The sequence below is a fragment of the Henckelia pumila genome, chromosome 2 (genome assembly GCF_033568475.1).
Source record: "Henckelia pumila isolate YLH828 chromosome 2, ASM3356847v2, whole genome shotgun sequence".
NCBI classification, from domain to species: Eukaryota; Viridiplantae; Streptophyta; class Magnoliopsida; order Lamiales; family Gesneriaceae; genus Henckelia; species Henckelia pumila.
In genome coordinates, this window is record NC_133121.1 from 11,911,484 (window position 1) to 11,983,572 (window position 72,089).

A 72,089-nucleotide genomic window follows, 5' to 3' on the forward strand; every position below is an offset into this window, starting at 1 on the left:
TATTATTATTATTATTATTATTATCTATTACTATTTAATAAATTGAGATGAGGTCATAGTAACTGACTAACTGTTTTGCTACTTTTAAGTAAATTTTCAAAATTACCCTTAACTAAATAAAGTATTTTTTAATTAAAAAATCAAATATGTTGATTTTCAGATTTTAAAAAGTAACTTTCATCATGTGCTTAACTGATTGAGAATTTTTTTTAAAAAATAAATAATATTTCCTCCGTCCCATATATGTTGGCTTGTTTTAGTTTTCACATGAATTAAAAAAAATTTATTGGAAAAGTAAATTTTATATAAACTTCCTATTTTATCCCTATTTATTATATTAAAAAATGATTGCACAATTTTCAAGGTGTAGTTAATAGGGGTATATTAGTAAAGAAGTGTAAAAAAATATTACTAAATATGATATATATATGACTATATATTTGGGACAAATAAAAAAGAAAATATGGACAATATAATTGAGACGAAGGAAATAACAACTATTTTATATATATATATATATATATTATCTTTTATAATTCAATCATTTCCCCCAAAATCAATCTCTCCTTGGTCCTATATAGGGTTTTGCAATTCCCAATTTGATTTGTTAATCATTTTATATTGCTTAATTTAATCTCTGGCATAGAATTAGGAAATTGCGGTCATCACAGTTAATCTTTGGGCTTCTCTCTCTTCTTCTCATGGAAAGATTCGTTAAAAATCGGTGTTCAAGGAAAATGTTTGCCCTGAAGAATTTGATCGGATAGAGCAAAAACCGTCGCGGGTCGTTGTCTGTATTCTCGACCAGTCGTTCTTTGACATTGGAGAGTTCACGGGTTGGAGGATTATGTTCGTTTCTAAGTTTTATCAGCTGGGTGCTCATGCAGCCAAAAGGATAGTGGAAGGTTTGTTCTTTTTTGTGTTTTGTTAATGTTCGGTCTGAAACTAAATTTATTTTTCACATTACAAAAAAACTATTTTATTATGCATATATTCGGGGCGTAAAAGTGGCCATTTTGAGATGTTGCTTCATCGACTAGTGTTTTTGGTTGAATGGAAATTTATTTTAGGGATTACCTTTGTGAAGAACAGAGATAGAAAGTGTGTGTTGGCAGGAGCCAGGAAGGAATGAAGAGGGGTTTTAGGAAATTAGGACATAAGTAATATATGCGAGTATCAATTGGATTAGCTTTTTAGGTGGAAGGCGTTCAAGGTTATTGACCACTCCATATTTCATTATGTAACTCTCGTCATATTGTCAACCCCTCGACGATGCCCATAGCGGCTCAATCTGGATAGCTGTTGCTCACCTATCTCAACAATCAGAATTTGGTTGTTTCAAAAAAAAAAAAAACTATCAGAATTTGGTGCATACATTTTAATTCCCACGAATAGTGATATTGTCTCAATAGTAGCCTTTTCAAGGGGTCTCCTTATCCTATATCGATCCTCAACTAAGACACCGATGATTCTATTGGTTTCCATCGAGCACCGCGCTCTTTCTCCAAGTTCCAGAAATAGAATCACTTTTCCCTAATCAATTCTTTTTGTTCTGTTGTAGCTCCAACTTTTACATGGAGGACATCATGCTTGCCCACTGTTCAAAATCAGTATGTAGAAACAATGGTTAGTATAGTAATACCTTCAACATAAGTTTGTGGCAGCACTTCTTTGTTTATAGCACTCAAGCGTCGAAAGGTTTGGAATGCTGTCGAAAGGTTTGGAATGCTGTTTGTGATTCTCTCTCTCTCTCCTTGTATCCAGAGACGTGAATTATTTTGCACAGGAGCAGCTAAACATTCAGAGGAAGGAAATGAAGCAAAGCAAAAGTATGTTGTTTCCTTACCATGACCCAAGTTCTTTAATATCTCCTTATTCTCTCTTATTCAAATTCCAAAGTCATTGCATGAAATCGGCCACTATCTTTTTGGACTTCCCTGTATATTCTTTAGATGTTTGGCGGGAGTGGAAACTTAAACACAGAATTGTTGCCCGTCTTTTTATGAGTCCCAAAGCATATGAGGTTAAAAGGCAGTCTTTTATGCAGAGCTGTGCTATTCATCTGATTTCCTATGCGTTTGTGTGGACTCTGCAGAATAAATGTAACGTTTGTGGATAAGGATGGAGAAGAGACAAATATTAAAGTCCCAGTAGGAATGTCAATGTTAGAAGCTGCACATGAGAATGACATAGAACTTGAAGGTGAACTTATTTTCATTTCACAGCTAATGTTAAATATCTTTAAGGTTTTCATCGAGTTATCATTTTTAGTTTGGTTTATTGTTTAATTGAATCTGTCGAGTATTGATACCATCTGTTTAATTTATTTTTATGTACTGTTAATATTTGTTTGGAAATTTCAACGATTATATTCTTGCATGTTATTCTTACTGTACCATCTAAATCATCTAAATATTTTAGGGGCATGTGAAGGTTCACTTGCTTGTTCCACTTGTCATGTTATAGTGATGGTGAGTTGTTCTGTTAGTTCAAAATTTTCTTACTGTTTGTTCCCAAATTTATTTTATTGGAAAATCAGGACGCAAGATTACTGGGAAATGAATAAAAAAGAGTGTCATCGTTCATCCATATTCATATATTTCAATGATGGTTTTTGACAGGATGTGGACCAGTACAACAAGTTAACCGATCCAACTGACGAGGAAAATGACATGTTAGATCTTGCTTTCGGCCTCACTGAAACGTAGGTTCCTTTGCTTGCTTGATCTTCATGTTGCAAGTGCCATGTGCCCAGGAATTTAGTTATGGATGATTTACTGCAGGTCTCGTTTGGGTTGTCAAATAATTGCAAAACCAGAACTTGATGGGATTCGTTTAGCTATTCCTGCTGCCACAAGAAACTTTGCTGTCGATGGGTATAAGCCGAAACCTCACTGAGTTTATTGCGGAAAGTAAGTGAACATGTTTTCAAAATGTAAGCTGAATATCCTTACAGTTTTGTAGCTTCTACAAGTTTTCTACGGTAATTATTTCTCTTCTTTTTCTTTTCGTTTTTTTTATATGAATCAACATGCCATGTTTCTTGATCACCACACGACCAAGGTAGTACCTCCACCTTTTACTATTATGTTATATTATATTTATTAGGGAACCGCCGAGAAGGCAGAGATTTATCAGATTACAGAAAGTAAAAAAGACAGACAGATTAAATGCAACAACCAACAGAAAAATTGTTGGATACTATATTTAATTCATATTTTTTTACTGTTTGAATACCTTCAACCAAATCTAAATCAAGTAATTTAAAATAAAATTTATTTTATAAAAGTATTGCGGAATATCTATGTCTTATAATATACACATGTAACGCGTGTGCCCGTCACTTGTTCGATGAATCACTCACTCTACCATTATTACATCTGAAAATATAAAAAAAAGTGAGCTATTGCCTTTGCGTTCATATCTAGCTTTTCTTTCCACAATTGTGATTTGTGTCTTAATATAAACAATTTTCTCGAGATTTCATTCTGAAATTTTTATGTATTTGTAAAGAATTGTGGGCAATTACTTTGTTCAATTAAAATCATATAATCGAGATGGTAATTCATATTTCTCAGCAAAATTTATGTATCCTCGGGTGGTGATTTGCATTTGATGAAAATTTGTTTGTGTTGTGCATCTATTGAATTGCATTTTATATTAGTGCGAGAAATATAATTTTGTATTGTATATATAATTTTGTTTTATTTATGAATTTTACTATTTATTTGATTGCGTAAATTGAACATTATATGTCGTTAATTTGGTGATTAGCTGTATCAAAGGAAGAACAAGGGTGCTTGAAGATTTTATATATATCGTTAATTATTTGATATCAAAATTTTACTATTTCACGTGATTGTCTAAATCCAAAGAAGAAGAACAAGGGTAAATGTTACTAGAAAGTGGGAGCAATAATACCAAGAATAAAAATTAAAACTAGAAGCATTACATGAGAAGATTTTGAAAAGTAACTCGAAATATTGTATTCAATTACTTCTTCGATTGATGTTTATTTTACTTGTTTTGTCTTGTCGGTGTTCTTGTCATTAAAATGTTCATTTGCTAAAATATCCACGAAGGTTATGTTTGGTAGCATTATTAATAATCCATGTACAAATATATCCTTTCTAATCCTACGTTCTTCTCATCATATTATTTATCTATATATTAATTATAATTTTACATCAATCAAGTCATTAATTATTTATCATATATCAATCAAATCATTGAATTTAAATTACTATATTACCCCTTATAAATAATATTATTTATATTTTATTTATTTTTTAAAAGGATAAAATAGTAATTTATAATTTTTATATAAAATTTAATAAATCAAATCAAATCAACTATAATCTATCAATCAAATCAAATATTTTATCCACTATCATTTCTTATTTATTTTTTATTACAATACATTACTTATCTATATATTATTTATCTCATCATCCGTACCAAACATACCCGAAGAATTTACTCAACCTTAGCAAAACTAGCAGGAAATTTAAGTATTTTAAACAAGTGAAAAAATGGGTACTATTGAATACAATATTATTTCAGGATACTTGTCAAAATCTTCTCGCGTATTTTATTTTAATTTTTATTGGTGTTCTTACACCCACTTACTAGTCAAATCTACTATTGTTTTTCTTGGATTTAGCCAATTACATAAAATTTTTAGATCAAATAATGAATGATACAAAACCACCTCACACCATTTTTCGTTCTTGGATTCAAATTAATGACATAAAATCTTTGATATACCAATCAGATAAATAGTAGTAAAATCCACAAGTAAAAGAAAATTATTTATAGAGTAAAAATATTATATTTCTCCCACTAATATGAAACAAACTAAATCAACGAGGGGATAAGAAAACAATTGATCATGGAGAGAAGAACTAGAGACGAAGGAATTTCACACAATTGACAATTCCTTACAAATAAAGAAAACATTCATAATGAAACATTTTGCTGATGTTAAGATGTGATCATGGAGAGAAGAACTAGAGACGAAGAGAAGATAAGAGCTCAATTTTTTTTTGTAGATGTAGTAATGATAAGAGAGTGAGAGCGATTTTTCTAACTAGAAATCGGAACATGCATAATATTATATAATACTTTTTTGATAAAAATAAATTACTTGATTTAGCTTTAGTTGAAGATATTAAAATTCAAATAGTTAAAAAATACAATTTTAACATAGTATCCAACTATTATATTTGGATATTTTTATCTAAAACTCTTTGTTTATAATCAATTGTCGGAGTCGTATGATTTCACCATTAAAGAAAAAGGTCATGCTGAATTGAGACATATTAAACAGTCGGATTTTCCTTGTCTGTATCAATTTTGAGTTGATTATTAATACTCGGTAGCAGTGTCGTACCTATGATTTTTAGGGTCTGAGTCGAATTTACAAATGATTTTTTCAACTTTTTAAAATTATTTAAGAGAGTTTTTGAAAACTAAATATACAAAATATATACTATAGACTTAATTATAAGAAAAACATTTAATATTCAAAAGCTTTATAATGTCATTAAATAATAAACTAAAATGTTATAAATAATCACTTAAATAATATTTTGTTATTTTATCTGCAAAAACATCAATTATTATATATATATATATATTTTACAAAAACATTAATTATTTGACAATATACGAAACTCAAGAAAATGAATGCACCAATTGAAGAAATTTTTTACACTATACCTAATCATGCTCATGAATAAAAAAAATATCACAAACATTCCTAAAAAACATCAGAAAAATTAGAAAAAATAAAAATAACATATAAGTATATGAAATCCAAGAATCAATAATGAAAGAGAGTGGATGAAAGTTTTGAAACCATAGAGTCGTCCTCCATTAATTATCATACGATATGATTGGAACTTCAGATTTGGAGAGAAAAATGATTGATGAAGAGGAAAAAGATGTTGTAATACTATATTTTTTTTTTGTGGAAAAATCATGACATTTTAAAAAAATTTATGGCACACATACACTAATAATAGTTTATGATTTTTTGGGGCCCTTTTTTGGACCTGGGCCTGAGGCGGTGGATTCACTCGCCTCATGTCAGGTCCGGGCCTGCTCGGTAGAGTCGTTAATTCGGGTTTCATTCATCAGACCAACTCGTCCAATCACCAAAAAAAGACGAGTTAAGTTGTACTTTTGGCCCACACGTTTGGAGGTGGGGTTGGCCGTGTGGCCTCAGGCCAATCAAGGTGGGTCGGTCTGTCTTTTTTTTTAGATCTAAATTTAAAAAAATTATATTGTAATTAGTATTTTTAATAATTTATGTATGTTTGATAAGTTTGAAATGACTTATTTATGATTTATATGTTTTAAAAGATTTATATAATTATTATGTTTTAATTGATTAAGTTTTAAAAATTATATTATGTATAATGATTTATGAAAAGGTAGTGAATTTTTAAATGTGTATATCATTTATAATTGTTTATGCATGATTTTTTTTTCTTCCAAACTTTGTAATTTATTGTAAGTTTGGGTTGGTGTAATCCCAACCCATCATAATGACGGGCCGGCCCGATTTGAAGCCCTGGCGCCGGTGGAAGCCCCCCGGTTGGAACATAATTATCAATATATAATATTAAACAACTTAAATATGACAATTTTTAAATAATATTAGTTTTGAAACATTGTCATAAAATGTAAACCATGCTATTTATATATTTAAAACAAAAATTTAGATAACTATAATTAGAATATTAATTTACGTACTTTCAAGAAAACAAAAACCAATTAATAATACAAATAAGTTATATTTTCGGAGATAAAGATTCTGATCTATTTATCCGAGCATGCATTGTCCTTTTGTCTAAAAAATTGTGATGTAAATATCTTTTTAAATTCAAAAATAATTTTAAAATTTGAAATATTTATCTGATTTATCCGAAATATTTATCTCCCAGCTTCTCAAAAACTCCCTATGTACAAATTTCACGCCAATAATAGAAACTAAAAACTAAGAAAGACGAATACATTGGTAGCAAATTGTTTTCGATCAAGATCCTGAAATAGAATTTTGTAAGTTCGGGAATCCAATTAACTAGTTTTCTCATGGAGATGGAGTCTAACAATCAACAGTGTCCAGTTCCCGCCAACTCTAATCAAGATCGAGCTTCGAATAGCCAACACATAAGCTATCACAGAAGACTTCCAGATGAAGAATATGTTCCGGTTATGCTTTCCCCGGGATATTGCTTTCGCCCCGAAGACGATGAACTCATCGTGGACTATTTGAACAAGGAGATCAATAGAGAGCGGCCCGAATACATCCGCTGTATCCGCAACGTCAACGTTTACGATCATTCTCCTGAGGATTTGACTCGTACGTATACAATTAATTTTTCTTTTCTCTATTTTTTTGTTTGTTTGTTTGCATTGTTTTGATTAATGTTTTTCGGATCTTTGTTACGTACAGGTATGTATCAGAGTTTGGGAAAAGGTGAATGGTACTTCTTCACCTCTCGAGAGCGCAAGTATTTGAATGGAAAAAGGCCGAACCGCGCGGCCGGTAACGGGTACTGGAAGGCCACCGTAGCTGATAAAAAAATACTTGCAAATGGAGTGCATGTTGGATTCAAGAAGACTTTAGTGTTTTTCGTAGGGAAGCCCTCCAAAGGCCACAAAACTGGTTGGATCATGCACGAGTACGTATCTAAGCAGCCCACGACACAAATTAGGACTAGTGCTGATGATCCTATGCGAGTAAGAACTGTTTCTATTTGATCTTTCTTTTTTTTTTATTTATCAATATCTATCTGTTTTTAGTTATACGGAAAATTAATTACATGTATATCAATCTAATTGCGGGGTTTGTCATATTCCCACATGTTAATTTGTTTGTTTTCTCTCCTCCTTTACTCTCGTAGTACACAAACGCCCATCCGGCCACCTAGCATGCATCTAGGCATATATTTAGGCCGTTATTATATACTTGTTTTCATGCAAAACAAATTAATAATGTGTTTGTTTCATACTGTTGCAGCTAGATGATTGTGTTATGTGTCGGATTCACAAGAAATATTCCAAAACAGAGGAAGAGACAGAGTCGTCTGAAACTTGGAACCAGGCAGCCCCCAAGAGTGTGAAAACTGAACACATGGCTACTAATCAGCAGCAGCAGCTCAGCCTTGAGGTGACGAATTTCAACTCACAACAGAATCAGCAGCAGGCAATACATGGACAGCAGCTTCATTTCGGCCCAGAAAGTCAGCAGGCAAATACAAATCCAGACGAGGAACAAGCAATCATGGACGAGGACATTTTGCAGTACATTAATTTCGATTAACTATTTGAAAGCCTGGAAAAGCAGCAGAAGGCATGGAATCACATTTGTTATCCTGGTATGCCCAGACGATGGGTCCGGGGTCATCTTGGTAGGCCCAGACGGTGAATCCGGGGTTGTCTTGCAAGACGGGAACCCAGCATCATCCCGGGTGACGGGCCCGGGATCGTCTTGTAAACCGGGAACCCAGGAGCTCCCTCAGGGGACTCCATCCCGGGTGATGGGCCCAGGATCGTCTTGTAAACCGGGAACCCAGGAGCTCCCTCAGGGGACTCCATCCCGGGTGATGGGCCCGGGATCGTCTGGTAAACCGGGAACCCAGGAGCTCCCTCAGGGGCCCACAGATGCAAGGATAAGTATCCGAAAACCAGGGGTCGGTAATACTCAGTGGGCCCAGGGTCATTTTATATAAAATGAAGCCCATACCTCTTTTACGTGTGGCAGACTCTTACTGCAAATCAAATCATTAGGCAACATGGTGAAACAGTATGGGCTCGGTATGGGCTCTCCCTAATATTGCAGGAAGGTCAATCCTACGTGACAACTATCCCATCACAAAAACAGTCGGCAGTTGGGCCATGCTGGGCAATCATGGAAAAAGGCCGGGTCAATGCGTATAAAAGGGAGGCCCCTTTACTACAAAGGGGCATGGAAAAAAAAAAGAATAGAAGGAAAAAACAACAACTTAAAAGAAAAAAGGAACCCACGCCTGGACATTTCATTTTATGATGTTCGCATCATTGACGCCGTCTGTGGGAACTTGAGATTTAAGACGTGGATATGACGATTATTGAGGATCCCGAAAGCTCCCAGCGAGCGATGGCAAATCTGCGGGAGCAAGTGAACGCCATGGTAGAGGCAGCATTACAAAGGATCCTAGCTCTACAACAGGAGAGGAGGGGAGGCGATCCGGAGAAGCAACAGGAGCAGGAGCAGGAGAGGAACCAGGGGGAACTAGGGAAGGAGCAGGAAAAAACAGTAGATAAGGTGCGGGAAGAAGGAAAAGAGAAGGAGAAGAGAGGAGGAGGACGAGAGGGCATACAGGCGGAGCAGGAGGCAGAATCACACGCTGAGTCTGCCCATGTCACCATGGTGGGGGAATTGGAACTGCTGAAACAAAAAATTTTAAAATTGGAAAACACTGACTCGCAGGAATCTTCGCGAGTCAAAAGCTCGGGATGCCCTTTCTCGCCGGAGATTATTAAAGAGCCCTTGCCATTACAATTCAAATCAGCGAAGATCAAAGGGTACGATGGTAGTGGTGATCCAGAGGAGCACATGGCCCGGTTCGAAAATGTGGCCATGTTACATTGTTATAATGATCAAATCAAGTGTAAAGTTTTCTTAACCACATTGGAAGATTCTGCCCAACGGTGGTTTGAAAACTTGGAGGACGGAAGCATTGATGTCTTTAAAAAGTTTCGGGAAATCTTTCTGCAGCATTTCAGCAGCAGTAAACGGTACAGAAAGACTACCCTCAGTCTCTTTGAGGTAAAGCAGGTTGGAGAGGAATCTCTAAGGGCATATATCAAGAAGTTCAACAAAATAACTTTAGAGATTCTAGCGTGCGCACAGGAAACCCGGATCACAGCCTTTACCCAAGGTCTCAGGGAGGGAGAATTCTTCCGGTCGCTGGTAAAGAAAACCCCTCGAAACTTTGAAGACCTCTTAGCCCGGGCTGAAAAGTACATTAACATGGAGGAGGCCCAAAAGCAAAAGAGGGATAAACACAAGCGGGGAGGGCTGGAAGGGACAACACGACTCTTTTCCTCCTCCCTGGATTTCTTCCGCCTTTCCGCTAAGGCCTTGGTTCTCTCCTTGGCAGCCTGCCTTTCTCTAGCTCGCTGGGCAAATTCCTCTCTCATCACGTCCGACGAATCTGCCATAAGAAAGCAATATATTAGGGATAGGATGCAATAAACAAATCAAAACAAACGACAGGAAGAGAACCATAACTTACCAGGTTGAGCTCCCGGAGCACCATAAGCATCGATCACCTGGTTAAGGGGATCTTCCACCCGGGTACTCAACCCGTAAGCTATCATATTCTCAGGCGTGAAAAGGACAGGGGAAGAGAAGTTTTGATTGCCCACTAAAGCTAGGCTGCGAACATAAGGCTCCCCAACCCTATAGTTTTCAGGGAGTTCAGGTTGAGGGGGAAGGCTGGACAAAAATCCGGTCCTAAAAGAGAAGGGGACCGGAGGGCGGATAAAGAAATACCTCTCTCTCCAGCCCTTCAGGGAAGAAGGGATATCAGACAGAAAGCGAGCATTCTGTCGGGCGGCCAAAGAAAAGGCCCCCTCGTTAAAACGACAGGAGAAAAAGTAGTGAAAAATGAGGGGGGTGATGGCTAAGTTGTGCATTTTAAAAAGAATGTAGGTGGATGCCATAATTCGGAAAGAGTTCGGATGAAATTGATTAACCGGAACTCGGAAAAAATTGGCAACCGCCAGATAGAAGGGAGGAATGGGAAAGCGAAGACCGCTACGGACTTGATCCCGAAAAAAGGTATAACAACCCGACGGGGGGGTATCGGGTGTGCTCCCTGATAAGGGGCGGAACAGGGTATAAGATAGGGGGATTTCTCCCGAGTTACGCAATTCCTCCGCCGCCCCCTGCGACAAGGTGCTGGGAAGATGGGTGAACCATCCTAGGGTTGGCGGAATAGAGGCAAGGGGGAGGGGGTTACGCACTTTATTTTTTCCTTTTCCCCTCGCCTTGGAGGACGAGGCTACAGAGTGTTTGGTGTGAGAAGTTTTTCTAAGAAAGCGAGGTCGGGAAGGAAGAGCCGAGGCGGAACGAGCATCGCTCGAGTCACCGCTAGGCTCTTCGTCTCTGGGCGAGCCTTTGGCATTCGCCCCGGAGGTAGAAGACGTACCAGTAGACATGAAGGAAGAAAGGATACTTACGTAATTACGAGGCGAGTGAGAGCGTGCGGAAGACGAATGACGGAATTTGGAGTGAAGGACAGATGATCGGAGGCAATCGCGCAAGAAAGAGGAGACAAGGAGGAGGTGAAGCGAAAACACAAGTATTGGAGTATTAATAAAAGGTCTGGGCAATCTGAACCATCCATTTTGAATTAAACGGAAGAGATGTGCAAAGCGTGCTGGGGAAGCTAAAGCGACCTCTGACAAGGTCTCTGACAAACGCGTACTACGAAGCATCTAGGGCTGACGTGGAGCTCAGTGTACTGCACAGGACCACCGGGGAAGGGCCATACTAATATCTCGGGACAGCGAAACAAGTTCTAGCCCGACTATTCGCCGGAGGTGTAGTGTTATCCTGGTATGCCCAGACGATGGGTTCGGGGTCACCTTGGTAGGCCCAGACGGTGAATCCGGGGTCGTCTTGCAAGACGGGAACCCAGCATCATCCCGGGTGACGGGCCCGAGATCGTTTTGTAAACCGGGAACCCAGGAGCTCCCTCAGGGGACTCCATCCCGGGTTATGGGCCCGGGATCGTCTTGTAAACCGGGAACCCAGGAGCTCCCTCAGGGGACTCCATCCCGGGTGATGGGCCCGGGATCGTCTTGTAAACCGGGAACCCAGGAGCTCCCTCAGGGGACTCCATCCCGGGTGATGGGCCCGGGATCGTCTTGTAAATCGGGAACCCAGGAGCTCTCTCAGGGGACTCCATCCCGGGTGATGGGCCCGGGATCGTCTGGTAAATCGGGAACCCAGGAGCTCCCTCAGGGGCCCACAGATGCAAGGATAAGTATCCGGAAACCAGGGGTCGGTAATACTCAGTGGGCCCAGGGTCATTTTATATAAAATGAAGCCCATACCTCTTTTACGTGTGGCAGACTCTTACTGCAAATCAAATTATTAGGCAACATGGTGAAACAGTATGGGCTCGGTATGGGCTCTCCCTAATATTGCAAGAAGGTCAATCCTACGTGACAACTATCCCATCACAAAAACAGTCGGCAGTTGGGCCATGCTGGGCAATCATGGAAAAAGGCCGGGTCAATGCGTATAAAAGGGAGGCCCCTTTACTACAAAGGGGCATGGAAAAAAAAAAGAATAGAAGGAAAAAACAACAACTTAAAAGAAAAAAGGAACCCACGCCTGGACATTTCATTTTATGATGTTCGCATCAACATTAATCCTGATTATTGACAGGGAAATATTCTAGAAAATATATGATGAAAAAGAGTTGTATATGAATGATGAAAATAGTCTTTTAGTATATGATGAAAATATATATTAACGACAGTATTGAGAAGAAGTGAGCTACCAGGACAAGTTTTCTTTATGTTTTGCTAAATCTATCTAAAGAATGGGCCGGACATAAGCATTTAAATTGAAGGATTGGGCCAGTTTTTGGTTCAATTAATTAATTTATTTGTATTTTTGTGTCTAGGATGGGCCATAAATTTGTTCTTGTTTAATTATTGCTTATTGCTTTAATTTTTATGTGCATTATATGTCATTCATATATCATACCATGTAGATTGCATAAACACCGCTTTAGGTACTACATTGTCATGCATAAAATAAGTTTTTATTTATTTTCTATTTTTATATATAGAAAATAAATTTTTGATTAATAATTGAACTATTTTATGAGTTAAAATAGTCAAGATATTATTAATTGGATAAAACACAAAATTATTTTTCAAAAATATTAAGTGTGAGGGGTGTATTTTATATGAGCCCATGGTCTCCCTTATTAATCCATTAGTAAGAATTTGTGTATGTCTCGTGCCAATTTTCATTGGTCTCCCCATAGGAGGGCTGCACTGTTTCGGTTACTTGATTGAACCTGACATGGTGATATTTTTTAAAGTAAAATTAATTTTGATCAACCTATAGGTGACATAATTAATTAAGTACTTGAAAAATAATCAATATAAGGGTATACACTTAAGTCAATGACATTGTGAGAAATTCCTATAGAATAGTCAAACAATGTATTTTTGATGGCAAAAAACAAGCAATACAAAATTAATATTGCATGAGATGCTAGATATATTGAATTTAGTGGGAGGGTCCCAGCCTAGCTATAAATCATGTTTACTTTTCCTAAAGAAGAGTATAATTTGATTTTAGAGTTTTAGGTCATTGCTGTGTTGTAGTAGTTTTTGGGTCTACTAATGCATTTTTTCATGCATAACACATGTCATTTTATTTATTGTATGTGTTGCTCATTTAATTTATTTTAATTTCAGAAAAATGTCTTCAAACTCACTGTCACTGTCCATGCTTTTAACAAACAAACAACTAGTTGGGGAAAATTACATTGATTGGAAACGCAATTTGATGATTGTCTTTACCGCGGAGAAACGTAAATATGTGCTTACTGAACAATGTCCCTTGGTGCCTACGGCGGAGTCCACTGCTGCACAAAAGCAGACTTATGATAAGTGGGTCCGTTCTGATGAGATAGCTCATTGCTACATTTTGAAATCCATCTCAAATGTGTTGCAACAAAAACATCAGAACATGAAAACCGCGATAAAAATCATGGAAAGCCTTCAGGAAATGTTTGAGCATCAGGGACGCCAGGCACGTCAAGCGGCCATTAGGAGCATTATGAACATGCGCATGAAACCTGGGATGCCCGTGAGGGATCATATGCTTGCATTGATTGGTCAATTCAATGTGGCTGAGGTTTTAGGGGCTGAAATCAAATCAGAGACTCAGGTTGACATGGAACTTGAGACTCTTTCTGAGATGTTCTCACAATTTAAGGTTAGCTATAATATGAACAAGCTAAACATGTCCCTGACTGAGTTAATGAAGGAACTCCAAAATGCTGAAAGTGTTCTTAAAACTCAAAGTGGTGATGCACTTGTTGTTGCTTCTGTTGGACCATCCTATTCCAAACCGAAAGGTAAAATTGGAAATAATAAGAGGAAGAAGCCCAACAAGAAGGGTCCACATCAAAAGGCAAAGAAAGTCAAAATAGATGGCAAACCCAAAGGAAAATGTTTCCATTGCGGAGAGAAGGGTCATTGGAAGAGGAACTGCCAAGGATACCTAGCTTCCAAAAAGCAAGGTGGTGGTGAGTTATCATTTATTGAGTCTTGTTTAGTGGTTGATTCTACTGATACTTGGATTGTAGATTCTGGAGCCACTAATCATATATGCAATTCATTGCAGGGGTTCCAAGTAACCAAGGAGCTCAATGAAGGGGAACATACTCTTAGAGTTGGCACGGGAGCTGTGGTATCTGCAAGAGCTGTTGGAGTCGTTTATCTTTATTTTCAGAATAATAAACATTTGATTTTGAGAAATTTTTATTATGTTCCTGACATTACTAAAAATTTGATTTCTATTGCTTTATTGTTTAGACAAGGATATTTTGTCCATTTTCACAAATGGTGGTTGATATTTTCTTGAATAAAGCTCCTATATGCAAAGGACATCTGAATAATGATTTATATGTCTTAAAATCTGTTGACAACTCTTTGTATCACACTCAATCCAACAAACGAATAAAATTATCTCCCACTAATAAAACTTATTTGTGGCATTTGAGGCTTGGTCATATCAACCTTAATAGGATTCAAAAGTTGGTAAATGATGGTCCTTTAAGTGATTTAAAGGTGGAATCCTTGCCTGTATGTGAATCTTGTTTGGAGGGTAAAATGACTAAGAGGTCCTTTAAATCTAAAGGACATAGAGCCAATGAAGTTTTGGAATTAGTGCACACTGATGTATGTGGACCAATTAGTGTTCAAGCTAGAGGCGGATTTCAGTACTTCATCACCTTCACTGATGACTACTCTAGATACGGTTATGTTTATAAAATGTCCCACAAATCTGAAGCTTTTGAAAAGTTCAAAGAATTTAGAAATGAAATGGAAAAACAATTAGGTAAGAGCATAAAAACACTTCGATCAGATCGAGGTGGTGAGTATCTATCCAGTGACTTTAGAGCATACTTATCAGATAATGAGATTTTATCCCAATTGAGCGCACCATATACTCCTCAACAAAATGGTGTCTCGGAAAGGAGAAATAGGACCTTGTTGGACATGGTTAGATCCATGTTAGGTTTCTCTATGCTCAGTACATCCATTTGGGGATATGCCATTCAAACTGCAATATACTTATTGAACATGGTTCCTTCTAAGTCTGTCTCTAAGACACCCCTAGAATTGTGGAATGGGCGTATACCTAATCTAAGACATATTCGGATATGGGGGTGTCCTGCATATGTGCTCAAGAGAAAGATGGATAAAATGGAATCTAGATCAGAATCATGTGTGTTTGTTGGATATCCTAAGGGAACGAGAGGATACTACTTCTATAGTCCTCAGGATAAGAAGGTATTTGTGAGTACAAATGCAACCTTTTTAGAGGACAGATACATAGAAGATCGTGAATCAAAGAGTAAAGTTCTTTTGGAAGAGATTGAAAATTCATCTACTCCAGAGATCTGCACTGAACCTACTCAGTTTGACTTCACATCTATACCACCGTTAATCACTTGTTTTAGAAATACTGAAATGGTGGAAGATAGTGTTCCTATTGTTCATTCACCTCGCCGTACCGAAATGGAGAGTGAGGCACATGGTGAAGAAGAAAACTCAAGGAATCAACAATCTAATCCAATCAACCAAGAACCTCCACAACTTAGACGTAGTGGGAGGGTCATCCGACCACCTTCTAGATACCTGCTCTATGAAGAGTCTTTAGAGGCAGTCTCTATTGAACAAGAGGAGGATCCCATTACGTACAAAGAAGCTATGGAGGATATAGATGCTGACCAATGGAGGAGTGCCATGGAGTCAGAAATGCGATCCATGTACACTAACTCTGTCTGGGATCTTGTAGATATGCCTGAAGGGGTAAAACCTATTGGGTGTAAATGGGTCTACAAGAGAAAGAGAGGAATAGATGGAAAAAGTAGAAACCTTTAAGTCTAGATTAGTAGCTAAAGGTTTTAGCCAACGAGAAGGAATCGATTATGATGAAACCTTCTCACCTGTCGCTATGGTAAAGTCTATTCGGATTCTCTTATCCATTGCAGCTCATTTTGATTATAAGGTGTGACAAATGGACGTCAAGACAACCTTTCTCAATGGAAATCTTGACGAAAGCATTTATATGATGCAACCAGATGGTTTTATCCAAAACGGTCAAGAGCATAAAGTATGCAAACTTAAAAGGTCTATTTATGGACTTAAGCAAGCGTCTAGATCTTGGAACATCAGATTTGATCAAACTGTGAAGGATTATGGTTTCGATCAAAATCTTGATGAGCCTTGTGTCTATAAGAAATTTTTAGATGACAAGGTGATTTTTCTCGTGTTATATGTGGATGACATCCTACTGATTGGAAATGATGTGGGGGTGATGACATCCGCTAAGAAATGGTTGGCTCAACATTTTGATATGAAGGAGTTGGGAGAAGCAAACTTTGTTCTAGGTATCCAGATTCTTCGGGATAGAAAGAACAGACAGATTGCCTTATCTCAAGCTTCATACATTGATAAAATATTGGTGAGATATGCAATGAAAAATTCCAAGAAAGGTCAAACACCTTTTAGACATGAAATTCACTTGTCCAAGGAGCACAATCCTAAGACTCAAAGTGAAATAGAATACATGAAACGAGTTCCATATGCTTCGGCTGTAGGAAGTCTCATGTATGCTATGCTATGCACTCGACCAGATATTTGTTATGCTGTTGGGATTGTTAGTAGATATCAGTCAAACCCAGGACCAGAACATTGGACTGCTGTAAAGCATATTCTCAAGTATCTTCGTCGAACTAGAGGGAATATGCTTGTTTATACAGCTTCTGAGTTGGCACCTGTAGGATATACTGATTCTGAATTTCAAGCTGATAGAGACTCTCGTAATTCTACATCAGGATCTGTGTTCACATTGGGTGGTGGTGCCGTTATTTGGAGGAGTATCAAGCAATCTTGCATTGCTGATTCCACTATGGAAGCGAAGTATGTGGCGGCTTGTGAAGCAGCAAAAGAAGCCGTTTGGCTGAAAAAGTTTTTGCTCAGCCTCGAGGTTGTTCCTTCTGCATCAAATGCCATTACTTTATACTGTGATAACAGTGGTGCAGTGGCAAATGCAAAAGAACCCAGAAACCATCAACATGGAAAACACATTGAACGAAAGTATCACCTAGTGAGAGATATCGTTCAACGAGGGGATGTGACAGTGTGCAAGATAGCATCTGCTGAGAATCTTGCTGATCCGTTTACTAAAAGCTTACCTGCTAGAGCTTTTGAGGAACATATTCGAAATATGGGTGTGTTGGACATGTCTCATTTACTCTAGGGCAAGTGGGAGAAGAATGTTTAATAGTATTTTCCCATCGAGAAATTTCTCATGTATTATGACATTTTGAAATTACAATAATGTTTTATTTATTTATTCTTAAATAAATTGTTTTGAGCAATGCATATGTCCATTGGATTGTTGTATTATTATAAATTGAGTGTTTATGTTGTTAAACACAGAAAGATTCAATTTATAATTCAATTCATTTTTTTTAATGTCCACGATCGGTAAATAAATAGGAACAAATTATTTTGACAAGATCGTTTCAATTTTATTGAAGTCTATCTTTGGCTTAGTAATAAAATTGGAGATACATTTTGATGTATTGGACTGGACCACGTGAGATTTGAATTTGAATTGACCATACTAATTCAAATCCACTAGGTTATCGTACATAACACCTTAATCCTGAGCGGGTAATGAACTTTGATTACTAACTTGAAGTTCTTTGAGACATCAATGAGTGAGACCATGAACATTGGTCAATATCTCGATGTTTTGGGAATCAAAGTGAAATAACAAAGAACATATATTCGTAAGATGGAATCCGTCACCTACATGATCATAAACTCACGAGTTCTTCTAAAAGACAGTAAAATCTGAGCTCAATAATTCAATATTATTAGTTGAATTAATTATGTGATGCGATCACATGTGGCTGTCAAATAGAAGATGAGGGTGAGCGGTTATGAATATCTAATATAGGCAACATGGTCATGATATCCTATTTTAGATGTTCTAGTTGATCGACGGGGGTGATATGTTGGGTCGATCAATCTGAGGATGTAATTATTGATTTTATGCTTCAGTAATTTCAATTAAATTAAGAGTGCAATCTTGTTCTTTTAGTGGAGTAGAATAAGATTAATAAATTATCTTGATTAATCATGAGTTGATTAGATCAAATTAATTTATTGGAGCTTAATTTAATTGGGTCCGATCAGGTCCCTTTGGTGGCTCAAAAATAAACTCAAATAAATTATATGAGTTATAATTTATGGATTTCGTAGGAATAAATTAATATGATTATAGTATCTTTATCTATGGAAAGTTTTAATTAAAACTTTACCCATACGATAAGATTTGATACACTTTGATAATCTTTAAATATATGGAAAGGAGATAATATCTTTTGAAATTATCTTATCTTTCTAGACTGCTTGAAATAACGTATGTAGTCTGGCAGAAAGTTGTAACCACGTACAATTTTCCTACGTTTGAGTTTAAGAGAACACCTGAGAAAGCTTGAAGGTTTGAAGCATTGAGTTGCAGATATGTTGCAGACAAGATATCGTAAAGCACGCTTCAAGGGTAATATCAATTCTTTTGTGTGTTGAATTAATTCATTCGTGTTAAATACGTAAAACGATCATGATCCTGTTTTCTGAGATTATTGGAATCACATAAAATTAATTTTTGTGATTCGATTTTATCAGTCTTGGCTAACACTAACATGACAAGTTTTCTGGCTGCCCCTTGTGTCTATCAATGTAAAGTGTCAGTCAACCTCTAAACTCCAACAATTCTTTCAAGTGAACCATACAAGACTTGCCTCAAGTAGCGATGGTCAGTTGGTTGAAACACCAGTGCAAACTACCCCATTGAGGATAATTCCACAAAAATGAATTAGCGCTGACCTGTGAAGATGAGAGCAAGTCAACAGCTAGCCAAAGCTGCAAGCAGCCCTCTTCTACGGCTAATAAGTCATTAGATTTTTATTGCTTGAAAAATATCATTATTACAAACATTATAAATGTCAAGGGAAAACAATAACTGTGAATCCAGTTGACCAAGACTAGAGTGCAATAACTGAGCACACAAGCAAAAAAGATAAAATCAGCTTATTGACTAAGGAAAAGTAGAAGATAAAATATAGTTAGGAGTACATTGACCTCAATATTTGTGTGCCATCTTCTCCTTTTCCTGGTACCACTGCACATACCTGCAAGAACAAACAATTAGAAGAGTGAATTATGCAGTTTCACTAGCCAAATACAATCTCGTGGACAATATGGACAGTAGTGACAACATCAAAAGTTGATGCAACCATTCAATAAGAAACTATAATGGAAATCAAGCTTCTTCTCATGAAATTTTCTCCCCAAAATTTGACCCTGAAAGTAAAATCTTTTCCTTCATCAAAGATTTCCACCCCCAACAAACAGCTGAAGCACCCAACTTCTTCCAGCTTACATCACCTTATGCATGGAAAGGAGACAACGCGTACACCACCGCCTTCATTCGCACCGGCTGCTTCCCCATTTCTCTCTAAATTCAGCGATTAGGGTTTGAAATGCAAATTGGGAACGAGATATCTCAAAATTAGACTATTGATTTTCAGCAAGCTCAAGAATCCATATATTGCCAATTTTTGGGCTCAGGAATTTTAATGTGATGAGGAAATGATTTTTCGGATATTAATTTTCATTTGGTCTAATTACTGACATGTCAACTTGACAAGACATCATTCTAAAGGCACGTCATCATTTTTCAATGTCGCATCAGTAACTAGACCAAAATAGCCGAAAATACAAATTTACTGAATCAAAATCCAAAATAGAACAAGTTCGTAAACAAACAAAAAAAACTTATTTTCTCATAAGATTATTACTAATTTTTACAAGGATACTCTACCATAATTATCTCTAATCTCTAATGATAAAGCTGGATATAAAAAAATATTTTATTTGACGTTATACATGCATATATCTATACTGTTAAAAAAAGATGCGCAGTTAGGAATATTCAACCGAGAAGAAATTTGTATCGGCCCATTACTATTACAAAAGCAAACACGGTTGTGGCAATCACTGGTGATGTTTTTCAAACTATTGAAAAACTAGAAATGAATCGATATTCTATGAAAACAAGAAAAAAAAGTCAATCTTGACAATGTGGCTAAGAATACATTCAGTAAAATCAATATGTGCAAGAAAACAAAGAAAATTTGGGAGAAGTTGGCCCATTTGTGCGAAGGAAATGAAGACACAAAAGGAAAAAAAACTTTCTGGTGCCACACAAAGTTTGATAACATCAAGATAAAACCGGAGAATCAATGTATGGGTTTAATGAACGTGTGAGTAACATTGTGTCTGATTTAAATGCACTTGAAAAGTATATTCCAACAAAGAGATTGTGCTGAAAGTGATGAGAGTAGTTCTCAAAAAGTGGGATGTAAAATCATGATGATGAGGTAATCCAAAGATTTGGACAAACTAGAGCACGAATTATTTGCATATTTGAAAGCCTATAAGTTTGAATTACAAACAAGAGAGAGTTATCAGTCTCAGATGACTGAGGTCCTTACTGTAGAGAAACTAGAACCATAAATCGAAAAAATATGTGATAAATAGAGGACCAAATTAATATAAATAAAACTCAAGGTATAAACACGTAATTTCACTATTTATTCTTTTTTTAAAATATAAATATATAAGTTGAATTGTGAATCTACTCAATGTTTATATGTCTGTCTTTATATTACAACTATAAATATATTTATATTTTAAAAAATAATTGAAGTATATATTACAAAACTAGATTCAGTAAATTTGTATTTTAAAAACTAGATAATCCTTGTGAATCTAGTTAAACATAATTATTTTCGTCAATATCAACTCTTTGATATTTAACGGGTGATGGTCATCATGGTCTGAAATCTCAACATTAGTTGTAGAATACTCCTCAATAACTGATGTACTAACTTTTGGTTTAAAAAATGAAAGCATAGTTCTTCTTGCCAACTTGAACTTCCAGTTTAAAAACCCAATTAATAATTTATTAGGTATTGAAAAAAATATTATTGCGAACGACTAATTCACAACTATCACATATTTATTTAATTTGTGTATATAACGACAGTAATAAGAAACATTTCTTAAGACGCAGTACTTAGCTTTACAAGCTTGGGTAATGTTATTTAGTATATAGTACAACGAAATATGTACATGTGAAATGATAAAATAATAATTATATTTCATGTAATTTTCACACGAAAATTACATTTAATTTAAATATTTTAATACCAATTGTTTAAACATTTTTATACATGTGAATTTTCTTATCATATTTTGCTTTGATTGATGATTTTATGTATTCAAATCTTTTGTTTGCAATTAATTAAATCTCATTTTCCATGGTGTATTTTATGGTGTCATCAATAATTAACAATATACCTGATTCTACCCATTAACGTGAGTGGAAGAAAGAAAAATAAAAATAAAAAAGAGAAGTGAATTGGACCAAAACTAAAATTGATGTGTTAATATAATGTTTTGAAGTGGGTAGACTAAATCTTAAAGTGGGTTGGACTAAATCTCAAAGTGGGCTAAAATTAGATATCACTATACTCAATAGTAAAAAAATTTAAAAAAAATAAAAAATTAAAGCAGCCACCGGGTGATTCCGCGGTTCCACACCTGAGTCTACTTTGCCATAGCAAAAATTGAAAGAAAAAAAAAAAGTGATGTAGCAATAAGTTAAAAAAAATTAATCATGAAAAAAACAATTTACTTGATGATGATGATAGATTGTTAAAATAATATTTAATACTTAAATCTAATTAAATATTTGGGATGGATGAAAAAAAACTATTTTTATATTTGAAATGATAGAATGTTAGTTAAAATTTTTGACAACTTTAAATGATTCGTTTTTTTAAAAAAAAATCCCACAAATTGGATTTGTAAGTGGAGAAATTTAACCCAAGATAATTATTTTACAATATTTATAAACTAATTAAATAATTTATTAAATAGTACAAGTGTTGAATGTTGATCTTTTGCCCATTTACGGTGTTATTATCATATTTTCCCTCTTTCTTTGTAACTTTAGAGATTACATGTTTTAGATAGAAACATTAAAATAATTATTTTAGGATCATGTTATGTATACAATAAAGCTTGCATATTGGGTCACAAAGCATATTTAAAATTACAAAATATCCTAAATACATTTTGAAAGTTTTTTTTTCAAATTAAGTGTAAGAATATTTTTGTAATTTTAAATGTAATTTTTAACTCGACGTATAAGTATTATTACACATATAATATTTTTCATCATTTTAAACCACGACCTCATCTATTACAAGACAATGTAGATAAATAAGAAAAATCATATTAAATTATATAATACAATGTTAGCTAAGTAAATCACATCAAATTATATAGCATAATGTTACTTAAGCTTCAACTTATGTATTATATTTATATATCACTTTACCAGCAAATTATTTTTTTTTTTTAATTATAAAATAAAGTGAGAGTGAATAATAAAGAAACTATAATGAAACAGTTGCTAAAGTCAGTCTTATAAAAGAAGATTTTAAGCACACAACTTTAGGGGTATAAATGAGTCGAGCTACTCATAAGCAACTCGTGAGTGGTTCGGTTAAAGCTCGACTTGAACTCGAACTTTAAATATATGTGTTCGAATAGCTCGCGATCTACTCGATAACACACATATATAAAATATAGTATAAATATAATGTATATAATATTTTATTTGTTTATTTATTCATATATTTTGTATTTATTTTTATATATATATAATTTTCAAGCTCGTCGAGCTTGAGCTCGAGTAATATGCTTGTTAAACTCTCGATTGCACCTCTGGAACACTAACTCCCTCGCTCACTCCAATTTCTCGCTAAAATGCAATAATGGAGGTTAAAAAAGCCTCATTCCTCTAAATTCGACTTATTTCCACGAAGAAAAGGTAAATCAATTGAAACTTCTCCCTTGATTGATGATTCTGTACACATTCTTCACTTCAAGAATAATGTAAAAAATCATATCAAGTTCAAGAATTTACATGGTGGAAATTTGGTTCTTGAAACAGAGTATGGATGATTGGAGGCAATCTGCGCTGCTGAACATGGAGCTGGAGGAAGAATTGAGGATCAGAGATGAACAAATTGCGCAACTCCAAGAAATGATACAGGTAGCCATTAAAGAGAGAGACGAAGCTCAAGAAAATTGCCAAAATGTGTTATTTGAGAAGATTTTGATTCAGCAGAGATTGAACCAATCTGCTCAAATTCTGGGATTTCGAGCATTGAATTAAGAAGATGATCCCAGAAAAGGGCTTGAACTGAGCAATGTCTTCTCTTCCTCGGATTGTGACGAGAGTATTGTTTCGTCTCCACCCCACCTCCCCCCGCCGCCGCAGCCTCAGCCTCCTCCGCCAGCAGGAGAGGCGGAACCGGAACTTCCCATCTTACTCGACAGGCCATTGCCGGAAAAAGGGAAGCTTTTGCAAGCAGTGATGCAATCGGGGCCGCTCCAACAGACCCTCCTCCTCTCCGGCCCTCTCCCGCGGTGGCGCCAGCCTCAGCCGCCGCTTGACACCAACCACATCCCACCGCCACCGGTGGTGATTCCATCATCACCAACACCTCTTCCAACGCCAATATCCAGTCAATACATCCACCAAGAATCATTACAAAACAACATTTTGAAGGTAAATAGGAATAGGTCTTTGTCTGAAAACTCCGATTCTTCCCCCGTCGAGTTGGGATACCAAAAGGGATTTCTCCAATCGCCATTAATGAGCAAAATTGTTTGCTTTTAGTACTGTATTCTATGTTTTTCAACTTGTGCAATTTCCAGTGATTAATTTAGTGTTAGTGAAGTAGTTTGGATGAAGTGAAGATGACAAGGTTTGGACAAAACGGAGGATCTTGTCTGCTTTTTCTGGCCTGTAATCTGGCTGGTGGCTGTCTCGTTTGTAACCATACAAAGTAGTTGCCTCATGAAAAGATTTCATTTTCATTAATCGAGAATTTATAATTTCAAAAGTAACGAATGCTGGTCTACCCCCAAATCTAATTTGTTTCTTTTTTCTTTAATTTGTATTTTTTTAATCTTACACCAAACACTTTAATTTAAAATTTACAAGAAGTTGTATTTGCAGATTGTTAATATTATGAAATGTTTTATCTTTAAAAAAAAATATTTACCTTGTGGAATAATTATATCTTCCAAGCAGAAAAAGGAAGAAGAAGAATTATTTGGCACGTTCTACAAGATGCGACTACCAATTACACGACCGTTTGGTTTGAATGATAGGATAAGTAATCAATAGATAAGTAATATAATGTAAATTAAAAATAAATAAGAAAAAATAATTAATACATTATTTTATTTGATGGATAAATTATAATTTATTTGATTTAATTGATGTAAAATTATTAATTAATAAATAAATAAATAATATGACGAAAATAAAACGAAATTAATTGGGATAAATTATACATAAATTAATAATATATCAAACCAAACAATGCCTTGTGTATTATATTATTTAACCTAGCACACCATTCACCCCATATATATATATATATTTTTATAATGGGGGATTGGGGGATTTACAAGGTCTTGAACCCAAGATTTTCAAACTTTATGATTGGTTTATTATTGTTTTTAGAGGAAATGATTGGTTTATTATATTACATCGATAGAATTAAGTTTTCGAGTAGAGTTAAATTCAAGTTAATTATCTTTAACATGATATCCTATTTCAAATTCATTACGTTTTAAATGGGTTATCAGTTAATTTCTTGTAAAATTTATATTCCAAGCGTGAGTATGTGTGTTAAATGTCAAATCAACTTGATCAAGTAATTGAGATATGAACTTAACAATCCTTATTTTTTTAGCTAGTTTTCCGTGCTAGATGTTTACATTAGTTGTATACTTGTATTAAGTCATTTAAGCATAGATGGGTACATTGGATAAGTGAGTGATTAATAAATTATTTTTTTTCATCTTGATACATTTTTAAAAAGTTCATGATAAGTTGATCCCGTGATAAATGATTCTACAAGTGAACTATGTATTTCTTTAGTTTGGTGTGATAAATTTAATACAAACAAAAAAATACTAAACAAATCAAAATTTAATTATTACATTTATGTATGTGCTAGATTTTGAACAATAAAAAATATAATTTATTATGTTAAGATTAATTTCATCATATAATGTATATAAATTTAATCACTTTTGTTAAAACCATACCAAACATTTAGTATATTATCATACCATTTTACTTATCTTTAATTTATCTTTATATTATGTATCATATATTTATCCTATCATATGTACCAAACTATGTATTAAAATGCTATATACAGACTTGGATTTGAATTTTGAACAATCTTTCCATCGAGTTAACTTTTGGTTGAGAATTGTAATATATGAATCCCCTTTGAGCTAGTTTTCTATATGAAATTATCCATGATCTTAAACATGATTTCTCCAAAAGCTTATTTGACTCGTACAAACATCCCCTTTTGAAAATGATTCGTGTGCATGATCAATGTGTTTTCCAAATACGATCAAGTTGTAAACATTGAAAACGGTATCATTGTCGAAGCCGTTTTTATTAAAAACAATTCAATACTGGAAAAGAAAATTAAGTCAATGTCATCTGTTCCATTTTGCTATTGAAATTTGGCGCGAAAGGCGGTTGGAATTATAGGGACCGAACCCCAATAAATCAATTGGAGATTGGTCCACACGGCAAGATAAAGAAGATGGAAAAAAAAAAAAAAAAAAAAAAAAAAAGAAAAAAAACCCATTGAAATTCAAAGCCCGGGGTACATTTTCTCGACTCCTACATTCTTGTGCCCCCAATTTCAACAAAACACAACATCCATACTACACTCGAACCGGGGAGCCATGCGAACAATAATCGTCTCGTCCCAAATAAAATTAAAATTTTTTAACATGAATTCTTAAATTTTCAGATTCGATCATCCGATGTATCTTACGCGGCATTCCGAACACAGCCATATGATTCCATAGAATTTGCAAACCCACATGGCAAATATTCAAACATGCCAACACCCAAACAAACTATCAATGGATGGTTAACAGCTATAGTCCACAGCAAGTTCTGTGTCAAATATTTCTAGATGGATACTCACAGGCAGGTGTATTCTGTATGCCATTCTCTTTTTCCGCGTGAAAGCCACCAACAAATACACCCAATTTTGAATTTTTAACGAAATAAAGTTTATAAACCTGGTAATCAAGATTATTTTTAAAGTCATCACTTAACTGACAACTAATATGAATTATGTAGTAGCGGTTTATGTTAGCACAACTGAAAATCTTACTAGGAAGCGAACACTCATATCTCTAGCATGAGCTGCCGATTCAGTGACATGGCTGCCTTCCTGCAGATTAAACAAATCATGGACTCGCAAATGCAGTCGAATGGAATGTTCTTAAGTTCCGAAGTTTATATACTAGAAGAATTTAGAGGAGTGAACTCATGTATACTAATATATAGCGCGAAAAATAGGGGTTTATAAAATAACTTAGGGGGGGAGGTCGAGCAAGAGTCCCTAGATTATTGTTGTTGCGGAGGATGATTATGAACTTGCTTCAAATAGCTTCAATGAAGCATGCAACATGGGCCGAACATCAGTGTAATAGACATTTTTCGAGTGTTTTGATGAGTGAAAAAAGCATTAAATTGACTGACAAAAACATGTATATTGCAAAAAGAATCCAGTTTACGTTCTTATCAACCTATCTCAATCATCCTCGTTGTCATCTTGATTGTCTCAGTTGATGTGTTTCTGAGCGTTATACATATCAGCAACCTAATTTAACAAAGAAATAGCTTAGATCAAACACCTTGTCAGCTTCAGATGAATAAGAGAAAAAAGTAAATAAGATGCAAGAAGCTTGACTGAAACCAAGAAACTGTAAGCTTCATTTACCATATTAGACGAAGATGCTTGCTCTGGATACTTATCTTCACGGACACGCAGAAACCTTGGAAATCGTAGAGAAATTCCCTTAGTAAATAGAAAACAAAAGAGATGGGATGTCATCCTTTCAGTTCATAGCACAAATAAATTAACATATGAAACCTAGAACTTGTGAATTTTGTAGCGGTACCACCTTCTCAGGATTTACAATACCAATTGCAGCAAGATAAACAGGGCTGATCGTTAGATCTGCAGCTTTCACCTCCCAAACCTAATGAGAACGCAACTGACAAACTTCATCATATTAATTTTTTGACAGTGGGCTGAAGGGAATTTCCTCAAGGAGTAAATCTATTCAAAGGTAAAAATTTTTTGGAAATTTTCTTCAATCAACAGTCACAGTTCTCACCTTGGACAGAAAACCTTATTCTTAACAGTAGGAACACTTGCGAACTCTTTGCTGCTATTAGCCAAGGACATAGCTGTGCAAGTATTTGTAAAGTACATAAATGTTGTATGTAAAGCACACATAAAAGTAAAAGATGCAATTGCTACCTCAGTTGGTTCGAACCACACATCTGGACTTAATGAATCTGAATACCTGTAATACGACTGCAGATTGCAAACATATCAAGCATATAGAGATATTAATTAATAAAGAAAAAAAAACATTCATTTCGATTGAGAAATTAACCTTAGAATTAAACAAACCTTTGGCTTGGGAATAACTTTAGAGCTAAGAATGGCAGAACGTTCTTCAAACATTGCTTCGGAAAAGCCAGTGCCTAAAGAGACAAGTTTCCGTGTTGTTCACACACACACACACACATATATATATATAGAAATTATCACCTGCACTTTAGGGTGCAGGTGATCAGCTCTCTCTCTCTCTCTCTCTCTCTCTCTCTCTCTATATATATATATATATATATATATATATATATAAAAGTCAGCAGATAAGTTATAAACAGCTATCCAGTGACGCCAAAATGTTGGCTGATAAAAGCTAGAAGTAAAACTTACCGATTTTGCAAATACTTTGAAACTCATCTTTGTCATTATCATAACAAGCAAGGAGAAAGGCGCCATACACACCTATAAGAAAAAAATAAAACAGCCCGTAATTTGAGAAGCAACTAAAATTAATTATAATTTCAAATCTAACACAATCATATTTTGCAAGCATGATAATGCATTAAAATGGATACGTGCATAACATCAATACATATTTGATATCCTCTCAACTGAAGAAAGTATATTTGTGAATTACCAGTACGTTTTCCCCTTCCATGGAATGCAGCAATGGGAACCAGATCCAAAGAATCACCGATACTGCAAAGCATGACTAAAAAACTATAACTTGACATGTACAGTATCTATAGCTCAAACAAATCAGAGATAAGCACTACCTCTCCATATAGTCCTTTTTCAATTTTAACCAGTTATTAGTCCGTTTTGAAGGCTCATATGTTGCATCTCTATTCAAGGTTTTGATAATCAACCCCTCAGAGCTGAAAGAAGAATTTGGGAGTATCATGAAAAAGGAAATATGCCTATAGTTGACAGCTTTTGTGTGGAGTGTGGACAAAGGAATTTTGAACTTTGAACAAAATAAAACAGAGAACAGCTAACGAACATTAATTTTGAAAAACACCAGAAAATTGGTGAATGTCTCGAAATACATAGTGCACATCTCAAATGTATCATGACATTAAACCATAAAAATTAGAATCACCTAGAACTAACAGCGTCTTCAAGAAATTTTTGTATTTCCTCGAGATCATTTGATGTTAGTGCAGTTGCTAACTGAAAAAATCCAACTTCCTCCTGAAATGACTCGTAAAGATTCTGCATATAAGCGCACTCGAGTTAGTAATAAAACACTATACATCAGAAAGAATTTTTTTTAAAAAAAAACTAATAAGAAGTAAATAAAAAAAAAGTATACTGACTGAATGATTATAAACATCAGTATTTGGGGGAAAAAACAACTAATACAAAGTAAATAAGAATAACAATACTGACTGAATGATTATAAACATTAGTAATAAATTTGAGAAAGAATAAATGTGACTGTAACAAAATTCATATATCCATCATCAGGTACTAGAGATCCGTAAAATATCATTGGAAGTTGCTAAAGTAAATTACAGAAACGTAAATGCAAATCACATGGATGGAAGATTCAGCATTTTATACAATAAGCAACACAAGGAGTAAAGCTTCTCAAGCACAAGCTCTTAAAGCAAAAAACAAATATGCCTCAGCTCTCAAAAAAACGTGAAAAAAATTCAAAGACGGTGTGTGTTAGGCTGTGCTCTTGATACAACTCAAAAGTTCAACATTGTTCAATATAATTCAACCACCTTCGTCACTTTCTTTTTGAAATTTTTACACTCCGCATCAATTCACAATTCTAATCAACTATCCAACTATAATAACTACACAATCCTTCGTTTTTCTCTATGCTCTTTCTAGCAGTTAATTACAATATTTTACCTTTTTCATTATTTGCTTAAAAATATTTATATCCTAACACTCTCTCAACATCAGTTTCAGACACTTACTGAGTTTAGATTTAGAAAGCTTATGCTCTTCAATTCATCAATAACCACATACATGAATATGGCATAGTTGCTAAAACGATATTGAGACAACAATATTTATCACTAGTTTTTAGCTGGGACAAAAGTCTTGAATAATTAACCCGCAACAGAAATCATACCTCTCTACGAACATTAAGTTGCTCCTGAAGAAGAAGTTGGCCATTAAGATAGAGAATATCAAAGGCATATATGCACACAGTGACTTTTATTTCACTCAACACAACATTTTTCCGAGCACGCTTTCTAAGAATCTGCAGGAGAAACAATATTTATAACGCATAAACATCTCGTCAAATGTCTGATAAACATGATAAACAATAACCATAACATTGGTAAAAACAAAGCAAACACAAAATGATCAGCATATGCAGGTGCTGCATGAAGAGCTTAAGATTGCGGCATCAGAATGAGCAAAAAATAATTTAAAAATAACATTGAGACTAGAGAGAAATATGAAAAAGGTTAAACTAAAATGTGAATGGCCTGTTTTGCTTATTAATTCAGAGAACGTATTTGAAATTATTGTAAACAATCTTCATTCCACATTCAGCTCCGGTTTCCAACTTCAGATGAACCAGCACATTCATATAATAGGTAACTTCAAAGTAAAACTTCAGATTTCTAATTGATTCAAACATTCTTTATTCTTTACTTGGTTACAATTTCTAACTTTTAGATGAACACATCCATTGAATTAAAGCTAGACTGAGAACAGAAGTTGATATTTCAAAAGCAAAAACCATATCCATTCTCAAATAATTTAGTTAAAAACATTTCTCCTAACAGATCATTACCATGTATCAAAAACAGGATTGAATGTACACAACGAAACATGGTTATGAAAAGGTTCAAGAGTTGAATAGCTATTTCTAATATGGTTATTTGATGTGGAGGCCAAAACAGGATTTGGTACCTATCAAAGTTATGCAGCATCTATCATGTTTTCAACCAAACATCTCACTAACACTTCATGTTTCCATGGCGAGAAGAAATTTTCGAGGCTCTATCTAGCCATCTTCATGGATTGGAGTACTTATAAATATGAAAGTTAAAAACCACTGTTTGCAAAAGATACAAGATACATAACGAAGATCAAGCTGTTCGATAGAGGATAAAAAATTCAACAAGAACCTTAGTAATCAGAAAATTAATCCTCATAAATCAAATCCAAAAGTTTTCACCTCGAAAGACTGGATTTTCTTCTTCTCTCGGTCGTACGCAACTAGTTCACAATCAAGTACAAATGATGTCACAGAAGGCTTTTTTAATCTGCACCAAGACAGTCAGCGTTGATAGCCAGTCACAATAGCCTAAAATCTCAAACTACACACAGAACAAAAGATCTAAAAAAGTATGTGATTCCATATGTTATTTTAGTCAACTATGAGGAAAATAAAAAATATATATATGAATAATAAACCAACATTATCAGCATAAAATAACTATAAAGAATCCTTAAGACAAAAACATGCAGCACCAAAATTTCTACTCTATCAGAAATTAGAGTTAAATATGATCACTAAATCAACACAAAAATCAACAATACTGTCAGAGCAGAAAGAGGGGATGGGGATTCTCAAATTGATGAAAACATACATATATTTTAGTGAATCGCGTCTCCACCCACGACCGCATATTTTTTTACTTACTAAGTTCCACTCACTCAAAAAAGGACCACAAACCATAATTACTCAACTTCATGAACCAAGACGGCCCAAACTTCAAGACTCAAGTAACTGACAGTTTTATTCAATCAAATCAGCTGTAGTATACAACTGCGAAGATTGACAAAATCATGAGTTTTCGAAAATTCATTCTTTTTTCAAGTACGACAGTTCTATACATAATAGAAGCCAGGCATCTCGCACTTTAAGTCAATTGAGAGGCCAGGTAAAGTATACACTGCACTGTCAAGGAAACTCATACAAACAGCGTGAAACAGGATGGTGTCAAGAAGAATTTTAGGAATGGATTTTACATTCAAAAATCTAGTGGTCAATATATATTTAACAAGCATCACATTCCAATATCTAGGCAGAGGAAACATCATGTATATTTTTACGAAATAAAGACCACCTAGTGACAGCAGCAATAACATCCGGAAACTTTCCAGTATTTCTTTCAGCCTTTCTACTGTATATCTCAACTGAACCATCCTCCATGTAATGTATCTACATGGAATATAGACAATTGCAACATAAAGTTCCTCTTCCCAAAAGCTTAAACTCAAGGATATAACATATTTCTTTAATACCTGTGCACGTTCTCCGTCATACTTGTACTCACAGGTAAACTCCATATCTTGAAACTTGTCCACAATTTCAGATACTCCTTTTGTCGGTTTAGCTAACATGGGTCCAACCGGAATACCAAGAAAAAAGCTACATGTCTTTGTGAGACTCCATACCCCAGCAGAAAGAAGAGCTGGGACTATTTTATCATACACTGGAATTACAGAATAAACTTGTTTGACAATTTTTGCACCCTGACAGAAATATTGTATGGGAAAAATAAAATATCAATTCAAAAAATAAAAGTAAATCATATATATTATAAATTAAATATATTTAAATTTACTACAAGAATTAAACATAGATAAGATGAATGTAAAATTTTAAAGGCGCAAAAGTACAGATACGAAATGCATTTTAATTAATGCAAATCTTTTAACCATATTAATGAAGTGTCAAAATTGAGAAGCACGGGTTGATATTTCTAAGTAATGTAAGATACAAAACTTTGACCTACCAATGGCTAAAAAGGGTTTAAGTAAAGAAGCGATCTGCCCAATTATGATGACATAGACAGCACAGTACTTGAAGCGGCGGCCACTCCCTTGAAATGTAACCTCATTAAGACGTAACTTTTAGATTGTTTGCTGCTCAAACTATGCATGGTCAAAATTTCAAGTTTGTCTCTTTTTTAACTATAGAATTTAGCAAATAAGATCTAAAGTATGTTACTCCAAGTTTCCTCTGGGTGGATGCACTTCCATCATTAAAATTTTCTTCTGGGTGCATCCTTTTTGGGTACTGCTTCGAGCCACAGAAAACAAGCCTGGAAAGCCCTTGATTCCAGTTTCTAATTCCCAAAACCCAAGCAATCAATATTTGAAAATTTTGTACCAAGGCTACAAGTTTCAATCTGAGGCCCTGAGCATATTAGGAGGGGGAGTAAACTCAGCACTGAGCATCAGTGTTCTAAATGGTGGTCGAGGCGGCCGCCTAGGCGGTAGGCGGCCCTCGACCGCCCCACCTTAGACTAAGGCGGTCTCTGTAGGCGGTCAGAGGCCATTCCCTCCTATGACTCGGGAATAGTTGGGGCGTTAGCTACCAGCTCCTTAGCTCATTAGAAGGAAGACCCGGATGCAGGAGGACGGTGGCTGCACTCCATTTCCGACTAGGGAGTCGGGATGAAGAAGTAGGGGACCTTTTTTCTACCACTACCAGAAGTGCTGGGAAAGAGAGTGTCAGGAGTTTAGTAAAAAGCCTTCACAACAGCCCTCTCCTACGATCAGTAGGGAATAGGTACCACCACTTCCTATTCAGGCGCTAGTTAAACTCTATGTTGGTAGCCAACCCAACTCATGTCAAAGTCAATTAATTTTACAAACCTTAGATATAATAAAAACACATCTCACTCTCTTTTGTATTTACTTTTGGTTTCAAATGTCCTCCACTACCTGCCTCAAACCAACTCCATCCGCCCTCCACTGCTGCCGCCATCAGCCACCATATTAATTATCTTGTTAGTTTGCATTTATATATTTATTTGTACTTTGTCTAGATTGTATAATATTGAATGAAACTTCTTTATGCATAAACATTATTTAATTACATATATTAAACAAAAAAGTAAGACTATTTGTAATTACATTGCATGATTATATATAATTACAAATACCTAAAAAAATTGTTAAAAAAAAATGAACCGTCTGGACACCGCCTAGGCGGCTGAGGCGGGAGGCGGTAGGCGGTCACTGACCGCCCCGCCACCGCCACCGCCTCCAGCCATTTACAACATTGCTGAGCATAGGACCAGCTAACAAGCAATGTTATTAAGTACATAGTTAACAAGCGTGTCCTCTAAAGAGGTCAACTATGAAGCAAAAGTGAAATTGCCTTGTGGAACAACAAAGATTCATTCCTTCAAATAATGGTTAATAACAGATAATGTGGATTCTTCGAATAACCTGCATGGTTCGTGACAGTATCCATTCAAAGAAAATATGGATTATGGAAGAGTAGCATGCGAAAAATAAATTACAATCCCTTCCAAAGGACCGAGTGAGTGAAGTAGTTTTAATGTACGTAAACATACAACAAGAAAATATAAGAAACCATGTCGGCATTGATCCAAGATAAGTAGCAAGCTTATGAAAATAACAGTGAAATCAAGAATCATGACATCATTCTCAATTACTTTCCAAGTTCCCTTATTTATCAACATGCATTCACTAGTTAGAACTTAAAAGATGGAACTCATGTCGAAATGCTATCGAGTTTAATGAGTGAAGCATAAAAAAGAATCAAGTTCTCAGGTAAAAAGGCTAAAAAATAGCTACAGCATTATTTATTACAGGACAGAGGAGTAAACTAACTCCAGAATAATTAAAGCAAAGTCATTCTTATTGCAGTAAAAAACAGTCCAGAAATATCTTTTTCTAAATATTTGCAGGCCATGAAATTGTCCCTATTTTCCATTGTGTTATCAAACATCGCAAACTGCAAGGATAATGGTCTACTTACTTAGAGCATTTCAACATACCTCTTCTAGAGGATTATCAACCTTTGCGGGAGGTGATGAGTGCTTCATGGAATAAACTGAAGCATGTCCAAGTGCGGTTAAAAGAGTTTGTTCTGCCAGCCCAATACGCAGATTTGTCTGTAATATCACTAAAACCAGTCTTACAATACACGAGAAGAACCAGAGGTAACAAGTAGGGCTTTTATGAACAGTGCAATCAGCTGACCTGGAGTAAACGAATCAAATACTGAGGTTCACAACAGTAGCGGCAACAAGTAGGGCTTTTATGTGACTCTTTTTCTTATCTTGACTGTCCTTACCAGATTCCTGCCAATAATTACAATTCATGGAAAAAAAAATTTACTTAATTTCAGAGGCCATCACTCTCACTGCACCACGAAAGTAACAATGAATACAGCTGACGAACTCAGAACAAGCTTTTACAACCACACTTTTTATATAATAATAATAATAAAAGATGAACAAACTGGAAATGGAGAAGATAACCCAGAGAAAATCTCTGTACCCTAGCCAATCTAGTCCCTAGCACAAGCTAGTTAATATTCACGCTAAGAAAATGAACTGAATGATCCTATCTATCCCACTCTACCGTCTTACAACATGCACTGTATCTAGATTCTTCTAGGACTTGTGATCCTTAAGCTTGATTGGTTAGGCCCAATAACATAAAAACCTCTAGCTGTATTTGTGCCCATAACACAAGCAACAAAAAGCAATGTGCACCTGCATATAAATATAAACATCTAAATACATCAACTATGACAGTTGAATAGCATTGAGATTTTCAGCATAACATGTGACGAACAGATTGCACCATCCTTCAACCAAAACTACGACTTTCAATGACAGGTACAAAGAGAGTGGGTGTAAACTATGAACAAACAGACGTCAATGTCCGTCTAAAAGTTACATCTGACAGAATTATTGACAATGACTTTTTTAATAAAATGACAATCCATCATCCTGATGCAATATTTAGAGTAATGTGTGGGAGGCTGGAGCCAATAGGCGGGTAAGGCATCAAAGCCCTTTATTGGAAAAGAATCGTTGGTTTTTGGAATTAATATGGCGTTGGAGACTAAACAACAGAATAACAAAGAGGATATTGCCATATTGGAACTTGGAAGAAGTCCAAATAACACCTATCAAGCCGGTTTATAAGCACGAGTAATTACTATTTCAACAAAAATACCTATGATTACATTACTAAATAAACATTTTATCTAACACCATTAGAACTGGAAGATGTATGGACAATCAAAGTTGAAGCTCCCATTTTTATCCTATTAACATTAAGAAAAACTGGTTAAAACCATAGCATGGCTACAATTCTTGCCCCACACCTGCCCTCTCCCTCTCCCTCTCCCTCTCCCTCTCCCTCTCCCTCTCCTTCTCTTCACACACCCAAAATTATATCATTCCTACATGAACAAAAAACCCAAAAATTAGGATTCATACTCTTCCGTTTACTTCATCTGCTCTGTAAAAATAAATCTCACTGAATGCATTGAGAATGCCCCTTATGGTTTCGAATAAGATATATAGGATAAGGCAATTAATTATCAATTTTAAATTATTTTACTTTATGCTAACATATCAATAATCAAAAGCCACATATCTTAAATAATCAAGGCCCACGAAACTCTCGCTCTAGAGAAAATTCGCAACTCCAAAGATCAGTACATAACGAAGAAACTGAGATTTTGTACCTTTATGGAGCCATTTGCTTGACTTCATGTCTCAAAATCATTGTAAATTCCCAATTCATATTTCTCGCATCATGTTTCTATAATTTATGGTAAAGACAATAAAAATAGAACTTCCACTACATTTCCGGTACAGTTGTCTATAGTAACGCGGCTCAACAAAAGGGATAACAAAAGCAAGACTGATTAGGCATATCATATTCTTCTTGTATTTAAACAGGTGGAGTGAGGGCCCTATTCTTGGATGGTGCAAGTTAATACGGCATTGACAAAAAAAAATGTTTCAAATAAACAAAGGAAGATGTAAAACTGAACAGAAAACAAATCTATAACAGACAAGTCACAACAGAAACATCTTCTTCGACCCCAAATCATATAAAAGGATGACCAAACTGAACTCAAGTACCTTTGCAATAAGCCGAAAAGTATCAAAAACTTTGGCAACAGTTAATGCTTCTGGTTTGCGCATCAAAGGTTGTGATGATCGACTGGATTTAGCCACAAGACCCAGGTCTCCAAGCTCCTATCATAGTTAACATCGAAATGGTGAAATCAATAAACTCCTTGATAGGAGAAAACGGAAACATTTAACGAAGATAAAAACAGGACAATCATGGTTACTCATAACAAAACACATAAAAGGTAGAACAAACTAAAAGTTGACTGGAAGTACAATCAACCACGACTCAAACAGCATAAAAACATCACTTAGCATGAACTATGGAAATTACCACCACAGATCCACAATCACATTATTCACTCATAAACTGATTATATTCATTGCAGAGAATAAAGATTCATGTAGATAAATTTTATTCAAAAATCTCACATGTTTACATGTTTCTAAGTAATATGCCAAGGAAATTATAAGTAGTGTTAGCAGACAGGTGCCTCTGAAATTCGAGGAATGCAGAACATTTTCATAACTTTTCTGATGATACAGAAAGCATTTCTTAACAAAAAAATAAAATAAATTAAGCTTGCCTCTTAGTTTTATGCCGCATCCACATAAATTTTCATTCTAGACTTACTACAAATCCATGCTTCCCATTTACCACAACATGGCAAATCTTATTGCATTCCATGTGATAATTATGCAATTTAAATAGAAAAGTTCCGAAACTTCCAACTGCACTCCAACAATCATCTAGAATAAAGTCGTCACCTTGTTCTGCTTCTTAACATGTGCTTCTTTAGCCCCACAATCCTCTGCAAGGGCCTTGGTAATTGAAGTATCCCCAATTCCTAGCTCCAACCCCTCATGCGCAGATGCGATCCTATTTGCCAAGAGGTACACCACAGCCACTAAATCATCCGGCGTGGTCTCAATCACAGTCCTAAGCATATTGCACACAATCTCGGTAATAGCAATTCTCCCGGATTCCTTTGATATAGCATGAAAAGACTTAGCTACGAACATAAAAGGCACCCGCTCCCCCACAGCCCAATATGCTGCCCTATTCACATTGAAGTTCGCAGCTTTTTTCTTTAACTCGACTAAGCTCTCGTCGGGACTAATGGACAACCTGGGCTTCTTCACCACTGGCGAATCTTTATCCCGATCAGCAGTTCCCAACCCACCCTGTTGGGACTTTAAATCTTTACTTTTAACCTTCTCCTGATATAAGCTCCTCGATGCACGGGTATCTTCAGCTGTGGTTGGATCGCCCATTGCAACTTGGTCGCCATCTTTTGACAAAGTCTCAACAAGGACATTTCCAGTTTGGCCTAAATTTGAATTCTTGGGGCTCAATTGGCCATTCTCAGCAGCACTTTCGATCGGTTTAGTAACGGAACCACCGCCGTTGTTTCAAACTCGAAGTTTTTGAAATGTCAGCGGGGCCCTTTCGCTTTCTGGGAGAGGATTTGCGCTTTCTGGGAGAGGATTGCTGCGACTTAGCATTGGACATTAGGACATCGAATGCAGAGGGACGAGAGGTCCAACATCGTCTTTGCCATCGGACGCGAAGTCGTATCGAAAAGTAAAAAGTAATTAATAATGAAGATAATCATTATTTGTTATTTAAAAATTTGAAATTTAATCTAATATTATCATTATTTTGAATTTTTTATATTTGATAATATACCAATTTTCGATTCAAAATCTAATAAAATGTTATATTTAAATATTTTTGATTAATTTTTGTGTCTCCAAATATATTTTTTATTCATATATATGTAAAATTTTCCATAAATTATAATGTAACAATTTTTGGTAAAAATTTAAATTTTGGTATATTTACAAAAATTTTCATAAATTTTATACATGATAATATACAAATTATGTTTTTTTTTTCAAAATTTGAAGTTTGATAAGTTTTTTTCATTATTTTTATATTTCAGTTAATTTTGTTTATATATATATTTATATATATATATATGAAAATTTTCATAAATGTTATGCATGATAACATATTAATTTTTTATTTTATATATAATTAAAGCATGTAAATTCATTTTAAGTTTTGACTCGTTTAGATGATACATTTTTTTCATGCATATATATATATAGATATAATATAATATACAAAATAATGAGTTTAAATTTACTCGCTCAAGAGAATTTTGATTTGCCAAAAAATTAATAATAAAAATAGATAATAATTAATGGAAATTTTTCATATGTATTTGAATGGTAGCAGGTTTCAAGCATATTTTGTTCCATAAAAAATGTGTATATTATTAATATTTATCTTTTTTATGACATAATAAGTATATTTTGAAGTAAATTAGACTTTCTAAATTATTTAAATGAAATAGCAAATTTTGAATTAAATTTTTATTATTTTTACTTTTATTTACACAAAATTTCTGTGAGTCGATCTCACAAATCAAATTTACTCGCTTAATAAAAATGTGATTTGACAAAAATTAATAATAAAAAAATAGATAATAATTAATGGAAAATTTTTATATGTTTTATAAATATATCAAAATTTGCAGGAATGCAATTTTTCAAGCGTATTTTGTTTCATAAAAAATGTATATACCGTTAATATTTATCATTTTTTTATGACATAATATATTTTGAAGTAAATTAGACCTTCTAAATTATGTAAATGAAATAGCGATTTTTGAATTGAAATTTTTTATATTTTTATATTTATTTACACAAAATTGTTGTAAAACGATTTTACATATCAATTTTGTGAGACGAATCTTCTGTTTGAATTATCCACGAAAAATATTATTTTTTATGACAAAAATATTAATTTTTATTGTAATATGGGTATGATTGACCCCTTTCGCGGATAAAGATCAGTAAGATGGTCTCACAAGAGACCTACCCATTTATTTATAGTATTAATTTATCTATTTTTTATTATTAATTTTTGACTAATTAAATTTATGTGAAGAAAGTAAATTTGAACCAATTATTTTTGTATATTATTATAGATATATATTTATATTTGGAATTGTGAACCAATTCTAAACGAAAAATATTTGAAAATAGTTTACATGTATTAATTATATATATAGAATTATTTGATTGAATTATTATTTTATGATTTTGTATTTTAAGCACTATTTATATATGTCAAGTGTACTCAAGTTGAAATAGTAATTTTTTGCATATATGGTAACAAATTAAATTTCATGTTGTAATACATATTTCATGAAGTTGACGTCTATATATAGTTTTTTTATTGATATTTATTTATCAATAAATTTGAATATAACTTATATTTTTTTATTTGAAAAATGTGGATTCCTTCGATTAAACAAACCTTTTGCTATATTTATTTTTATCATCGTGATTCATGAACATATCACATTTATATCATTGGCAAAATGGTATCAAGATAGTTCCTCCAAAAATAGAAAAATTAATGTTGTGTTATGAAACTTATTAATTTTTTCATTGAAGAATTAGTGTAAATTCCATTTTTCTCATTTTATTTGTGGTGATTTATTTTTTTATCTATATTTATTTTTTTTGTCAGGAACAGTAAGTTGTCATGTACTTTGTGGGAAGAATTTGTTTTTTAATTGTACAATATATAATCCATTAGCTAATTTGTATTTTATTTATTTGTTCAAATTTTCACACTTACTAATATTTATCGTTAATTACATAAAATAATATCTCGTACGTACATAGTATGGGTGAAATATTATTAATTTATATATATTTAGATATTGCAATCACTATCAACAACTTATAGTTTATTTAACGTCCACAACGGCCACAACGGCAAACAACTCAATTACGACCTAATGTACTAGTGTATATATACATGACTCGAGTTACTATATATGGATTGTTTCGAATGCCCCTGTATAAAAATGGGCCAAACAACTTACAAATTAAAAGCTTACATGACTCATAATGAAACGACCCTAACTCTATAATTAAAAAATAAATATGCGGAAAATTTTTTTTTTTTTATACTTACTAAATAAAATATGTACATATATGCCCATACATATATGCACAGAATAAAAAGGTTTAAAAATAACTAAATAAATAAATAATTAAATACTTAAATAAAAATTGCATTCTTAAAAATAAAATAAATATCTGAGTCAAACATTTAATTAAAAATATACTGCATAAATAAATTGAATAAAAGGTGTGCATGCACTGAAAATATCTAATAAAATATTCAAAACTCCTAACCGCTGTAAAATAATATAAACTGTATCATGCTGACTAAAATAACAACATGCAGAGTGACTCAGAATCTATCACGGTCACGGGGCCACTGCATGCCTGCTCATACGTCCTCGCCTCCGGTGGGTACAATCTCATCCTCAACGTACTCACCTGCACCATACCAGTGTAGTGAGCCTAGAGGCCCAACATGCTAACATAACAAGGGTTTAAAATAATTTAAATCAATTTAATACTAATACATACATATACATGAATGACCATGCTTAAAAATTACATAACATAACTTAACTTAAATAAACATAAATATCATAATACATAACATTATTGAGCAATTCATTTTCTAACATCGCATGGTTGTATCCGTAGTGTAACCTTAAATCATACATTAAATACTGATCAGCGTGGAAACCTATGTACGTGGCCGGTGACGAATCACCTCTTAAATTGGCAGTAAACTGCCCTTCAATCATATGGGGACGAATCCCCCTTAAATTGTCACACTACTTCAACTTCCAACATAAATATTTTTATTGCTCAACTTAAACATTAAATCATGCATAAAATATTATTTCATGAATGCATGTACTTGAATAAAATGTGTGTCCTTCATATATATTTAATTTAATTTTCTTACTAACATATAAATATTAAAATAACTTAAATGCATAAAAATAATTAAATATATAATCAGGACACATGAAATTTCTCATGGATGGTCCTGGACTGCTGGCCCTAACACTCAAGCCCATTAACTTAAATCTGGCTCATTATCATACTTAAGCCCATTAACTTAAATTTAAGCCCAAATAATTATTCTAAGCCCAATTAAATTAAATAAGCCCATTAAAATTTCACTAAGCCCAATAACACTTACACTGATCCAATGGGCCCAAAAACCCAAAGACTGGCCCAATAACTTTTATGGGCCCAAAAGCCCATAAAATTAATGGACTAACTTAATTAAAATTTTAAAAGTCCAAATAAAATTATTTGGGAGTCCAAATAATTTTATTTCAATTTAATTGACTCAAAAACCCATTAATTCATAAAATATTTTAAAAATAAAAAGACTCGAGCCCGGCCCACCAAACCCGGACCCGAACCCACTTAACCCGACCCACTAACTTACTGACCCGACCCGAGCCCCCACGACCCGACCCGGTGCCCTACAAACCCTAAACCCGAGCCCCTTACTCTCCCTCGGCTGCGGCCGTGAGCAGCAGCCATGCCATGGCTGCTGCCGGCCGGCTCCGGCCGCCCCTGGCCGGAGCGCCGCCGCCCGGACGTAGCCCACGTCCGGGCGGACCTAACCTGTCCGAACCCCAACCCCCATGCAGCCTAAACCCAGGAACCCGAAGGCCCTTCCCTTCGAACCCTAGCCTGCACCCGTCTCGGCCGCCTGTTGTATTTGCTTCCCTGGGCTCGTTTGGCTCGAGCCATTCGAGCCACACGAGTCCAGGCCGACCCCACACCTCCTAGGACCCTGACCAGCCAACCTGTCATCCATGGTTAACCAAAACGTGGCCATGATTTGAGAAAAACGAAGACAATGGACATACATGCAACCCGTTAACAATTTCTGTGGATTTAAAAAAATTTCTGATGCATAACACTACACACACGTATACTAACTGAGTTGGTACGAAAATTTACGAAGGAATCATGCCTTTCACCGTAGATGACGAGAAGCACGAACGTGGGACGGTTCCGGGACGACGGGATGATGACTCGGCTTGAAAACCACAAGAATTGAGGCTATGGAGGTGCTGGAAACTGCTGGAGCGTGGCAATGGAGGCTGAAGAGGATGAGGAATAGTGGAGGTGGGCGGCTGATGGTGAAAGCGTGGGGTTGGGGTAGGTTTTTAGTCTAGGTTTTTAAATTAGGTTAATAATTTAGAATAAATAATTAGGTAGATAAATAATACAATTAATTAGGTTAGTAATATACAAAATAATAAAATTTAAACTCCTCTTAAAAGATTTAAATCTGATACTAAAAATAAAATCCCGAAATTATAAATTAAGGGAATTTTAAAAAATGCTAAAAAGTCAATATTTTGGCTAATTTTGAATAAAATGGACTCCTAAAATTAAATAAAATTAAATACTTAAAATTTTGAGATAATAAAACTCAAAATAATATTTTTGGGCTCTAAAAAGGCTCATAAAATAATTTGGCTAGACAGTTGTCATCTCGTCGGTCCACGGTCCCGTCTACGCGATCAAATAATAAAAATATTAAAAATCATAAAAATCACTAATTATGGGTTAAATGCTTAAAAATAAATTAAATCATGCACAATTAATTCACATAATTATTTAACCCATAAATCATAAATTTAAATAATTAAATATCCTAATTATGCAGGCAGATTTACGTAATTAAAAATACCGGGTGTTACACATAAGCATTAAAATTATCTGCAAAAGTACAGATATATTTTATGTGTCACTATAAATCGGTTAACTTTATTTTCATTAGAATATCCACAGTTTCTTTTATCAGGATTCCTGCATATCCGCTCTATGTATTTTGTGATTGATTTCAAAAACATACTCTACTTGATTAGTTTGATCGGTTTCATGTATATCGTGGTAAACATAATGCGGTCACTACTTAACTATATTTTTCGATAACTGTTTTCTTATTCTACGACATTTGAAATATATTTTTCATATATTATTTATGGATTAAATTAATTTGCCACTTATCTTGTCGTGAATGTTATGTAACGTTTAGTTCATATCAATTAATTGAAAGGATTTCATCCATTTAGAAAATGTAAATGTTGTGTGTTTTGTGTAACGTCGTGACATAAAATATTGAACAAAGGCAAAAATATTGAACTAATTACATGATATCCAATCTAAATGTGTGTAACGTCGTGACATAAAATATTGAACAAGAAAAAAACATTGAACTAAATTACATGATATCCAACTGTACTTATTTCTTAATATTGATCCTCTATCGTAACATACACGATAATATATTGTGTGCATATATATATATATGTTTAGTTACAAGTGATTGAAAAATCTAGAATTTTAGCCACGTAAAAATATCATTGCTTGCAGAATATCTTAAACCTGTGACTTATGTGTACCTGTATTCCATGTGTTACTTCTCAATTTCAAAGTTTAGCTAGGTCCAATCTCAATTCTTTTTAAGAAGGAGGATTTCTATAAGTTCAAGTTTTGCCAATCTTGATATGATGATCTCCCATCAGCTCTCGAAAATCAATCGTCATTCGAATTCGATGCCTCAAGAGCAATCCATTTCAAACCGTGCTTTACATATTTATGGAATATGAATATATGATTCATGATGATGATTTTTTATAAATTATAATGCCACTCAATCATGTCATTGAAAACTTAGATTTTGAAAACATATCCATAATTGTCCATCAGTAATGACCAATTTATTGACCCTGCATGGTCTCATTTCATCAAGTTTTAAACTACCATTTTCACAAATCCTTTCCCTGATTTTCCACTTAGATTAGACCTAAAAATAAATGGTGTCCTCATGAGAGACCTAAAAATTACGGTTCCAAAAGTTATGAAAGAAATTTTAATTCCTTGAAATTTCTACCTTCGGATTAATTAGATTGCATTTAAATTTTGTCATCTAGACAAAGATAGGATCTAGTGTGAATATTTTATGACCTCGATATTGATTAGGATAGATATTTACCTAGAATGAATATTATATTTTGATTAGAAAATTAAGTGATTTATGTTTATTAAATATAATCAAGATATGATAGGCTAAATATTTATGTGCTATTATCGAAAATATTGAGATAGATAGTTGATTAGATTAAATATTATCTTGATAAGAAATTTATGAATATCATGATTATCATATATTATCAAGATAGTATCAAAAGAGTTTTATTTCTAACAAAGTCTTATTTTCTTATTTGTGTAGGACTCTACAAGAAAATTATTTCCATGTTTGGACTCTCATCATATATTAATTTCTTGTGTTATTTATTTTTGTTTATTTTACGTATTTATTTTTCGCTGCACTATATTGTCTTTAGTGTTGTAACATTGCAGACAACACTAACTCTTAATTTTATCCTACGATTACAATACGATTTATGTCAAGTTAGTCGCCATGTTATCTGTGGTAACATCCATTGTTCCTAAATACTAAGTATTGTCTTGTCAGTTCAATCTTCTCCTAACTTAATTGTTAATGTTGTCTAACATAGAAATGGTAATGTCCAAGATAATTAAAATTGATATATAATCAAACGGAGTTGAAATTCCAATTTTCATTTGGTTTTTTTTTTTAGGCAGACCCCTACCTGAATATAAACATATAAAAGCGATACAAATAAAACCTAATGGAAGAGGGGGACTAGGCCCAGACCTCCCCAAAAGGCTATACAAAGGTAATAGAAACATTAGAACAGCTAGGGTATCGGAAAAAATACAACCAGAACATCCCTAGGAAATAAGTAAATACAGAAAAAATCAAAGACAACTAACTAAGTCATCGTCAGCAGTCGTCCTGTGCAGCAAAAAGCCAGTAGAGATCCACAACTCGAGCTCAGCAAAATCAAAAACCGACACTGAGGCGCAAAAAGTGGCTGGCACCATCCTGAGCTGAACAAAAGATCACAGCTACGCTAGAAATATGTCCAGAAGTCACGATCAGCTGGGAAATCACTATACATCAGAGGCCGCCTGGAAAAAGGAGGAGCGACCGCAAACCAGCAGACCCGGAGCAAAAATATCAGGAGAATGGCGAAGGGAACTCAAGCCATAACCAAAAGCCCAAGAAGACTGGAAATCCAAAAAACAAAGGGCGCGAAAGGCCGCCCACATAACAATCATCCAACAGCAAGAACCAGGCAAGGGGGAACCACAGTGAACGCCTGACAAATCCATCTCCCTGAAGAAGCAAAGCGAACGACAAGGGAACAAACTAACTCCAAAAAACTCGGGAAATGAGGCCGGAGAGCTGTACCTGCAAAAAAAAATATATAGCTACATATATAAATAACTCTAGGCGAACCTAGAGGAAAAGAAGGTGGAATAAAAAGAAGCCCAAGAGAAGTGGCGAAAAGGGAGCAAAAAGCTCTAGGTGAACCTAGATCTAAGATAAGGGAGCCCGGATAAATCAGAACGTGCCAAAGCAGCGATGGGAGTGGTCAAAGGAACACCAATCTCCAACAAACACTGCCTATGATCATGAGTCTGCCGCGCCAACGCATCCGCAACCAAATTCCCTTCCTGATAGATATGCGAGAAATGAACCGGCCTATTCCGCACCAAGACACGCGTCCTCGAAACAATATGATCCAAATCCCAACGACATCTCCGAGATCTAAGAATCTGAATGGAAATCTGGGAATCGGTCTCAATCCAAAGGAGAAAAAGGCTAAGGTCAGAACAGAGAAGAATACCCCTCCAAACCGCCCAAAGTTCTACATGGACATTGGACCCCAAACCAATGAAGTCACTAAAAAACGCCAAGACCCTACCAGAAGAATCTCGGACAACCCCTCCCACAGACGACTCACCCGGGTTACCTCTCGAGCTCCCATCCACATTGAGCTTAAAGGACCCAGGTTGAGGCCTCAACCAACGAACAATGGCAGTCTTATGAGTCCGTTGGAGGCCGACCGAAATGCCCATCATTCTCGCAGCCTGCAGAGCCCCCAACCAGAGACGAGACTTGATAACAGTTGCGGAATGGGCAATTCTCAAATAAAACAAAATTTGAAACTTAACCGTCTCCGCAGAGGAGGGTAAGTGACGGTTCTTAACATCATTGCATGCAGTCCAGAGGAACCAAAGCACGACAAAAGGAAGGAATTCCCTCACATTACCCCCAGGAGACCACTCGCGACCCCTTTTCCAAGCACTGAGAAACAAACTGAAGTTCTCAGTGATAGGGATGCAAACTCTAAAGATAGCCCCAAAGAAATGTGAAACGCCTACTACTAATAAATGCGGAATTTTTTTTTAAAAATAATCTATAAATAATACTATACATATACGCCCATACATATATGTATAAACATAAAAGAAATAATTTTACTACATAAAAATAACTAAATTAATTGCTGAAAATATCCTTATGCAAGAAATAAAAATACTAAGTTTGATAATTCAACATCCCCATAATTAAAATGATAAAAAGAATAACTTGTTTAAAAAAACTCAGCATAATAAAATAAATGTTTCTTAAACATCAACTAAAATCTGCGACGGTCACGGGGTCCACTGCTCCGTGAACTCATACGTCCTCACCACCGGTAGGAGCTACATAAAAGTCATCTGTCTCACCTGCACCATATAAGCGTAGTGAGCCTAGGGGCTCAACATGTCTAATCCTTTATAACAAGGTTAAAAATAATGCATCACATAATTACTAATACATATACATGTACATGAGCATGCATGGAAATATTTTCATCACCTAATAAAACTGCTGAATTATAAACTGAATCATAACCATAATCATAAACATATTATTTCTTTATCATATATAACATAATTGAGCAATGCATTTGAAACCTGAAAATGGTCCTATCCATAAGTGTGACGCTCATGTGTCGACTGATCAGTCTCATAAACCAACGTACGATGGTGGTGATAAATCACCTCCTATGGTAGTAAACTACCGAATCATATGGTGGATAACCACCCCTATGGTAGTAAAACTACCGAATCATATGGTGGAAAACCACCCCTATGTCACACATACTTTAATTTCCACCAAAATATTTTATTGCTCATCATTTACATAATTATATACATAAGAAATTTCATGAATGCATGCACTGAAAATATGTCCGTAATATATATTTAATTTATTTTCATAATAAATATACTTATACTTAAAATATAAACTTTATGCATAAAATAATTAAATATATATTTCGGACTCATTTATTTTTCATGGGTTGGTCCAGACTACTGGTCACTCATCTAGGCCCATTAAACTTAAATAAAGCCCAATAATCATATTGTTAGCCCAAATAACTTAATTAAACTTAACTGGGCCTAAATAAAAATATTAAGCACACTAACTTAATTAAATTCAATAAAACTCTAGACTGGCCCAAAAATCCACTGACTGACCCAATAATTCTCATGGGCTCCCAAGCCCATAAAAATTATTAGGCTAACTTAAATAAATTATTTAAGGTCCAAATAAAATTATTTGGGGGTCCAAATAATTTTCTAACTAATTTTTAAAGCCCAAAAACCAATTAAACTCTTAATTAATTAAAAATTAAAATACCCGAGACCGGCCCACCTAACCCGGACTCGGACCCTACTGACCCGACCCACTATGACCTAGACCTGACCCAGACCACCCAGGACCACCCGACCCAACCCTAACCCCATTCCCGAACCCCCCCTTTCCCCTTCCCTACGCTGCGCGAGCAACTCCAGAAGAAGCCGTCGGCCGCCCTGCTCCGGCCACCACCGGCTGGAGCACCACCACCTAACACTAGCCAACATCCAGTCGCTTCCATCAAGCCAAGAACGAACCAAAACCATGGCCTGTACCGCCCACACGAACCTCTGCAACACAGCCCATTCCCAGCTCGCACGCAGACATGAGCAGCGGCAGTAACTTCGATCGTGCGGCTTTCTCACACCACCAATGACCCTGCAACCACTTCCTAGACCTAACCAACATCCATACGGTTCTAACCCAACAAACCACGCAAAAATCCATGGCCTGAGGAAGGAGAACGATCTTCCCTTCCCCGGGACCCTAAACTTGCGCGCTGTCTGTACACCAGCTGTTCTTGCTTCAGTTCGGGCCACCCATGGCTCACCCCACTCAAACCACTCGACTCAAGGGACCCTAAGACACGACCCCATAGGTTTAGCAACAGCCTGGACCCTTCCATGACCAAAAAAAACGTGAGCCTATGATGTACAACATGCAAAACGTGAGAAAATCAAACTCCAAGTGCAAAAACATGAACATGCTAAAGCTTAATCATAAATATCCAATAAAAATCTGACATGAAAAGAATAGTAGCTTATATGGTGTTCAAGGAAAGAATTACACATGCCTTGAATTTATTTGACGAGAGTTGATGCGTTTACGGGTCTCCGGGACGACGAACGGACCAAAACCTTCAAAACTAGAGCTTGATCGGCTATGGGGCTTGAAGTTTTCTGTCAAAAATGGTGGAGGAGGCTGATGAACGTGAGAATGGGGGTGGGAAGAGGTGATGTCGGCTAAGAAGATGGTGGTGGGGTTTTGGGGGTAGGTTTAGGTTTAATAATAGGTTAATAATAAAAAAAATAATATGTATCTAGATAATATACCTAAAAAATATAATTAAAACTCTCTTATAAAATAATAATCTGATGTAAAAGCATAAATCCCGAAATTATAAATTAAGGGATTTTTAAAATTTAATAAAAGTTCATAAAATGACTTATTTTGGCCAAAAATCAATTATTAAATAAATATATAATTAAATACTAAAATTTTCTTGACAAAATACCTTAAAATATTATTTTAAGGCTCATAAAACTCATAAAATATTTTTGGCTAAGAATTTTGGTATCTCGTCCGTCCACGGTCCCGTCTACGCGATCAACTCAATAAAATTCTCAAAAATCTAAAAATACAATAACTGCGGGTTAAATGATCTCATAAATTTAAATCATGCATATAATCCACATAATAACACATAAATGTCATTTAACCCAAATATAAATTTTAAATAATTATTTTCCTTAATTATGCATGCAAATTTACGTATTAAAAATTTCCGGGTGTTACAAAATGCCACACAGAGCGGGCGATGGGCCCGTCGATGAAAATGTGCGTGAATGTCTCCGACGCTCACAGCACTGGCACTTGGACACAAGGAAGAAACCCCGCTGCTGGAGCACCTCATCCACAGGCAACCACCGATGCCAAAACCTCCACAAGAAAAAGGACATGGTGGGCCTCATCCAGCGCCCCCAACAGGGAGTAAAGATATCCGATACCGAGCCTCTCGGTCTGACCTGCTCTCAAGCAGATCTCACAGAAAAAGCACCATCGGTGCTGTGGATCCAGATAGCCGCATCCGGCTCATCCACCAAAACAGGAATCTGAACGATCTCCTCCGCCACCGAGGAAGCGACGACAGCGCAGAGGAGATCAAAATCCCAGTCTCCTTCCAACAGGAAGCTGGAAACATGCACACACCGATCCCCTCTGACATCACACCTGCTCGACAGAGGGGCATCACCCAACCAAGTATCATCCCAAAAAGAGACATCCCCAAGACCAATCCTTCACCGGATACCAGGCTCCGCATGAGGTCTAATCTGGAGCAAGCGCCTCCAAGTGGGGGAAATGGCGCCACGAGAAGGAGCTCAAATAGGGCTGACAGTCCGGCAATACTTCCTCGAAAGGAATCTCGCCCAGAGAGAGGAACCCTGCCGAAATCTGAACCACGACTTCATGGAAAAGCTGTCAACAATGTTCTTGAGCCTGCGAAAACCCAGGCCTCCTTCTTTCACAGGGAGGCAGGCGCGAGACCAGCGGGCCCAGTGCCACTTCTTCTCTAAGGGTCTGGAGCCCCAAAGAAAAGCATTAAAAATACGCTCCAATTTCTCCAAAACAGCCAAAGGAGGCTGGATCACCTGGCAGAGATAGATCGGGATGGAAAGGAGCACACTGCGGATCAGCGTCATCCTACTCCCAGGAGCAAGGGAACGGGACTCCCAGCCCTCCAGCTTTTTTCGGACCGACTGCAGAAGAGGCTCAAAGAGAGAGCACTTACGGTTCCCACGGAAAAGCGGAGCTCAAAGGTATTTCAAGGGCAGCTGCCCCTCCTCGAAACCAGTGATGCGCAGCAAACGGGAGCGGCGACGAGCCGTCCAGCCCGGAGGAAAGATCATTGCACTCTTGGCCACATTAACGAGCTGTCCCGAGCAATTCTCATAGTGAGCCAAAAAATCTTTGAGACGCTGAAGACCGCGGGATCCCCCATTGGCAAAAATAATGACATCGTCAGCATAGGCCAAATAGAAAATCGGCAAATCATACCCAGACCGGTACCTCATATCGAAATGCTGGAGGAATAGCCGGTCCAAGCCACGGGACAGATACTCCGCTTCGAGAACGAAGAGGAGGAGAGATAATGGGTCACCCTGTCTCAAGCCCCTCGAGGAAGCAAAGAAACCAGCAGGGGTGCCATTGACATTAACCAAGAACTTGCAAAACGAAATGCAGGCCCTCACCATCCTCATGACCTGCTCCAAAAAACCAAACCTACGGAGGGCATCCAGAAGAAAAGACCATTGGACTATATCATAGGCCTTAGCCATGTCCAATTTCAGAATGACATTACCACCACGGGCAGGGAGATTAAGACTGTGAGTGAGCTCATGCACGAGAAGGATATTGTCAGCAATCATCCGCCCTGGCACAAAGCCACTCTGACTCTGAGAAACAAGTCTCCCCACCACCGACCTCAGACGAGAGTATAAAAGCTTCGAGATGATCTTGTTGGAAACATTACACAAGCTGATGGGACGAAAGTCCGTCCAAGCTTGCGCTCCCTCGACTTTGGGGATCAAAGTGATCGTGGTGGCAGTGAAGCCCTAGGGCATAAGAGAGCCCCGAAAGAAATCAAGGACGGCGTCCATGACATCATGCTGCACAAATTCCCAGTAGCTCTGAAAGAAAACCGAAGAATACCCATTGGGGCCCGCCACACTATCCCGAGGGATGGAAAAGACGACAGCACGAACCTCCTCCAAGGAAGGTGCGGCGGCAAAGCTAAGGTTCTCCTCCTCCGAAATCTCCGAGGAGAAGCCAGAAAAATCCAGAAGATTCAGGACAAAGGGGTCTCCAGTGAGGAGGCGCTCGAAATAGGCAGCCCCAAACTGCTTGATGAGACCAAGAGAGGTGAGGCAAATTCCATCCTCCCAGATACGAAAGATCTTATTAACCACATTCTTCTTCTTCACCATGTTGTGGAAAAGCTTCGTATTCCTCTCCCCGTCCTCAAGCCAATTACAAGCAGCTTTCTGCTTCCAAAAATCCGCTTTCATAGCGGTGACTCTAGACAACTCCTCATTGCACCTGGACAAGCGGGTCCAGCAATGCTCAGAGGGATCCGCTTCACAGGCGGCCTCAGCCAGTTTAACCGACCTCTCCGCCTCAGCAATCTTATCAAAAAGGTTCCCAAAAACATCCCGGTTCCACCACTTGAGGTGGCCCTTCAACCGTTTCAGCTTGGCAAAGAGCCTGGGCATGCCTTGCAAAGAGCAAGACATGTTTCAGTTGAGCCTGACAGTTTGAAGGAACCCCGGGTGACGAGTCCACATGCTCTGGAACCGAAATGAGCTCGGCCCCCGAGCAAAGACAGGAGCAGACACCAAAAGAGGACAATGATCCGAAACCGTGCGACTGAGGTGTTCAACTCTGACTGAGTTGAAATGATCACCCCAATCCACAGAAACAAAGACTCTGTCAAGACGCTTCCAAATGGACTTATTCATCCAGGTGAACGAAGAGCCCTCAAAACCAGCATCGACCAGCGCAGACTCCAAAACAAAATGATTAAACTCGTCCATGGGGAGCTGCCTCCCATCAGAAGAGCCAAGACACTCGCAGGCATCCCTCACGACATTAAAATCCCCACCGACAAGCCAAGGACCACCATCAGGCTTGATCTGCAGCAAAGAAGCCCACAAGTCGCGCCGTAAAATGTAGTCACACTTGGCATAAACGAAAAAGCAAAAAACATGGATCGCCAAAAAGGGAGCCGACACGCGAAGATGGAGGAACTGAGCGTGATCAAAGACACACTCCGCCTTCACATCGTCAGCCAAAAAAACCCAAATATGACCAGAGACATTCGAAAGAACTCTCTGGAAACCAAGACGACGGGTCATGAAGCGCTGATCAAGAGCAATCATCGGCACCAGGATAGCCAAGATCTTGACACGCTTCTCTTTCACCAAGGCATGAAGCCTCTCCTGGGACTCAGAGCTCCTGAGTCCCCTGATGTTCCATATCAGGCACTGCATTTGGAACGGGCGGAATAAGGCCCGGTCTTCTTTCTAGACTCCTGGTGAGTCTGCTGTCGCTTCGTGTCAGAACGAAGCGTTCTCTTGGAGGGTGAGACAGAGAAATCAAAATCCTCATCATATCTCCCAAAGTCTCTCCCATCACACGATTCAGTCCCACAGAAGGAACTAGAGTCGTCTTCGCTGACAAACTCAGTAATCGGATCGAGGTCCTGACAAAAAGGACCCTGCTGAGAGACGAGACCCTCAAAGGAAGGGGCGGAGAACTCCCCAGGAGTCCCAAGAAGCGAGGGGACGGAATGGCTACTGTGATTCAGAGAGCAATGAACAGTAGCCTCAAAGGCAGGCAAAGGGACGTCCTGCGGAAAACCAAGCTCCATCTCACCAACCACAGAAGAAGCACCAACCTCTTCCTCAACCTGGCGAGCCCAAGAAAGGGCCAAGCAGGGGTCAGGTCCCTCTTGGGAGCGACAACAGACTGCGGGTCAGGAGCACCAGCATCTCCTCCCATCGCAGTATCACTACACCCAGAAGCAATGTCCTTAACAACATATCCATCCACATGGAGATCTGGACTCTGCTCAGTAGACTCGAAAGGAGCCTCAGTCCTCAACTCAGAGCGACAAAGATCAGGCTCCTTAGGTAAAGACTCAAGAACTTGGAAGGCATTCTGATTACGCGGGACACCCTGAGGAGGTGGCCGCCGCTGCAGGTTTCGCCTTCTCTTCTTAGCGGTCCAAGTGCTCGCACCAGGGGCAAAAGGAGCAGGGCCTTCCGGGCCACTGAGGGACCCGCCTCCTGAGGCTGCGGAGGAGGGTTCCCGATCACAACCTGATCCTTCCCAACAGAAGGCTTTGGGCGAGGAGGTCTTGGGTTCTTCCCGTGAGAATAGCACACAGAGGTAGAATGACCCAACATCTTGCAATCAGTGCAGAAGGAGGGGACCTTCTTATAAACTATCTCAATCTCTTGGGTGTGCTCACCCCATCCCACCCACACATGCTTGATACGCTCCTCAAGCACGTTCATTTCGACACAAACACGGGCAAATGCCCCTCTCGATCTCTCAGTCGTATGCTCATCCAATTTGATTGGATTCCCGAGAATTCTGCCGATAGCATACAGGCTCTTCTTGTTATACAAGTGCAAGGGAAGCTCAGGAAATCTGACCCAGACTGGGGCAATAGGCGACTCTGCCTCAAACTTGAATTCAGGGGTCCACTTGGAAAAGCGGATCCCAACTGCTCCCACAAAAATCCCTCCCTTTGTCCAAAGACGAGCAAAGTCCTCTTCACAAGAAAGAGTGATGACCAAATATCCCCGATGGAGGAAATTTCAGATTAAAAGAAGTTTTAAAATCCATTTGAGAAAAAGCAGTTGAAATCAAGCTATTGGGAGCAGTAGACCGATTCCCAGTAATTTTTCCCACCAAAGCAAACTTAAAAGGCTCAATCAGGGAGGAAATAACCTCATCCGGGAATCGAATACCCGGTTTCCCATCCCGAAAAGTCGGCTCCGGAAGATCCTCCATCGAATTGATCACATCAGCAAAGTTCTTCCTCGAGGCTCGAGGAGATGGAGGCGCTAAAGCATCCCGGAATGAAACAGGGACAGAATCAGCAATTTTGGGGCTAGAGTTGACTGACTGGTCAACAATTTTGACTTGAACATCACCAATTTTGACTTGAGAATCCAAGTCAACCATTTGAAGGTCAACATCACCAATTTTGACTTTAGAGTCAACCAAATTGACCGGATTGACCACACGGTCAACAATCTTGACTGCGTTGACCGAGGGGTCAACAATTTTGACCAAAATGTCAAAGTCAACAGATTGACTAGATTCAACACCAATTTTGACCACGGAGTCAACAATTTTGACTGAATTGACCACGAGTTGACCAGCTGAGTTGACACAGTGAGTGCGGTCAGATGACTCTCCCGAGTTGACTCGCGAGTCACCGGTCGGAAGACCACCGAGGGTCGGCGAGGTGGTGGAGAACACGAATTTGGGGTCCAACATGTCGTATCCATGTCGGTGGCCTCATACTAAGCGATTGATCAATCTAAAAACCAAGGTACGTGGCGGTGGGGTTTCCACCTCTGTGCTGCCACTTCACCAGCCCTCTCAGCTGGATCCATAAGCCCATCATACATAAACATCATTAGGAAGGTCACCAGGCCCAGGTATCCCGGCCTCCAACCACATCACTTTCCACCTTCACTTCAACTTTCATAAAAATATATTTTTCTTAACATGAATTTAAACTTATCATAAAAATTCTTACATGATGCATGAATTTGAAAATTCTCACTTATTTCTTTATTTTCATGAAAATTTGCCCGAAATATATATTTAATTTATTTTCTTAAAAATCATACTTATATATCTAATAAAAATGCATGCATGAGTTAAATATATATTTACGGACGTTTATTTTTTCAAGGACTTGTTCGAGCTGCTGACCACTAGACTTAAACACAAAAATTCATAAACTGGCCCAAAAACCCCTAAGCCCAACCTGACCTGGCCCATTAAGTTTCATGGGCTCCCAAACCCATGGAAAATTTATGGGCTCACATAAAACATATAAAATTTAGGCCCATTAACTAATTAACTTAAAATTAAAATTAATAAAATTATTAACTAACCGTTAAAATATAAATTAGACCTCTAAAATTACCCAACCCGACACAACTTGACCCAATAATTCTCATGGATCACACGGCCCATGACAAATTAGTGGGCTCACCTCAGTAATTATTAAAAACCATTTAATTAGTCCAATTAATTACTTAACAAGCCCAACCCATTAATTAATTACTTAAACTCTTAATTAATAAAAATAAAAGTACCCAAGCCCAAATAATAAAATCTAGACCCGGACTAAAAATATTTGACCCATCATTTTAGACCCGACCCAGACCCAAAACCCGGGCCCGGCCCGCCTAAACCGAAAATCCAACCGTGCATTCCTCCCCTCACTCACGCATGCATTCTCACGCCACCACTATCTTTCTTGCTCCAAATGCCCAGCTCCGGCCACCCATGGCCGGAGCGCCGCCAACAGGACCTCCCCAAGGTCCTGCCGGTCACCTTAGATCAGCTCTAACCCAGCCCCAAGCCCAACATGGAGCAGCCGATCCCTCCATTCCTGCTCTTCTGCGCAGTCTCCGCTCCCTTGCATGATCCGACCAGCTCCGGCCACCAATGGCCGGAGATCCGATACCTGGACTACCCCAGGGTCCAGATGCAACTCCCTGACCAGGCCTGGCTCGAGCCAAGGCCCCTAAACCCGACAGAAGCCACTGCTCTCTTATCTGCTGTCATGGCCAAAACCCGCATGGCTCCAGCCCTTCCAGCCGAGAACCACCTAGCAAAAACTAACCCTAAGGACCCTAGATCGAACCTTAAACCGATGGTTAGCTCCTCGAACAGCCCATGGATCAAAATCATGCATAAACAAGCCAACATGTAAATAAAACGTGAATGCTTGGTATGAACATGAAGATCTTTATTCGAAAAACACATACACATGCAACATCCAATATTTTATGCATAAATCATCAATCCGAGAGAAATTCTCGATAAATTATATGTTGGATGAAATAGCTTTAGTATTACTTGGGTCAACGCGTATCGGGCTCGCCGGAACGAACGAACCTTCAAACTAATTTAAAAACCTTGATGAATCGGATATGGAGGCTAGTGATTATGCTGTAAAAACGTGGGAGAGGAGAAGGAAGAAGATGGAGGCGGCTAGGTAGGAAGAAACGTGAATAGGGTAGGGTTTTAGGATATAATTTAGCATAATTTAACTAATAATTAATTAGGATAAATATATAGTCTAAACATATAGAATTTTAAAACTCTTAAATACAATATAAATCTGATATTTAACCTTAAATCCAGAAATTATAATTAATGGGTTTTTTAAAGTTTAATAAAAGTTATTAAAATGACTTATTTTGGGTAAAAACGGACCTATAAATATACATATATATAAATATCATAATTTTCTTCAAATTATACCTTAAAATAATATTTTAAGGCTCCTAAAGATCTCATAAAGTATTTTGGGTGAAAACAACATCTCGTCCGTCCACGGTTCTGCCTACGCGATCATAAAATAAACTTTCTTAAATAAATTCATAAATCACATCATACAGATTTAAATGCCGAAGAAAAATATTTAAAACATGCAAATAAATAACATAATTCACATAATAACTCATAAAACAATTTAACTCATTTTCACATTATTTTAAAATTATAAAATCCTCTAGTTATGCATGCGAATTTACGGAACGAATTTCTGGGCGTTACAAATATTAACAAAAAAACCAAACCACAAACAAAGAAAGACATATGCATGCACACACCACACTTGAAACCACAAAAGTACAAAACAACATATTTAAGATGAGATAAGAACAAGAAAAAATAAAAAATGAAAACAAAACAATCAAGATTAACCATTTTAACATAAACTAATGCATGGAAAAGAAAGACAAAAAAATAAAATACACGAACAAATAATAATAATGATCAAGTACTGAAAAGAGAGAGGAAAAAACCTGCAAACCGAACCATTAACACCAACTGTCCTTGTACGATACATTTTAATGACCGAGAAGAACACACAAAAAAGATAAAGACAAGAAATTATTGATGAAAACAAAAAAAATAAATAAATAATTGAAGGAAGAAGGGGAAAAGAACACAATTGGATGGCCCAAACGGTTCGACCTCTCAAGGCAGTAGGAAAACATTTTTTCAGTCATGGCTGAAATATGAGAAGTCACTGCATTAAGGATCAAGTCTCGCTTCGAATAAACACATGCATCCATGAATCATTTAATTTAATTACATTAATAATTTATTTATTGAATGGTTATTAAAAAAAAGGTTGATTACGAAGAGAACCCATTTCACATAATGAGTCAGAGGCTCATTGGCTCATGCGAAGGTTAAATCAAGGGATGTGCACGAGCGTTAAGGATCAAGTCTTGCTTCGAATAAACACATGCATCCAGGAATCATTTAATTTAATTACATTAATAATTTATTTATTGAATGGTTATTAAAAAAAAGGTTGATTACGAAGAGAACCCATTTCACATAATGAGTCAGAGGCTCATTGGCTCATGCGAAGGTTAAATCAAGAGATGTGCACGAGCGGTAGTGACCTGAAGGAGGAAGTAACATGGTCAATCCCCAAAGCATACCCATAAATTTATTAAATGGTTATGGTGTCATTTGAAGCAGCAAATGCATTGAGAACAATAATGATTAAAAGAAATGCAAATGCATGCATTCAAATGTTTATTTACCATGACTATAATAATTAATGATTATATTTAATTAATGCACCGTAGTCCGTATGTATTCAAAAAAATCGTAGTGAAAGAAGTGGAAGATTATCAAATCAATCTCATAAGGTCACCGGAGAGGACAAGCAAAGCCTCGAAGAACAGAAAATTTAGAAGAAATATAAGGACATGCTTGTAAAATCACAAAGCCTCGAAGAACAGAAAATTTAGAAGAAATATAAGGACATGCTTGTAAAATCACAAATCAAATGGATAGATTTATAAGGATATAATATAAATATAAATAGATATATATAGATAGAGAGTAGAGACATAGATGGATAAAAATTTATAAGGATATATAACACTATGTTCATTGTGTATAAGTCAACTCACTTATTATGCTATCAGGTATCGTTTGGTACAAGTACAATTAGTACTTGTACAACTTATCATATCCAATCCCGCGTTTTTCTCGTCATATTATTTATCAATCTATTAATTATTTATTTTACATCAATCAAATCATTAATCATTTATCTTGCATCAATCAAATCATTGAATTTAAATTACTATATTACCCTTATAAATAATATTATTCATATTTTATTTATTCTCAAAAGGACAAAATGGAAATTTATATTTTTAATATAAAATTCAATCAATCAAATCCAATAAACTATAATATATCAATCAAAACAAATACTAAATTAACTATCATTTTTTATTTATTTTATATTACATTATATTACTTATCCAAATATTATTTATCTTAGGGGTGAAATAGGATCGGAACCCGTCCCGTAAATCCCCTACCCAACTCCCGTCCCGAAAAGAATCAGAAATTTTTTTTTTCTCCCGATCCCGTACCCAAAATATTTCGGGACCCGACTATTCGGGATCCCGTCGGGTAGGGAGAGAAAATCCCAATTTTTTTTTTCATATTCAAAATTTCGTTAAAAAAATAAAAAAATGTTATAATTTTATTAAATATAATATTTAGAAACTTATATTTATAAATAAAAATAAATATTCAACTTAAAACATATAATATTAAAGTATTTCAGATAATGTTTCAAAGTTTTGTTAAGTAAAAAATATATCGGATAATTATTAATAAAATGTTCGGATACAATTGCTAAATAAATTTTGTTAAATAGATTGTCAAATTAATCTCTTGAGTCATGTTTTACATATTTGTTATAAATTAGATAATTATAAATATAAATTAATTAAATTATTAATTTAATTTTTTAAAAAATACACAAAAATAAAATGACATTTCGTGATTTTACAATTTGATCGTTCCAACAATAAAAATTATGCGAATTAAGTTCACAATTAAGTGTTATATGACTTGAAACCTAGTAATATTTAGCTTATTATATTAATAAAGTTACTAATAAAATATATTATTATATTATTTCGGGACGGGTCGGAAACCCCGTCGGGATAAGGTTTTATTCCCGATTCCGCTCCCGATATTAATCGAGATGGAAAAAATCTTGAAAGTTCGGGTTGGGAAAATTTCGGGTTGGAATTTTTTCGGGACGAAAATAATATGGGATTCGGGAAGGGTCGGAATTTCGGAAATTTTTGACACCCCTAATTTATCCTATCCTCGAACCAAACAATGCCTCAATTTACCTACTGCAATGCTGGACACAAAGTTTGGGCATATATATATTGACATCTGTTGCAGGGTCTTTCGGGGGAAAAAGGAAAACATCTATTGCAGCGCTAGCAAGTTTTGTGAATCTAGTTAAACATTTGGCCATCATGTTTAAATAATGTAAAACTTTCCCATCACTACTGACCAGCTTTGCTATCTCATCAAGAATTGTGAATCTACTCAATGTTTATATGTTCATTATAGATGTGAGTGGGGATACATTTCTTCGAACACGCGACAATAGATTTCAGGAGGATTAATTCGTTTTTAAAATATAAATATATAAACACGTAATTTCACTATTTATTACATTACAACTAACAAACACCTTTTTGTTAATTTTTCATGGTAAAATAAATATTAAGACAATGTTATACATTACATTTGAAATTATAAATCTATCCCTAATCAAATTCAATATCCACCGTTCAGAACTTGTTTCACCTCTATAAAAACGTGTTGTCTAAATTTCATTACAATCCAACGGTTCAATGTGTCGCAAATTCTTCTGCGTGGTGACTAATTTTCAAGCATATGAAAATCCAAAAAAATCATTTTTGCTATCCTATTCTCGAGCAAGAAGCCCATCAGATTTCTTGCCCTTTTCTGATCAATTTCGAAGCGCATCAGTAGCTAAATTTATGTCCAAGAATCGATCGATGATCCGTTGGCCAAGGCCAAATAGATATTAAAACTTTTAAGCATCGAATTCTGCACAAGATCGAGAATTTTAAAGTCTTTATGTTCGATCATTCCAGCAAGTTTCATTCACATTTGATTCAAGAAAAACAAGTGGGCTTTTATATCTATATTTTGTGATATAAGTTTTTACACTTATATTCATTCTTGAGTGAGTTAAGTTTTATAAAATAAATTACATATGCTTTTGAAAACTCGATCGGCATAATATATATTTGTTTCACTCGATATGATACTTTAAATTCGTTGGTTGTTCGATATTAGATATAATATTTGAAGCATGTTAGAATTATTTGAAATGCACTGTTAAGATTCGATTTAGAAATGGTTAAGAAATTTTCGATGATTTGATTTGATATGTCCCTGATGCGGTGGGTTATAATAACCATTTTTTTGGCCTCGCATCTTAGAGGAGTAACATATAGGGGACTGATCAGTAGACTATGAAAAATGAGATGATTTTCAGTGTTATGTTTCTTTTGTATTTGTGTTAGATTCAACATGCTTATCCTATTTCGAGATTTTGATTATGATCTGTATATGTATATATGTAAATATATATTTGGTGTTTATTATTCTCGATCGACCCTCACTTCCTGAGTGTTTCCCAAAGCACTCACCCCTTACTCCCACCCTCAGATAAATGAAGAAGATCAACTAGAAGAGGATCATGAACAACAACTATTTTGGGATTGATGATTAATTGCAAGAATTAACTATGTAAATTGACATGATCCGCTGCTCACGCAAGAGATTATATTCTTATTTTGGTATCAGCCTTGTTATCTCAATCTTGCAAGGCACGACAGGCATCGGAACGAACTCCGCGGAGAGCCACCCTTTGGTTCAATAAAGAGACAGATCAGCATCCATATAATCTATTTAGATAGAGGCAGTCTTCCGATTCCTGCTTTGAGCTTCACTCGTACGATAGGGCTACGCTCTTTGCACACGGAGTAGTTTTTCAGTCATGAAGAAACGGTTTCGAGACATTTACTGAAGGCTTTTATTCCTCCGCTTTCCTTTTCTTTTTCTGATTGCAGTAATGCTTCCTATTTTGACTTGTCAATCTAGGAAGTATCGCCGGTTCCGATTGTATCGGAAGTCGGGTCAGCACAAAAGGTCTCTACCAAACCCTTTAGGTACAAGTATATGTTGCTGTAACTTGAGATACGAAGATTCAAGAATTTATTTCAGTTTTATTTCTTACTACGTTATCGCTTTCGAACTTGTGTTTTATCTATAAAAACAGTTATGATTTATGAAATAGACTGATTTTTGGCAAGATTTGTACTATGAGGCTTGTTGTTTCAATGTAAATTTTTAAACAGCGCCGATGTCAACTAGGCCCAGTTTCGGGGCGTGACACCATTTCTGTTTAATTTCGTACTTTGTCAATTCAACTCTATTTTAACAATTTTTTGTTTTGGTCCATTAACTTTCAAAGTTGGTTATGGTACACTAAGTTTTTAGTTTCGGTTATTTTGGTTCAACTGCTGATGTGACATCAAAAAATGATGGTGTGACACCTGTAAATGCTGACATCTCAAGCTATCACTTCAGCAATTGGACCAAAATAACCGAAAATTAAAATTTAATGTACTAAAACCAAACTTTAAAAAGTTAATGGACCAAAACAAAAATGAAAAAGTTAATCGACTAAAAAAATCATTTTCCTAAAATTTACTCAAAAAATAATTAAAATAAAATATTTATTATATTTGACATTTATTATTAAAAATCGATTCCAAAACATGTTGTATTTGACACAAAATTGGAGTAAATGAATAGAAATTCGAGGAAACAAAGAGCATATGATAAAAAGATTTTGAATGGAGTTTTTGACCTGAGATGACTGTAAATAGGGGGAGGGGGCAAATAGATGAGAAGATAGTTTCTTTCCCACTTTTCGGCCACTAACTACTAACTAAAGGTAATGCTATATGTACATAGAGTGCTACATTTTGGGTTACACAATGCACTTGAAATTACATGATTATCTTAGCATTTTTGAAAGATTTTTTTTTCCAAATAAAGTGCAGGGATAATCATGTAATTTCAAGTGTATTTTGTAACTCAACGTGTAACACTTTGTGTACATGTAGGATTACCCACTAATTAAATACTAAATGGAGTGGAGTATCCATTAAATCATTAATTATTAGGATTATATATGTAATCTACAAATTTAGACCAAATCACTTATTTAAAATAATATCGATTTCGAAAATGAGAAATCGAAAAATTAAACAATAACTAGCTCAATTGTCTTACATCTACCCAAATATAGTTAACACTGAAAACAATTAAACCTTCAAATTTTGATTTAAGTGATTGGAAAGAACAATGACCAAAATTAATAATAAAGTAAACGAAATTATATACCATAAACCAAATATATTATTTGATAACTTTACTATATGAGGCAACATAAATATAGAAAAATCACCAAATCAACATTCTTATTCTTGATCACGGATAATTTCATCCTATCTTTACAAACAAACCTCAATCATGTATTTAAGAGTAAATATTTATCAATATTTGTGGAGTTCACTGAAAAAACAATCGTTTCCACATGTATTGACAAATATCAACTTTTAAATCTGCATTGAGACAATGTCTGAACAGATAGGATCTCATTTATCCTTATCATCACAAGACCAATGTAGTACCTCTACCTTTTACTATTATATATATTTTCAGAGAACCGCCAAGAAGGCGAAGATTTATTATATTACAGAAAATAAAATGATAGAGACAGATTAAACCAAAACCTTTAAAAAAATCAAGATAAACCAAGAACACATGATCACTCAAAATTTGATTTCCGGCCCATCAAATTTTACTCCTTTTTTTCGCATCACAAGCGAACTTTACTTTATAATTTAAGTCTTCGCATCCCTCTAAATTTGTCTACCTTGATTTATATATATATATAAAACGAGACATTTTATGTACATAGACACAACCATTTATTTTGATCTTTTGCGTTTCCAGGAAATGAAATGTCATTATTGTGTCCTGTGCTCATTTCTGTATTATATGGAACATTTTTCCTTAGAAATAATGATATCAAATGCATAAGATCGAAATTAAAGGTGTCCTTTGAAGACAATTATTATTCAATTCACATGGGATTATTTCACATTTGTGGAAATCCTTGAATGCATGGGATCTGATATATGATCAAGGCAATCAAGTAAAAAAAAAAACTATGATTTTTAAATAACTCCAATATTATTTATGTATGTCGATATTTTATAGCACATCTGATATCAATATTTCAAGTTTCTGACTTTTCACGAAACAACTCAATTAACAATGTTCAGTAAATTGGTAATTATTTTACATTACTTGTCATAATGGTTTCTTTGCAATTTAACTTTTTTACTATTTCCTAAATAGTACGTAAATTACTATATTATAGCCTAATCCAGTATATTATATATCAAAATAACTTATGAGTTATGAATGTATATAAATTATAACCAATTAAGGGCTGCTCCAAAGCAGTTAAAATTTTTGACTTCTTACGCGTTTTTTTGCTTCGTGGACACTCTTTTAAGAATCCTAGGTACAATTAAGTGAAGGGATAAAAAGTTGGTGTGGCTATGATGAGTGCTTTTTTTTGTGGTCCCATAATGGGCCATTGAATACATTATTCACCTTTTAACTCTTAAAAATAAACGCATAACTATACAAATATTTTCCTAGAAATTTTTTTAATATAAAAATAGTGCTTTAAAAAAATTATTGGAATTACAAAATTTTCAAATTTTTATATCATAAACGAAGAAATTGATATTGTAATCAATTAATAATTATGCTTAAGTTCGAGTGGAATGAATCTGAATATCACCTATTTCGTTTTCCAATATGTATGTTGTTCAAACGAGAGAAAGACAAAAGTTTTTAAAATTTCAAATATGATATTATCTTTTTTACACATCTTTTCTTCGGATAAAAGAAAAATATATCAAATAATGTCTAGCACGCATTTAAGCACTTGATGTCTAATGACTTCAAATAGTCGATTAAGCGAAATTGAGAACTATGACATTCTTAATAGGAAAATTTTGAAAGGATGACGTTCTCTCCATGTTTATTTGTAAAATAACATTGTGCAACGGGTTGCATTACATAATTTTAGTAAAGTTGAGAAGTTTTTTGTTTGTTTTTGTTTTTTTATTTTATTTTTTGAATATCAGGAGGACGTGACTCTGTAAGATTTATCATGGTATTTCGAATTTCAAATCCCACTAAATTTCATTTTTTTTCCCTTCATTTCAAACACACTCTCTAAAACTAACTAAACATCTCACGTAAAGATTGACTATAAAATCACTAGAGTCTTGAAATTGCCCCCGAGATAGGTTTTTTTTTTTTTTTTTTAAAAAAAAAAATAAATATGATGGAAGGTTTATAATTGTAATTAATTTGTGTACCCTAGCGGGGAATGTGGGCTCACGCATCACACGTATGTGCACTTGCAATCATCGTAAAAGACGTGTTTGCTTCACAAAAACAAAGTCGCAATCACTCGTGCGCGCTTTCAACAATGAAATATCACACGATGCCCAAATGCGACACAGGAAGCAGCATGCTGTTCAGATATTAAATTTTTTTATATTATATATATTTTATACAAATTAATTAAATGGTTGACGCCGTTATTTGTCTCAACATTTCAGACAACACATATATATATATCTCAGCTGATACGATTAATGATCGAAGTATTTGAAAAAAAAAAAAAAAACAATCCCCAGGTGGACGGACGATCCTCCGTGCTCCTGAGTCCTGACAAGTAAGTTTTGGGAGTAGTAGCTTTCATCACAAATAATGTTTGAAGTATAGCTTATGTGGTATCAGGATTGAGTTGAACATATATATATATGTTTGGTGGTACAAGTTCGAATCCTGGTGGTACAAGTTTATCAAAAATATTTGGCGAAAATTTTTCAGATGCTCAAGTCAGTGACCACGTCAAGATATGTACTTAAAAAATTAAAGAGTTTTCAATAATTAACTAACTTAAAGTTGTATTAAACCCACGCGCAATCTCAAGTTCTCAACTCGGGGTGGAGCACCATACCAAATAGATAAATAAATGAATATATATATATATATATATATATATATATATATGTGTGTGTGTGTGTCTGTGTGTGTGTGTGTTTAAACTTTAAAATTCATGCAAAATACAAACTAATAAATAAATAATTAATGGACAGCTCTCTCAGGAGAGAGAGGAATTCAATAAATTCAATTAAAGTTTACTTGTTTTTATTTACTATTTCCACCCAATTTATTGGTTGCACTATTGAATTATTGTCCAACTTGGTAGTTTTCGAGACTATTTAATATTTGGTTGTTGATTTGGTTTTATTTTTGTAAACAATTATTTATATATATATATATATATATATGTGTGTGTGTGTGTGTGTGTAAATAAATATTAAATATATCAAGATTAAAATCTTTGAATAAGCAGTTAATGATATTTATTTAATGGAGGTAATTTGGTAATTTGAAAAAAAAACACTAAATATGAAACAATTGAACTATATAATTAAGATGGATTAAAAAATTTGACCTAAATAAGTGAAATAGAGAGAGTACTATCTTAACATTTAAATTAGTGGCTTGTTAGCTTAAGTGGTACCGAACTTCCATAACTGAGAGATGTATTGGGTTCAAGACCAAGATCATGTAAATTATCTAGTACAAGAATATCTTGGGTGTGAGATAAAATCGCATATTAGATACTTAGTTATATCAATATCTTCTCCAACAAAATTAGAGTAAATTTTCTCTGAGACGGTCTCGCGGAGTAGGCGAGTCGATCTTACTCATCATTACAATAAAAAAATAGTACTTTGAGATAAAAAAAAAATATTTTTATATTGATAAAGTCAAATAAGAAATTCGTCGCATAAAATTGATCTATAAGATAGTCTCATAGTTTTTGTGAGAAAACAAAGAACACGTTTGGTTTGAGAAGCTAAGAGGATAAAAACATTTTTTTTTTAAAAAAAACAATTTTCTTAAAAGAATAAGTCTCGTGTGAGACGGTCTCATCCGTGAGATGGGTCAACTCTACCCATATTTACAATAATACGTAATATTTTTGACATAAAAGATAATATTTTTTAATGGATAACCCAAATAAAAGATCCGTCTCACAAAAATGACCCGTAAAACTGTTTCATAGGATTTTTTGTCTTCTTAAAATTGTTGTGTTTTGTTGTTACAAAAGTCATTTTTTAAAAAAACAATTAAAAAAATTTGTTTTTTAAAAAGCTAGAATTTCTAGTCTTTTGGGGCTTTTGTTTCTAAATATTTAAAAATTTAAATAAAAGTATTTTTTTAATATTTATCCAATTGTCAAAATCGCTTTTGTTTTTTTAAAATAAAAACATTTAAAAAAGCTGAACTTATTTACGAGATTTTTTAAGCTTCCAACTTCTGTATCCAAAATGACCATAATACATACTCATGTGTGGAATACGCCTTTATTTAATGGATAGATTGGAGCTAGGGATATATTACTATCTATTTAACTAATAATCTGAACCCTATAATAAATAATTTTCATTAATTCATTTTGGAGAAGTCCAAAATGAATTTACACTAATGCTCATTTTTTTCTTTCCACATAAAAAAAGTTTGATACTTATTTGTAATTTCTTATTCTTGTCGGTAATATGAAACTTATTTCTATTTTCCTAAAATATCACTTTTTTAATCTTAGTACGCTATCGTTTGGTTCGACTGATGAGATAAATATTACATGAATAAGTAATATAATGTAATAAATAAAAAAATAAAAAATGATAGTTAATATAATATTTGATTTGATTGATAGATTATAATTTATTTAATTTGATTGATTAAATTTTATATAAAATGATAAATTACCATTTTGCCTTTTAAGAATAAATAAAATATGAATAATATTATTTATAAGGATAATAAAATAATTTACGTTGAATGATTGACTTATGTAAGATAAATGATTAATGATTTTATTAATGTAAAATAATTAATTAATTGATGGATAATAATATGATGAGAAGAACGCGATATTGGATATGATAAGTTATACATGGACTAATAATACTCGTACCAAGCGGTACTCTATGTTTATATTATAAAATTCAATTATATTTGTATCTATATTTTAAAAAAATTAGATTAGATAGTTTATTACTCGTAAAATTTTAAATATTTAATTCATCACGTCATTTTTGGAAATGATATGATAATTTAAAGTATATGCGCATTACGTGCAAGGAGTGTTAGATATGTAAGAAAAATATAAAGGCAAATTAATTTTTTTTAAGTTGAGTTACATAAGTTTTTGGTCATATAATTAATCAAAGTTTAATTTCAGTGCAATGAATTTAATTTTTAGATTTTTTTCGTATTTAATTCAATTTTGACAGATTCGGATAAAAATCGATAACTCTAGCGAAAAAATGAACTAAATGTTTTTAAAAAAACACTTTATTTTACTAACACTAACTTTTGACCAGCTAGAGGATCATGAGTTTTTATGAAATATTAGTAGCTGTGGCACGTGATTTTCACGCTCGACAATTCAATTATTTGAAAAGAAACGTAAAAAATTATAATAGAGAAAAAACAAGTGAGTTTTTTTAAAAAGTAAAGAGAATTTGTAAAAAAATGTGTTTGGATATAGTATAGATAATAGGGCAACTTGGCAATAGGTACCTAAGCCAAACAAAAGTTTGAGTTTAGTACCTAGACTTTTATTTTCCAAAATATGCCCTTGGCTTATCCAGAAGCATTATTATTTTCGAAATTATCAAGTGTAGAGTCGGATTCAGAATCTGATTAACTTGATTCATCAAGATAATAAATATTTTCATCAACTGATAAAAATTCATCTGTTTCTACTGGATAAAATCCAATAGTGTATATTTCTTCTAATAGTTTAACTTTGTTTTTCTTTTCATTTCGTTTTGGACATTTATTTGCATAATGACCTTCTTCATTGCACAACCAACATGTGCAGTTTTTTCTTTTACCTTTTGGGCAAGGTGATTTTTTATTATCAAACTTTTTATAAAATTTTATTTTATAAGGTTTTCTGAAGAAATTTTTTCTAAATTTCTTTTTTTTATAGGGAATAAATTTCCTGTTAAAAGATTTATAAGGTTTATTAAATTTATTTTGTTTTTGTCGTTTTAAATGTTTGTGTGACATGCTTGTTTTACAACCGTATTCTTTTACTGTGAATTCCATTTTGTCACAACAAAGTTTATTGTTTTGTTTGTAAGATTTGGATATTCTTTTATTTAATGTTACTTCATGACATTTCTTTGTTATAACATCTTTAATAAATTTAATAGCTCCTCCTAGTGTTTTGGCATAAGCGCTAGTTAAGAATTCATCTTTACTATTTATTGGTATATTAGGTATTTTATTAAAAATACTTAATTTATAATGTTCTTTTTTATCAGAATCTAGTAACTGATAATAGTTTGTTTCATAATCACATATAAATTCTTCTAGATAATATAAATTACATAATTTTATATTATCCAGAATAAAGATTGCTCTATTTTGTTCTATATTTTTGGCTACTAAATTAGCGTCATTATTAGAAACTCCTAAAAATTCTTGGTACAAGGCATCAACAAATAGTTCGAAATATCGATGTCCTGTCATTCCTTGTGGTAGATTACTAATTACTAGGTTTTCAGCCCAAGTTCTTACTGCTCCTACCAATGTCATTTTTATCATCTCATGAGTTAAAACTTGAATATTCTCACTTTTATCTAATAATGGTGTTAATTGAATTTGTACTGATAGTTCATTTGCCCAATGATCTATCTTTGATTTTCTTTTTTTAGCTGTTGAACAACCTAAATCTAAGATATCCTGTTTCACAAATCCTGATGTTTTTGATTCTCTAAGAATATCTCTAACATCTTTATAAGATCCTGAGTATTGGTCTCTGTTATATTTAAATTCTTCATCATCTCTTCCACCACTACCTTCTACATTTGTTCGTAGATTTAATCGTGGTCTAAAATCATCTTCAGATTCTGATTCTGAAATATTCATATCTCTGTATTGTTCTGATTCCTGATGTGAATGATATAATTTATCTGATTCCTGATGTGAATGATATAATTCTTCTGTATTTACTCCTATTTGTTCAAAATCGGATTGGTCTGTTTCACTAAACATCTCCATACTTATGTTTGCCATAACTAAGGGGATTTCTATACCATGATTCAATTTTGAATGGTGGTTCTTCTTCCATTTTCCTTTTTCCTTTATCTATTGGAAGAACTTCTTTAAGATAGTTTAATATTTCATTACTATGTATTTCTTGTTCAATTATTAATATAGTCGTTACTAAATCAATATATTCTTTGAATTTTTTCTCTAATTCTTGTATTGATAGATTGATCTTATTAATATTATTTTCTAAATCTCTTAGATCTTTTTCTAATTTTATTAAGGACGTCATTGCAATGAGGTTGACTCATTAACAATAGCTTGTTTAATTTTAAGAATATTTTGATTCATTGTTCCAATCTTGTCAAGAACATCTTCATCATTTCTAGCAAATGATAATGATCTTCTTGGTACAGACTGTTTTGTGATTTGGAGGTCATCTGAACTCCATATTTTATAGGGATTTATGTCTTCAATATTCCCGGTTGACTAATTAGATTAGTTTTTGAATTAGAAAATCCTGTTTTCTGTATTTCAGCAAACTTACTTTGATTGAATATAATATTCAAATTATATTCTTGATTTTCTTCAGATTCATCAATCTGACTGTTTTGATTTGGAATTGTTACTTCTGTCATTTTAACAGATAATAGAACTCCTTAATTTTTTTAAAGCTATTAAAAGGTTTTTTGTTGAATCTATTTGTTCTAATAGATTATGGTAATCTTCAAAACTATCAATTGAAAGTTGACAATTTTTGAGATGTTTCAAATTATTTTTACAATTTTTTATATCAAAATTTATATTTTGAGAATATAAATTAAAGATATTTGTCTTTGTATTTTCATAAATTTTTCATTTAGTAAAAATTGTTATTTTTACCATTTTGTTTTTGTTGATCGGGTTTCGATAACAAAGTTTATTCTTATGCATAACATATTTTTATGTCTTCAATTTCTTCATTCTCAGAAATTTGAATTATCATTTTCCAGTTGCTTGAAAAATGTTCTACTTTATGGTTTTTGAAATATAAGGTTTGAAGATCTTTTATTCTATTCCATAATTGATTTATTTGATGTAAATCTTTTAGTAAGATTATTTTGTCAAATAAATTTTTAATCTCAATGTCTAAAGTTAATCCAGACATTAATAATCTGTTTTAACCGCTATGATACCAGGTTGCGGAATTCTTATGAATTTCTAATTCATGTTTTACAGATCTGATTCATTTATAACAGATAAATTTTTCAGATTAATTTGGTTCCATTCATAGGTTATTATTACAAATTTTAGTTGATAAATTAATTCGAATATGGTTAAATCAGAAGTATTTAAACGATATTCATGAAATGTATCATATTCATTCAAACCAGTTTTTTATTATTAATCTTCCATTTCTTATAAAGGACGATGACATGATTAATGATCTTTAAATATTTTTGTTATTATTTTCATTGTCAATTTCATTATATATTTCTTGTATAATATGTTCACCGAATCGAACAATTATATAATTCTCAATAATGAATAATCGTTGATTTATTGTATTCATCTCATTATAGATCTGAATATATTATGGATCTGTATTTTCTAAATTTTGAATTTTATTTCTCAAATTTCGAAACTTCTTATTTAGTACGATTACTTCTTGCTTGAGAGTCATTTCAGGCATGATAAAATTTTCAAATAATTTTTAAATTAAGGGCAATAGGAGGTTCAGGAAGGTTACCTTGATTGAATGAGTCTTGGTTTTGAGCAGAGGCCAAATCCTTGCTTTTCCTTAACGATCACTTGATCAACTGGTACTTGCTCTATGGATTTTCAGGTTTACTCTAACCATGAATCTTCAATGGTTGGCTTCCAACCTTATCCTCCTTACGCCCTGCTTGTTTAGTTATTAGCCATAAGGCTTAATTTTGTTTCTGATTTTATGTTTCTTAGTTTCTGATAGTTTTCATACGTCTTGTATGAACCAGATTGTAAGAAACTTAAGAAGAGAGAGATACTCGAACTTCACTTTTTTTTACAACATAAACGTCTCCTTTTATAGGCGTGGAAAAACGCATACAAACTTTTAAAATAAAGGAAAAGGGGGACCACCCGACACTACATAATGAAAAACAACTCATTTTACATTTGAGTGGA

General features: G+C 34.8%; 2 protein-coding genes and 1 pseudogene across 3 annotated transcripts; 2 read left to right on the forward strand and 1 right to left on the reverse strand.

Annotated features, from left to right (window-relative positions):
* The first annotated feature begins 560 nt into the window (after window positions 1-560).
* Window positions 561-3,004, forward strand: LOC140882722 (uncharacterized). The gene is made up of 7 exons (XM_073288889.1): window positions 561-905; window positions 1,562-1,626; window positions 1,765-1,829; window positions 2,096-2,202; window positions 2,422-2,471; window positions 2,622-2,704; window positions 2,784-3,004. Exons 1-7 carry the CDS (start codon window positions 848-850, stop codon window positions 2,896-2,898), a joined length of 543 nt encoding a protein of 180 aa, XP_073144990.1. The 5' UTR covers window positions 561-847; the 3' UTR covers window positions 2,899-3,004.
* Window positions 3,005-3,148: 144 nt separating this feature from the next.
* On the forward strand, window positions 3,149-8,371 carry LOC140882721 (NAC domain-containing protein 2-like). Of its 2 annotated transcripts, XM_073288888.1 has the most exons (5): window positions 3,149-4,082; window positions 4,474-6,239; window positions 7,133-7,369; window positions 7,463-7,749; window positions 8,030-8,371. In XM_073288888.1, exons 3-5 carry the CDS (start codon window positions 7,222-7,224, stop codon window positions 8,330-8,332), a joined length of 738 nt encoding a protein of 245 aa, XP_073144989.1. In that variant the 5' UTR covers window positions 3,149-4,082; window positions 4,474-6,239; window positions 7,133-7,221; the 3' UTR covers window positions 8,333-8,371. The 2 variants fall into 2 exon arrangements, with proteins under 2 accessions (XP_073144989.1, XP_073144988.1); XM_073288887.1 differs by having other exon boundaries at window positions 4,474-7,369.
* Window positions 8,372-26,833: 18,462 nt separating this feature from the next.
* LOC140880808 (DNA ligase 1-like) lies at window positions 26,834-38,207 on the reverse strand (annotated as a pseudogene).
* Between the last annotated feature and the right edge of the window lie 33,882 nt (window positions 38,208-72,089).

Bases quoted from the DNA above. Each gene is read 5' to 3' on its own strand.
- LOC140882721 (XM_073288887.1), top strand. From the start codon at position 7,099: ATGGAGATGGAGTCTAACAATCAACAGTGTCCAGTTCCCGCCAACTCT. The intron at 7,370-7,462 runs GTACGTATACAA...TGTTACGTACAG, and splicing joins TTCTCCTGAGGATTTGACTC to GTATGTATCAGAGTTTGGGA. The intron at 7,750-8,029 runs GTAAGAACTGTT...ATACTGTTGCAG, and splicing joins GTGCTGATGATCCTATGCGA to CTAGATGATTGTGTTATGTG.
- LOC140882722 (XM_073288889.1), top strand. From the start codon at position 848: ATGTTCGTTTCTAAGTTTTATCAGCTGGGTGCTCATGCAGCCAAAAGG. The intron at 1,627-1,764 runs GTTAGTATAGTA...CCTTGTATCCAG, and splicing joins ATCAGTATGTAGAAACAATG to AGACGTGAATTATTTTGCAC. The intron at 2,705-2,783 runs GTAGGTTCCTTT...GATTTACTGCAG, and splicing joins GCTTTCGGCCTCACTGAAAC to GTCTCGTTTGGGTTGTCAAA.